The sequence below is a fragment of the Dromiciops gliroides genome, chromosome 3, assembly GCF_019393635.1.
Source record: "Dromiciops gliroides isolate mDroGli1 chromosome 3, mDroGli1.pri, whole genome shotgun sequence".
NCBI lineage: Eukaryota > Metazoa > Chordata > Mammalia > Microbiotheria > Microbiotheriidae > Dromiciops > Dromiciops gliroides.
This window is the reverse complement of record NC_057863.1, coordinates 589,363,116-589,434,915: the sequence shown is the minus strand read 5'-3', so window position 1 is coordinate 589,434,915 and position 71,800 is coordinate 589,363,116. Positions and strand designations below refer to the sequence as shown.

The following is a 71,800-nucleotide window of genomic DNA, read 5'->3' as shown; positions in this document are numbered from 1 at the left end:
TCTATTTTGAAGACCCTAGTTCATATCATCCCCTTAATTCACTGTAAAGGACTTGCTCAATATCTCCTGACAATGTAATACTACCTATGGAACACACAGATTGTCCATCTATATTTCTGGCTATGGGACTAGCCCAGCTTCTATCATGTAGAAGTTTCTTTGAGACATCATTAACTAAGATTTCCCCTCAGTTCCTTGTTTGTAATGTGCTGAAGTCTATTCACACTCACCACATATATTTACATGACACTTGTTCCCAGTTCTTCTGAGACTGTTGTATTACAGGATCTGTGGCCATCGGCCAACAACCATAGAATACTGGTTTAAATAATACTTGAATTTATACAGTGCTTTATACACTTTACAAGCTGCTTTACATAGTATTTCTTTTTTTATTATTATTAATTTTTTTTTTTTTGGTGAGGCAATTGGGGTTAAATGACTTGCCCAGGGTCACACAGCTAGTAAGTGTTAAGTGTCTGAGGCCGGATTTGAACTCAGGTACTCCTGACTCCAGGGCCAGTGCTCTATTCACTGCGCCACCTAGCTGCCCCCTTTACATAGTATTTCATTTGAGCCTCACAACATTGTAAAGTAGGTGCTATTATTATACCCATTTTGCTGATGAGAAATTGATGCAAACAGAGATTGAGTGGTTTGCTCAATGCTAAGTAATGTAACTGAAGAGTCACAAAGCTATTATTAAATTTCTGTGGCAGAATTCAATTTTAAGTCTTCCAGACTCCAAGTCCAATGCTTTTTCCACTACAACACCTAGCTGCCTACAAAATATGAGCTTTTATTTCTAGAAGATATTTGGAGGTCATTAAAATAATTTATCAGTTTTCCAAAGAGAAATCAGTCTGCTCTTCTGTTCAATTCGGGGCCAAATTAATTTCTTTTTTGCATGTCTGTTCTGTGTATATCTGGATGATATACACTGGATGATAGTCATTCTCCATCTACTTTTCCTGTGGATAGATTTTCCTTAGCCAAATTCTTTTGAGTATTTATTTATTTTAACCAGGAAATTTTGCAGTGTTCTGGAGTTTGATGTCATTCTCAAATAAGAACATTTGGAGGATCTCTTCATCTACAAGAAATGCCTCTTCTAATAACTTTTTCTTAATCCTTATACTTCTCAACCTCTTCCCAACAATTGTCACTACTACACATTCACTAAAAGAATTTAAGTTCCTAGAGGGCAAGGACTATTTCATTTTTGTCTTGTAACATGGTAGGTGCTCTTAATAAATGGCTCTTAATAAATGTCCACAATGAAAACTCTTCTCTGGGTTTTCATGACACCGCTCTCTTGGTCTGGTTTTTAAAAATAAACTCTTCAGGCACTTAAGATGATCAATTATAACTTTTACAATTAAATCTTTGGGAAGGTTATTTTCAATTATAAAATCATGTGGCGCTATAAACATTTCTAAAGAACCATTTTCCATCCTATTTTCCATGTTAACTTTTAAAGTAAAGCTTTCAATTTTATCTTTGAACATAAATGTTACATTTTTTTCCTTAAAGAAACATGTTTAAACCATTGTTTTTCAAAAATATCAAACAAATAACAGTTTTGAAAACCATATAAAAATTAACAAAATCAGATTTCTGCTCAGTCAAAAATATAACAACTTCATCTTTTAATTTCAATAATCTGTTTACATTTTGCCCTCTTGAGAGCTACCTCACCTCTGCATGTAGTAATAAGCTTTTGTAATTGAAGTCCATGTCTGCAAAGGTTTGAAAACAAATGACTGTTAAAGGCACAGCTTTTAAGAAAGTTAATGATTTTGATAGTATTGTGAAGCACAACATCTAACTCTGGTGATATATTTTTGGCTATGAGGGTGTCCTGTTGGATCATGCAGTGAATAAAAGTGCTATATTCATTGCCAACAGCTTTAACTTTTGCTACAAATCCAACATTCTCGCGCATCATTGCTCCAGCAGTTTGTACAGACTAATGCAAATTTTCCACTGCAAACCTTCATTTGTGAAAAATTCATCAACTTTAAGATATATATCTTCCCCTCTTGTGTGCCTTTTCAAATTCCTCACTTATGTTTCCTTCATAAACATATCTTACATAACATAACAACTATGCTGTGTTAGAAATATCAGCTGTTTCATCTAACTGAATTGCAAACTTTGGGCTGCCCTTAAGCCTCATAACAAGATGCTGGAATTGGTCATTACTAATCTAATCTCAGAAATTCCTTTGGAAACAGTATCATTTAATAAAGGAATTTTATTAATTTTATCCCCATATTTTTTCCTATGAACTGTTTCTGACATTTTAATAGCAGCAGGTAACACAAGATCTTTTGCTATCCTGTAGGGCTTTTTAGTTTTTGCAATTAAATAAGAAGTTTTAAATAAGATGCAATGAAATACTTTTCATTGACAGTAACAAATTTCTCAAAACACTGTTTTTCTTTATTTGAAGATTTAAAAAGTCATGTAAAACATTCCTTTGGTTTATTGCAATGTGCTGAATGCTTAGTATTAAGATGTTTTCGTTTGGCTGGTTTTATGCTCTCTGCAGCAAAAACTTCATTATAAATTAAGCAAAGAGGTTTTCCCACACCATCATCATCATTATTAGAAGTAAATCCATGGGGCAAGTAGGTGGCACAGTGGATACAGCACCAGCCATGGATTCAGGAGGACCTCAGTTCAAATCTGGCCTCAGACACTTAACACTTACTAGCTGTGTGACCCTGGGCAAGTCACTTAACCCCAGTTACCCCGCAAAAAAAAAAAAAGTAATTCCATATGGCAAAAATGATTTGACTTATTTTCTTTCTCTTGTCAATTTAGGTGTACTACAACCTGGTAGCAAAGATTCTGCTACATTGTCATCAGTATTTTTACCTCTTCTGTCTAAATGTAGCCACTTACCCATAACTGAAAAATCTATTTGTCCTAAAATATAAATATTTATAATAATTTCTCAAATAAATACTAGCTTTAGTTTATGAAATTACATTTGTGTTTAATTTTAAAAATTGATGTTCATACTTACAAACACATATAGTGGTGATGTTGGAGAAATATTATTAAAGGGCTTTTGTCTTTACTTGTTGCAATTAAACACTTGTGTTCCTGTTAAAAAAAAAGGAGATAATGGCAATTATTAAAATCAAACATCTTGTGCTCACTTCAGCAGCACATGTGCTTGCTTCAGCAGAACATATACTAAAATTGGAATGATACAGAGATTAGCATGACCCCTGCGCAAGGATGACAAGCAAATTCGTGAAAAATCAAACATTATAACACTATGCAATGCAAAGATATAGTAATTTGATATTTACATCCTGAAGAATAATAGTAGGAAAATATTAAAACCTTTATTTTCCATAATTAAACTATTATAATTAAACAATTTCTGTAAGGGCAGAAAACTTTGTATGTACAGTAAAAGCACTGCAATTCATAACATACAATAGTCTTGTACTTTTGGCAGCATTCATTGGTATTGTGTAGTATGATAGCATGTGCAGTGCAAAGTTCACATGTTGTATGTTCAGGAAAAAGGCTGAAGTGAACTTGTATAATGTAACATGGGCAAATGCTGCCAAAAACAGCTCAGATTCATTACACATTTGATTTTGAATTAATTTTTGGTTGTGTGTTCAGAAATCTTTTACTGTTGCCAAATTTTTTGTGACCCCCCCCCCACACGCATTGAGTTACATGACCCCATATGGGGTTGAGACCCACAGTTTAAGAAGCTTTGTTACAGAGAAAGGTAAAAAGTGCCAAGACAAACCCAGGAACGCTATGAACACAATTACAAAACACTTTTCACACAAATAAAATCAGATATAAATAACTGGAAAACCATCAATTGCTCATGGATAGGCTGAGCCAATATAATAAAAATGACAATCCTACCTAAATTAATTTACTTATCCAGTGCCATACCAATCAGACTACCTAAAAACTATTTTATAGAGCTAGAAAAATAATAACAAAATTCATCTGGAAGAACAAAAGGTCAAGAATATCAAGAGAGGAGCAGCTAGGTGGCGCAGTGGATAGAGCACCAGCCCTGGAGTCAGGAGTACCTGAGTTAAAATCCGGCCTCAGACACTTAACACTTACTAGCTGTGTGACCCTGGGCAAGTTACTTAACTCCAATTGCCTTACTAAAAAAAAAAAAAAAAAAAAAAGAATATCAAGGGAACTAATGAAAAAAAAATGCACAGGAAGGTGGGCTAGTAGTACCAAATCTGAAGCTATACTATAAAGTGGCAGTCATCAAAACTATTTGTTACAGGTTAAGAAATAGAGTGGTGGATCAATGGAATAGGTTAGGTACAGAAACACAGTAATAAATGACTATAGTAATTGTGAGAAAATAATGTGATTTAAACATACACCAAATAGGGTCTTTTGGGGGGGGGCAGTGGGGATTAAGTGACTTGCTCAGAGTCACACAGCTAGTGTCAAGTGTCTGAGGCTGGATTTGAATTCAGGTCCTCCTGAATCCAGGGCCAGTGCTTTATCCACTGCACCACCCTGCTGCCCCCACCAAATAACTTTTGATGGTTATACTTTATAATTTAATGTTAAATCTGGTAATGCTCAGTTCCTTTTATTCATACTTTTAAAATTGTTTCTCCGAAATTCTTGACATTTTATTCCTCCAAATGAATTTTGTTATTGTTTTATCTACTATAAAGCAGTCTCCTGGTATTTTGGGTCACATGAAATTTTTATTTTTCTGAGGTCATGGTGCTTCTTGGTTTGTTAAGTCAATGTGTTGATCACTTTTGTGGAACTTTTCTTTTTAAATCTTTATTATAAGGAAAGTTTTGCTCACTGGATAGAGAAGGGAGAAGATATTGGCAAGAAAAGGTAGAATTAAAAAAAAACAAACCAAAATTTATTGCTAAAAAATTCTGGCAAATATACTCTATGTTATATTTATTTTTTGTCTTTATTCCATAAATACTCTCAGAATTGTCTGGGTTATTTAGTTATTAAGCCAAGATTTTAGCAGGTTCCCTACTTTTTTTTTTTTTTGGCTGTTTAATAAGGTGATACTGCTTTCTAGTCTCCTCTTTCTATCCTCCTGTAAGTCCTACAAATAAGTAGTGTTGCCTCTGGCTACCATGTTTTTATTCTTGGCAAGGAGATTAAATATTTCTAGAGTGATGTGTTTTCTGGCCTCTTTTGGTCTCTCTTTTGTGGCACCTGTTTTATATCAGTTAAACTTCTTTTTCTGGCTGCTTAAAATATTTTCCCCTTGACCTGAGAGCTCTGAAATTTGGCTACAATATTCCTGGGAGTTTTAATTTTAGGATATTTTTCAGGGGGTTATTGGTGGATTCTTTCCATTTCTATTTCACCTTCTGGTTCTAGGGCATTAGGGTAGTTTTCCTTGATAATTTCTTGAAATATGATTTCTAGACTTTTTTGATCATGGTTTTTAGATAGTTCAATAATTCTTAAATTATCTTTCCTTGAATTGTTTTCAAGGTAAGCTGTTTTTCTGATGAGATTCATATTTACATATATTTTTTTCATTTTTTAAACTTTGTTCTATTATTTCTTGATGTCTCATGGAGTTATTACCTTCTACTTGTCCAATTCTAATTTTTAAGAAACAATTTTCATCAGTGAGCTTTTGTACTTCTTTTTCCATTTAGCTAATTCCCCCTTTAAGGAGTTCTTTTTGAACCTCCTTTTCCATTTGGCCAATTCTGCTTTTTTTTTTTTTAATTTTTTTTTTTTAGTGAGGCAATTGGGGTTAAGTGACTTGCCAGGGTCACACAGCTAGTAAGTGTTAAGTGTCTGAGGCCAGATTTGAACTCAGGTACTCCTGAATCCAGGGCCGGTGCTCTATCCACTGCGCCACCTAGCTGCCCCCAATTCTGCTTTTTAAGGTGTTTTTCCTCTTCAGTAGTTTTTTGTCTCTTTACCATTTAATTCTATTTTTTTAAAAAAAGTTATTAGTTTCTTCACTATCTTTTGTGTCTATTTTACCAAGCTACTGACTCTCTTTTCTTAATTTTCTTGTATCACTCTCATTTCTTTCCCCAATTTTCCCTCTACCTCTCTTATTTGATTTTTAAAATCCGTTTTAAGCTCTTCCAGGAATTCTTGTTGGGCTTGTGTCCAACTCAAATATTTTCTTTGAGGCTTTACTTGTTTTTTGTTTTGTTTTGTTTTTTTTGGTGGGGCAATGGGGGTTAAGTGACTTGCCCAGGGTCACACAGCTAGTAAGTGTCAAGTGTCTGAGGCCGGATTTGAATCCAGGTACTCCTGAATCCAGGGCCAGTGCTTTATCCAGTGGGCCACCTAGCTGCCCCCAAGGCTTTACTTGCTTTGACATCTTTGTCTTCTGAATTTGAATCTTGATCTTCCCTGTCACCATAGTCACTTTTTTTTTGTTTGTTTTTTGGTGAGGCAATTGGGGTTAAGTGACTTGCTCAGGGTCACACAGCTAGTAAGTGTCAAGTATCTGAGGCCGGATTTGAACTCAGGTACTCCTGACTCCAGGGATGGTGCTCTATCCACTGCACCACCTAGCTGCCCCCATAGTAACATTTCATGGTCAGGTTCTTTTGTTGTTGTTTTTGTTTGCTCATTTTCCCAGCCCTTGATTATTAACTTTATGTTAAAGTTGGACTCTGCTCCTGAGGTGGAGGGGGCACTGTCCCAAGCTTCTGGGTTTTCTATGCTGTTGTTTTCAATGCTAGTTCTGGAGAGGTCTGTTAAGTTTTCAGTGCTTCCAGGATGGTATGATCTAAGGAGAGATGTGGTCACTGCTTTCCTGGCCTGTGCTTTGGTCTTTACCCAGAAAGGGACCTTGTTCCCTTGTAGCAACAAGTGCTAATGTTCCTCTTGGCCCTGGAACTGTGACCAATCCCCTGTTCACCTCTACCCTCGAGCGCTAGTGCTCCTCTTTGCCCTAGAATTGTGGCCTGTAACTATACATGGGCAATGCAACAAGGACTTGAACCCAATGCCACCAAAAGGTCCCTCATAATCTCTTTCTGACCAGTTATTTGACGACTCCCCCCCTTACCATGTATGGACTAACAACTCCTGAAGTTACTGCCGCCATTGTTGCAGCTGCCTCCAAAGCCTACTTCTGGCATTGCCAGGCACAACTTGTGCTGTGTTTCAGGCCCAACTACCACCTTGATGTGACAGATATTTCCTGCTGACTTAAGTTGTCTTGGGCTGGAAAATTGTTTCACCCCAACCTTTTGTTAGCTGTGCTGCTTCAGAAACTGATTTGATTTGAGTTGCTATTTTATTTTGTTTTGTTTTGTTTTTTTGTTTTGTGGGGCAGTGAGGGTTAAGTGACTTGCCCAGGGTCACACAGCTAGTGTCAAGTGTCTGAGGCTGGATTTGAACTCAGGTCCTCCTGAATCCACGGCCAGTGCTTTATCCATTGTGCCACCTAGATGCCCTTTGAGGTGCCATTTTAAAGTTGTTTGGAGGAGAATTTGAGAAAGTTCAATTGAGTTCCTGCTTCTACTCCACCATTTTGGCTCTGTCCTTCTCCATCTTAAATTTCTCTTAAAATATGGTAATAAATAACTGATGTCTTTACTTTTCACCTGTTTATAGTTTCAAAGGCAAACACTTGTTTGGATAACTTTGGTTAGAGCTGTTTAACTTGCATTCATTCATGTCTTCTTGACTTAATCCTTTCTTCTAATTTGGTATTGATTTTGATATTTTGTTTTAAAGAGGAAATAACCATACTGCACAAAAGTTCTGAAGTGATTACTATTATAATAACTGGTCACATCTTGTCTTAAGACATAGTCCATTTCATTAAAAAAAAAAAGTTATTTGGTGTTCACCATATCCAGAACCTTCCTGTTTCCTTCTTCTGTACATATTTAGTTCATCCCAGTGGCTCTTCTCAAATTAATCTTGTTAAATGCCACTCCCATTTCCTTGTATGCTTCACAACAGGTATTGCTGAGTTGGAATCCAAATGTGGTAGTTCACAAAATGCTGGCAAATCTATTTCATTTTATATCTATCTGTTGTCCCCCAGTTTTCTCCATAAATAGTCACAGTATAATCTGATATCTTCTTGAAGAAAATATTCATGATACAGAGATATAAGGTATCTGAGTATAAGTTACCTCTAAACCTTTGGCATCTTTCATTTTCTTCTTCCCCAAACTACATTTTCCTTTTCTTTTAAAATGACTTAGCATTAATATACTTATTAATATTTACTTCTAGAATTCAATTATTTATCATCTAATTTATATTTTTTTAAGTTTTTATTTTCCTATAGAGGAGATATAATGGCTCCAGTACAGCCCTATCTCTGAGTTCACCACACTGTGTGTTCCCAAAGTGAGCCTTATTCACTTTCTTCTGTCATCCTGAAGATACCAGTGGAGCACTCCAGCTTCCCACTTGATGCCAACATAAACTTCCATCATCTTTTTTGATCACAAGCTTCCATGATGATAACCTTTATTCTACTTTTTTGTTTAAAAAATGTTTGATTGCTTTTTCCACTTAAAAAATATCACTCATGGGGCAGCTAGGTGGAGCAGTGGATAAGAGCACTGGCGCTGGAGTCAGGAATACCTGAGTTCAAATTCGGCCTCAGACACTTAACACTTAACTAGCTGTGTGACCCTGGGCAAGTCACTTAACCCCAACTGCCTCACTAAAAAAAAAAAAAATATATATATATATATATATATATGTATATATATATATATATCACTCTTACTTGCCAATGACTCACCTCATCCCCCAAGAGAAGCATGCCTTTTAACAAACAAGTACTTTAAAAACATCTAAAAAAAAGCATGTTAGTCAGAAAACATGAATTACCTGCCAGGCAGATGGAAAGGCAACACCAATTTAAAACATAAACTTGTTTGGAGAATTATCACTTTAGAAAGCTCAAAGAAGCAGAAAAATAAGCTCAAAGAAAGCCTAATAAGAGACTCAACAAGCAAAGTTATGCTTAAGGAATTTCAGGATAAATATGGAAGGAAAACAAAAAAAATGGAAAAAATCTGCAACGATTTTTACAGTAGACTTTTTTAGCCATTAATAAGGAATATTGTTTGTAAAAGATGATTCTTATAAAAATTTTATATATACAATATATACATATGTATATGTACATATAAAATTTTTATAAGAATCATCTACACACATGTCAAGGGAATCCTTGGTATTAGTAAGAAATAGGCTGGCTTTTACAAACAATATTCCATAGAAGATCACATCTTTACAATTATACAACTAAGTGAAAGATGTAGGGAACAGAAGATCCCATTTTGTTTTTTTGTTGTTGATTATTTTTTTAAAAATCCCCAAACAACTTAATTGAGCAAAATGATACCTTAAAGACTCCTTTTCAACAGGGTGTCTCTCACCAATACCTCAAACTTGTATGCAAATAATTAAACAGTAAGTATATGTGTAATCTGGAGGAACTTTGCCCTATTGTCTCTGCCTTTTTTAGTCTCCCAAAGAGAAGTAGACAGCTATGTAGCTTAGTGGGAAAGGGTGTTAGACCTGGACTCAGGAAGACCTGAGTTAAAATCCTACTTTAGATATTTACTAGCTTGATGACCCTGGCTAAATCACTTAATCTCAGCCTCAGTTGCTTCATGTGTAAAATGGGTATAAGAGTATCTATCTCACAGAGTTATGAGGATCAAATGACATTATATATATATACATATATATATATCACTTTGTGTACCTTAATAAATGTTAACTATTATTACCCAGGTGATTCAGAGGGGAGAACTAAGCAGAACAGATTTGGGGAGCTTTTTACAATAAAGGGATGGAGTTTAGGGTCATGCTAATTATTCCCTCTGTGCCAAAGAACATAATAAAGAAGGATGCCTATATTTTATAGCCCTTTGAGAACTTTTAGGCTGAGTTGTGAGAATATCAATATGTTAGGAAGAAGTGACTCCTATAGTACTATGTGGGGATGAGCCTAGCTACTAGGAGAGAAGCTGCCATATTCAGCTCTCCTTCTGAACCTGATGGGGACCTCAGGCCATGACACATCCTATCTAGCTACTTTGCTTCTCTGCCTTCGACCTTAGAAATTTTGGGAGACTCTTTCACTTCCCCCTTCTCTGTAAGTCAGAGGACTAGGTGAGGAAATGTCTCCTTACCAATAGGCAGGTGAGAAAAGGGGGAGAAAGGAAAAATGAGGAAATATAATGGATGTTTTGCTTTCATTTTAATTTCATATGTATTAAAAGTGAAGTGATGTCTATAGATGCTGTTAAGTGTGAATCTACTGGGTACAAAGAGCTCAGAAAGTGAATTATTATTCCAAGACATGTGGGCAGACCCAAGATAACTGTAACAATTACTCTATATCTTAATCTTTTATTAATTAGTCCTAGACTGGGAACTTAAGAAGCAGTAATCTGTGCAAGAGGGAAAAGCTTCTTTCACAGGAAAATGAATGCCAAAAGTTGTCAGAGCCATTAAGAGGAACAGTTTGGGTTTTGAGCACCCTCTGGTGGCCAAAGGACAAATTAGCAGATTGGTAAAATGAAGAGTTGCACTCAGCCTACACACGGACAGAACAATTCAAGTAGGGATGACCTAGTGGCTTACTCAAATATTGCGTTCTGATTTAGTCCAAATCCCTTTACTGTATTTAACCTAGGTGATAGTTATCTCCCTGCATATATAATGAAAGCAGCAAAAGCCAAAGCAAATCAAACACAAACATCACAGTCAAAGTATACACAAAGTAATTTGCTTTGGTGGTGAGGATGCTAACAACTAAGGGTATTGGGAAATGGCTCTAAATAAGCAGTGTCTCAGGAGATCAGTCCCCTTACCTAGAATGCACTGCCTCCTGACGTCTGCCTAGAGGCAGCTAGTTGGTTCCACTGGATAGAACATTGGGCCTAGAGTCAGAAGACTCCAGTTCAAATTCAGCCATTTATTAACTATGATCTGGGGCAAGTCTCTTAACCACAAAATGGGGATAATAACAGCACTTACCTCCCAGGGTGGTTGTGAGGATGAAATGAGGTAATATTGGTAAAGTGCTTAGCACAGGGTCTGATGCACAGCAGGTGTTTAATGAATGCTTGCTTCCCTCCTTCCTTCCTCAACCTCATAGAATGAATCCCTTTCTTCCTTCAAGATACAGCTCAAGCACAACTTCCTATGCCAGAGCTTCTTAACCTTTTTGTTTTTGTCATGGACCTTTTTGGTAGTTCAGTGAAGCCAACAAGCCCTCCTCAGAAAAATGCTCGTTGCCTACATTTATGTCTACGTTTGTTAAAGGTGAGATGTGATTTTTTTTTTCCACCCAAATTTCTCCACAAATTCCTAAGAATTCTGTGGACCTCAGGGTAAGAATTCTGGCTCTACACAAAGCTCTTCTAGATTCAAATGCTAGTGCCTTCCCTCCCTAACTACTTTGTATTGATTTTTATTCTGTGTGTATGTATGTATGTATGTGTGTGAACACACTTTCTTCTCATAAAATGTTAAATTCTTTGAAATGAGAGATTGTTTTATTCTTTGAAAATGCATATTTGACTGACTTTTCTTATCCATTCCCACACTTTGATAACACAGGCAGAATACACATTTATAAATAACCAATCAACCAGCAAATATATTAAAATACTGATTTGGGGGGGGGCGCTTGACCTATGATTTTATCAGTTGAAAGAATTTCTGATTTATAAACTCCGTCCACTGATGAGATTCCTTTGTAATTTAAAGTCTTTGAAACTGACCTGGGACTCTAAGAGGCTAAGTAATTTGCTTCTAGTCACATGGCTAATATGTGTCAGAGGCAGGACTTGAACCTATGTTTTGGATACTTTGAGGCTACCTCACCAAGAGCTACATTAATGTGTGTAACTACTATTATTATCACATCTGTTCTGTTCCCCCTGGTTTCCTGAGAGTTGATCTCTTCTGAATCTACATGTGCCCCCTGGACCCCACCATTCATTCTCTGGATTCTGTGTTGTCTCAGAAACAAAAAAATCTTCACTATATACTACTACACCCCATCACCCTTTCAAAATATGGAAAGAGAAAAGAAGAAAGAGCTCCAAGGTTTTCTGCTCTAAAAAAGTTCTGTTTTGTCCAAATGATATTTTACAACATCTTTTTCACTGTCTGGGTCAAAGTGTCAGTTTGTCTTGATTTGGCGATTCCCATCAAGTTCGTTGTAGAATTTCTTCACTTTTTCACCCCCTGCAATAGAGGTGCTGGTCAGTTTATTTAGGCTAATCATCACAATGAAAATTTTAAGGACAGATTATCAAAATTACTATTAAATGATGTTTCTTCTTGTTGCCTTTGGATACACAATAAAACTAATTTCTTTATCTAACCCTCTATGAAGAACTTGTGAGATGTCCTCTCACACTTTAAAAAGTTGTACTGATGCTTTTTGCTTTTTAATCATAGTTCTACTATTTCCAGATATTCACACCCCTTGGCTCTCAGTAAGCCTTTATTCCTAACAGAGGAACATTTAAACCAAGGCAACTGAGGGCCTTTATTTAGCTGTATCTTCTTTATGCCTTTTTTTCCCCCTTCATCTTAAGCATTACAATGTGATTTACTTTCTCTACTAGTGCAGTAATCCATTAGCTGGTGGACAAAGATAAACCAATCCATCAATAAATACTTCCTTCTTGTAGTTTTAACATTATGCAATTAAAATCACTTTTTAAAGTGAACTAAAAGTTTCTTCACTATTCACTTTTTTTCTTGTTTTGGTGAGGCAATTGGGGTTAAGTGACTTGCCCAGGGTCACACAGCTAAAGTGTCAAGAGTCTGAGGCCGGATTTGAACTCAGGTCCTCCTGAATCCAGGGCCAGTGCTCTGTCCACTGTGCTACCTGGCTGCCCCCACTATTCACTTTCTTCCCATTTACTTCCACTGCTTTCAATAAATTTGAAGATTCTGTCTGAATGGACTGACGTTTCCATTTGAAATTTTCCCTTTTGTCTATTTTGTTAAGGACTCTTAAAATAAAAAAATACGCCCTCCAACTTCTCCAGTCTTCTTATACCTTACTCCCCAACATGTAACTCTTCCATCCAGTGACCCAGGCCTCCGGGCTGTTCCAAGAATAAGACACTTCATTTCTCAGCTCCAGGCATTTTCTCTGGCTGTTCTCTATTCTTGGAATGTTCTTCCTTCTCTGCTCTGCCTACTGACCTCCCTGGCTCCCTTTAAGTCCCTAAAGTCCTATTTTCTACAGGAAGCCTTCCCCAACCCCTCTGAATTCCAGGGCCTTCCCTCCTTTAATGATTTCCTGATTATCTCATATATGGCTTATTTGTACATATTTGCTTGCTTGATGTCTCCCCGATTATATTGTGAACTCACTAAGGATAGGGACTGTTTTTTGCTTTTCTTTTTACTCCTGGCACTTAGTACAGTGTCTGGCACATAGTAGGTGTTTACCAACAGGAAAAAAAATCAACATAACTTGGTAATATGATGTGCAGTAGTATATCACATCCATGTAAGTGTCATACTGATACCTTTTGTTTTTATATTCCCTTGATTTCTGTATTTAAAGGAAAATGAAATTTAATAGAAAGGAATGTAAAGCTCCCTGTGTGGACTTAAAAAAATCAATTTCATAAGTAAAAAGTGGGAGAGGCAAGGTTAGGTAGAAATTCATGTCAAAAAGCTCTCAGGGTTTTGGTGGGCTATAAAGTCAGTGAAATCTCAACAGTGAGACCTGGAAGCTAAGGAAGCAAATGTACTGAGACTTGAGCTGTCCAGATGAAGGTAGGTGATATTCCTGTTGCACTGTACTCTAGTCAGAATGTATCTAAATTGTGTTCAGTGTTGGATGCCACATTTTAGGAAAGACATTAATAAGCTAGAGAGTAACCAGGAATTTGAGATCATTACACATGAAGGTCAGTTGCTTAGCTTAGAGAAAACTTAGGGTAGACATGATAGTTGTCTTTAAGTATTGAAGCATGTGAAAAAGGGATATGTTCTGTTTGGTTTTAAAGGGCAGAATTAGGAGCAATGAGTAAAAACTGCAATGAAGTATAATAAGGATTGGTCCAAGTAAAAACTTGCTAATGAGAAGTGTCCAACAATGGAATGGGTGTAGTCGATAGGGTTAACAAGTTCCCTCTTAGTAGATGTCTTCCAGAAAAATCTGGATGACCATTTATAAAGATGTTGTAGTAGAGGTTGAACTAAATGACCTCTGAGGTTCCTTCTGCGAGTTTCTGTCTCTTCCTTGACACTAAACCAGTTCTTTCCCTTTTTGTCATGGACCTGATTGTCAGTCTGATAAAGCCTATGGACTCCCTCTCAGAATGTTTTTTTGTTGTTTTTTTTCCAGGGCAATGGGGGTTAAGTGACTTGCCCAGGGTCACACAGCTAGTAAGTGTCAAGTGTCTGAGGCAGACGGATTTGAACCCAGGTACTCCTGAATCCAGGGCCGGTGCTTTATCCACTGCTCCACCTAGCTGCCCTCAGAATGTTTTTAAATGCATAAAGTACATAGGATGACAAAGGAAAGCAAAGTTTGGTCAACATAAAAACAGTACTTTTTCCCTATACAAGTTCAGAGACTCCCTGAAATCTATCTATGGATACCTAAGGGGTCCATGGATTCCTTGTTAAGAACTTCTGCCCTAGATCATAAATTCCCCAAAGTTGAAACTGCATTCTTCATCTTACCACACCCCCATAGTTCCGGCATATAGCAGGTTCTGAATGTATATAATCTAACATACTTTTCTAGTTTTATTTTACTTATCTTCTCACACACTGCAGTTGAGCCAGACTGGGTTACCCACTGTTCCCTGATCTTGTTCTGTTCTCTCCCAAGTCCTTACCTTTGTACCTGTAGCTTTCATTCATGAAACAGATAACCCCAACTCTTTTTCCCCCATTTCTGCCTACCGAGCTCTTTTTCCTCCTTCGAGGCTCCAGTTCCATGAGCTCTAGCTATAAGTTATCCTCTAGCTATAAGTTATCCGTCCTTTTGATTCTCTCAGGCCCCTTAGAACACTGGTACCATTAATATGTATTTCCTAAGTGATATGGTACCTGCAGGGATCCTCATGAGTCATTTAGTGGCCATCTGTTTCTATTTGAATGACATCACTGACTTAGATGAACAAAAATACTTTCCAAAAAGATATACCATTGACGACTAAAAAGATAAGGAATTATTTTTGAAGTTCATAAGTTTTCTTTCTAGGCCCAGGTCTAAATGTTATACAAATCTAGCATACAAACTGAAGCAGAAAGGCACTGCCCACAATGGCCTCTGATGCATTAGCCTCCAATAGTATAGACAAAGGTCTGGAGGTCATACCGCAATGAGCAACTCTTTGCTAATGTGCAGGAAGTTTTGTCTGTCAAATACTTCAGGGTGAATGCCTGAGTTCAACTGACAGGCCAAGAGAGTAAAGAGGAGAGGAAAGGATGCCGGCTGTAGGCTCAGTGGGAAGTAAAATGGGGAGGCTGGAGTAGATGACCTCTCAGGTCTCTTCCAGCTCTAAATTTATGATCCTATGAATGTCAGCACCCAGCCTGAGTATAATCCATGGATTAATGAGTAGATAGTTTTGCTGTTGTCATTAATCCTTCTTATTTTTTTATCTGTGCCCTTGAGATATTATCTGAGAAGAATTTATATGAAAATTACCCTCCCTGCCCCACTCCAAACACACACACTCAGCAGAATAGAAGTTCTCTGAGAGCTGTGGGAGGGACATTTTTTCATCTTTGTGCTTCCAGCATGGTGTTAGGCTCACAGCAGACATTTAATAATTGTTCAATTGCTGAAACACATCACAAAGTTATTTGCTCTTACAAACAGCAACTTCTGAGGAGTTTCTTGCTGCAAGCTAACCTTTCCCAGCTGGAGGCTCTTTTGTTTGAGGCTCTTTAAAGAAACACATCAAAATTAGAAGTAATCATTTCCTCTTCCTAATGCAAGGCAGAAGTTGAATTGGGATATTGTAGCAAGCATGGATTTGGAATCAGAGAACCTGGGTTTCAGTCTTGGCTTTGCCACCCACCCTGTGACATTGGATAAGTCACTATTCCTCTCTATGTTGCATATTTTAACTTTTTTCTCAATTACATGTAAATAAAAATTTGTCAAGCAATTCAATGTAGATTACATATCACTACTCTTCTCTAAAGCTGTTTCCTTCAGCTATAAAAATGGTTATACTGGTGACCACTTATGTCACAGGGTCATTATAATGCTCCAGTGAAACAGCGAATAAGCATTTAATAAAAGCCTCCTATGTGCCAGGCACTGAGGACACAAAAAGCACAGGGGATACAAATACAGAAAAGAAATATGGTCCCTGCCCTCAAAGGTCTTCTAGTCTAAGGGAACACACAACAGGAAGCTGAAAAGGTACGGGATGGGTTAGGGAAGGAAAGGTAGCAGGGATGGGGACACGATAAGAGAAGTCCAAGAGTGCAGCTGAATAGGAAAGGAAGAGATGGCTGACCTGGGGGCCCTGCTTGAACAGAAGTTCTGAGAGGTGCTCCATTCCATCCTCCAAGCAGAGGGCAGTGATCAACCTCGATGTGATCTTTCATGATGATGAGGCTCCTGGTGTCAAGATGGTGCATGCATAGTGCTTTTTAAGTCAAAAGAACCCTATATAAATGAGTTTACTTCAATGCATCAGTGATTGCAATGATTCTTTCTTCATCATGGCAGCTCAGTCCTCATACGCCTTCTTATCCAGCATAATTCTTATTCATGTTTCTGAAAATTTTCCATAAAAGATCCATTTGATATGCTGAAAGCCTTCCTCTGATTCTTTGAGTATTTGGTGGGGCAGGAGTGCTGCCCTGGAGCTGTCTGTCACTCTTACTCTCACCCACTTCCTTTTCCACTCCTATGTTCTCAAGGATGCCTTTAATGCCACTTCTCATGAGGTACGAATCATTTTTAGTCCTATACTACAGCCTACACACACAACATAGATAGACCTTTACATAGCTCTTGGAATTGCCTACAATTTTGATTCTTCTGAGATAATAGCATTTCAGGATGTGAGCTATTATTATTATATGGGAGTGATACAGGGAGCTCAGTAGAGCCAACCTACATAAAGATTTGTTTTTGAAGCAGTTGAAAGGACACGACAAAGGTTCCTGAGGTGGGACATCATCATTCACTTGCTCTAACTTCTCTCTATGACAGGATGTCCTGACAGCTGGCTGGGATTTTGTGCTAGCAAATTTTCAGGTGTGCTTTGTCCTCAGTGATTCATTCATACTTTTGTTTTAAGCATTCCTCAAAGTCTCATTCTATCTCAATAGACACAGAAATATCTTTAGTCAGTCAAAAGGAAGGCTCCATCTTAGAACAAGCAAGATTCTGGAAAGAACAACTAAAGAAAACACAGCTTTTTCTTAGGAGAAACATTTAAACAGAGCAGACTGCTACCTATCTAAACTGTACTCTAACTCAGAGGCTTCGACTGGACAAAATGGAGTTTTTGGTCAGGGAGAGGGGGAGTGTGAGAGCTCTTTTATCCTCTAATGTCAAGATTCTCTTCTTCAAAATACAGGTGGGTGAAGAGTAATTTATGAGCTAGACTAAGGATTATTCAGTTCAGCAAACATTTATGAAGTTGTTTCTTTAGCACTTCTATGGAACAAAGCACTGTGCTAAGCATTAGGGATACAAAGACAAAAAACAAAACAGTCCCTATGACTTACAGAGTGCTTACATTCTATTAGGGTAAGCTGTATAAAAATAATGATGATAATAATAACGAATAACAATTATTAACATTCATATAGTGCTATATGCCAGGCACTATGCTAAGAATTTTACAATTATTATCTCATTTCATTTTCACAACATCCATGGGAGTTAAGTGCTGTTATTATCCCCATTTTCAGATGAGGAAACTGAGGCAACCAGAAGTTAAGTGACATGCTCAGGGTCCCATATTTAGTAAGTATTGGAGGTCAGGTCTTCCTGAGTGTAGAACCAGTACACCATCCACTGAGTCACCATAGAGAGTCCTATAATATAGGGTAGTGAGTGAACAGGGTAAAGAGATTAATCCAAGGGGTCTTGAAATCTCCAGACAAGAAAGAGAAATAATAATTAGGGAAATCAGGGAGGTAGCACCCAAGGAAAGGAAGGTTTCTGAAAAGCAAATATGAAGAAGGTAGGTGATGCAGGAGATGGTTAGGTTGTGTTTAGAGAACAGCAAGTAGCCTATTTTGGCTAGAAGAGAGTTATTGAAAGACAATAATGTGAAGTAAAGTTAGAAAGATAGACTGGAGCCAAATTGTGGGGGGCCAAAAATCCCAGTCCAAGGAGTCCTAGATGCAATAAGGAATTAAGGTTTTTTGGCAGGAGTGTGTTACACAGTTGGAGCAGTACCTTAAAGAAATTATTTTAGAAGCAATGTGAAAGGTAGATTAAAAAGGAAACAGATGGCAGGATGCCTAATTAGGGGTTACTACAATAATCCAGGCAAGGTATAATAACAGACCCAACTAGAATATAGTAGTCATGTGAATGGAGAGTAGAGGACGGATGCAAAAGATGCCATGGAAGTAGAAATGACAAGACTTGGCAAATGACTATTTATGGAAGATGAGAGAAGGGGAAAGATTTAAATATAAACCTAAAGTTACAAACCCGACTGACCTGGAGAACTGTGATTCCCTTAGCAGACAGGGAAGTTTGGAGGAAGGGAAGGTTTTTAGGAAAGATAATGAACTCCACTTTAGACATATTGAATGTGTGATCTCCAGGTAGGGATTCTAACAAACAACTGAAGATGTAGGCCTGGAGGTCAGGAAAAAGATTAGGGCTAGACATTAAAAAAAAAAGGAATCACTTGTGTAGAAATAATAATTGAGCTCAAAGAAGCAGATGAGTTCATCAAGGAAAAGAGTATAAACATAGCCCAGAGAAGGTAGCCTAGAACAGAACTTGTTAGACACTCACTTTTAGGGGTGGTCAATGGATCATGATCTAGCAGAGAAGACAGAGAGTGAACAGGAAGGCAGGGGAGAGTGAGGAGTGTTATGGAAAACAAAGGAAAAGAGAGTATCAAGTTGGTGAGGGTGGTCAAGAATCAAAAGCTATAGAGAGGTCAAGTAGAATGAGAACTGAGAAAGGACCACCAAATTTAGAAACTGGGAGATCACTAGCAAACTTTCAGAGAATAGTTCCATTAGTGTGGTAGGGTCATAGCATTACCTTTGACTACATGAAAAATACCAAGAAAAAAGAGCAAATAATTAGGGTCATGAATCAGAGAATGGGGATCTAAAATAAACAGAAAGAGGGAGTGAGAGAAATCCTTTTTGGAAAAGGGTGTAAAAAATGAAAATTTAAAACTAAGGAACAGAATTAGCTGATGGGGAGAAGGTATTTGACTGAGAAGAAAAAAGAGGGAAAAGAAATATAACCAGAGAAAAGCAAGGGAAAAAAGGAACTAATAAACAAAATCCTAAAGGGAAAGGAGTATCAAATAAGAAGAGGGGATAAGAAGAGGTGAGGGGAAGAGAGACAGTGGGAACAGGGATATCTAAAAAAAAAAAAAGATTAAAGTAACTAAAGGAACATAATACTGTGTGTTTGCAGCAAGAGGGAACCTGAAATGGAAAAGCTTATGCTCAGACAACATTAATGCAACTGGAATAAGAAGGAAAGCTGTCAAATTAGGCAAAACCCCTTTTTTCCTTATTTTTTTAAAGTAATAAACACTTTTATTTATAATTTTGGGTTCCAATTTTTATCCCCCCTTCTTTCCCTTCCCCCCTCCTTGAGGTGGTTAAGCAATCAGATACAGGTTATACATGTACAATTATGTAAAACATTATCATGTTAGTCATTTTGTATAAGAAAACTTGAATAAAAGAAAAACAGTGAAAGAAAGTGAAAAACAGCCTGCTTCAGTCTGTGTTCCATCAGTATCAGTTCTTTCTTTGGATATGAATAGTATGTTTCATCAATAGTCTTTTGGGATTGTCTTAGATCATCGTATTGCTGAGAATAGCTGTCTTTCACAGTTCCTCATCAAATAATATTGCTGTCTCTACACAATGTTCTTTCTCTTGGTTCTGCTCTCTTCACTATACATCAGTTCACACAAGTCTTTCCAGGCCTTTCTGAAATCATGCTGCTTGTCATTTCTTATAGCACAATAATATTTCATCACTATCATACACCACAGCTTGTTTAGCCATCCCCCAATTGATTTACAATTCTTATCCACCACAAAAAGAGCTGCTATAAATATTTTTGTACAAATAGGCCTTTTTTTCTTTTGGGAGATATCTTTGGTATATAAACCTAGCAGTGGTATTTCTGGATCAAAGAGTATGCAGGTTCCATAGGCCTTTGGGCATAGTTCTAAACTGTACTGCTCTCCAGAATGGTTGGATCTAGAAAAAAAATCTCTGTATCAAATTTCTTTGATAAGAGTTTGGTATCTTAGATATATAAACAATTAAATACATATAGGACTAATAGCCATTTCCCATTAGATAAATGATCAGATGATATGAACAGTTTCCAAAAGAAGAATTGAAAAGTATTCACAGTCACATGAAAGAATGCTCCAAATCACTAACAATAAAAGAAATCAAATCAAAACAACCCATATGTTTCAGTTGACACTCTGCAAATTGGGAAAAATGACAACAGTCAAAGTTGGAGTGGTTGTTAGATGACAGGCACACTGTTGTTGTTTGTCCTTCGTTCTCAAAGAGAACCATGACAACGGGTTGATGTCATGACTTGCAGAGGATTGGATTTAAGTGAGAGAAAGCTGTGCAAGGTCACCAACCTTACTCTCTCCTCCAGAGCCATCTGTGTCTAGTGGCAAGATATATATCAGGGTGAATGGAGATTGCTGCGGATTTTGGAGGCGATCAGGGTTAAGTGACTTGCCCAGGGTCACACAGCTAGTGTCTGAGGTGAGATTTGAATTCAGATCCTCCTGACTCCAGGGCCAGTGCTCTACCCACTGTGCCAACCTAGTTGCCCCTATAGGCACACTAATATACTGTTGGTAGAACTGTGAAATGGTACAACCATTTTGGAAAACAATAGAAAATTATGCAAATATAAGTAACCAAAATGTCCATGCCCTTTGAGGCAGAGACTCCATACATAAACTTATAATCCAAGGAAGCCAATGATAGGAAAAAAGTCTCTGTATACTCCAAAATATTTGTAGCACCACTTTTAGAAACTTTGTAGATGCCCATCAATTGGGAAATGGCTAAACAAATTGCAGTACATGAATATAATGGAATATTACTATGCTGTAAGAATTTTATGTGAGGAAAAAGATTAGCATGGAAAGATCTATATGAACTGATATAGCATGAACTAAGCATAGGAAAAACATACACAATAACCACAACAAGGTAAATGGAACGAACAATGACCAAAAAAAAAAGTAAATTCAACAAAATTATAAAGATTAAGGACTCAAATGAAGAGATGACACCCCAAAACAACCCTTTCATGGAGGTGGAAGGTCCACAGGTGTTATATATTGCACATGTTTTCAGATATTTTTAATGTATTTATTAGTTATGTTGTCTTTTTCTCCTATCCAAAAAAAATATGATTTGTCATATGGGATGGCTCTCTGGGAGCAGGAGGCGGCAGGGAAGGGAAACATGGGAAACTGATATAAGAAACAGAAGATGTCAATAAAAACTTATATAAAAAAAGAATTAAAGCTGGAAGGGACTTTTGGAAATCATGTATTCCAACCTCTTAATTTTATAGATGAGTAAACTAAGGTCCTTTGCCCCTTCTCAAAAATCTAGTAAACTGTAATGTCAGATTTCTAACCTAAGTCCTCTGACTCTAAATCTGTAATACACTAAGCTGCCAAATAAATGTGTTCATATTATTTCTCATCACATCTCCTGAAAGTACCAGGACCAGAATCCAGGTCTCCTAATTCCTAGTTTGGTGCTACCCCATATATAATAAAAACATACGAGGGAAGGAATAAGGTGGCATCTGAGCTTAGTCTGAACTAAGAAATGGAAATAAGGAAGGAGTTCATTTCAGGCCAGTGGGATGGCTTCTGTTAGTGAAGAAAGGCAGGAGATAGAATACTGAGTTCTTTCAAAAAGGGAAGTCTAAGCAATTTATCTTAATGTTGGCTTGTTTTTTTCCTTTATAACCCGTGCTTAGCACTGATACATAATAGGTGCTTAACTATGCTTGTTGACTTGATGTTGGCTGAAATTACGAATAGAAAATGCATTTACAGAGTCACTGACAGACGTGATTGCTAAAAATCCTAAGGGGTGTTAGAGGAGATCAGTAAGCCACAGGGTGGCAGTGCTTCTCTAGGGATAAAAGAGGGGGAAAAAGCTTACTTAACTACTTAGCTTTGCAAGGTTTCTGAGCAGAGCCTCATAAACTTTCCCATTCTCATAAAAGCAGTTCCTCTTCCTGAATCACTGAGGTTGTCTGCAGCTTCCACACTTCAAATTCAGGGAGTCTTGGAGGAGCAGAGGCAGCTTCTATATTTCATATTAACCCTGAATAAAACCATAGGATTTAGAACTGGAAGGTCATCTAGTCCAATCCTTGCCATTTAATTAATCATTTAACAACAACAACAACAACAACAACAAAAAACAAAAATAAGGGGGTGGCTAGATGGTGCAGTGGATAAAGCACGGGCCCTGGATTCAGGAGTACCTGAGTTCAAATCCGGCCTCAGACACTTGGCACTTACTAGCTGTGTGACCCTGTGCAAGTCACTTAACTCCCATTGCCCCACAAAAACAAAAACAATCATTTAACAAATTTTTTTATTGGTGCATTTTGTTTTTACATTATTGTCATCTCTGGAAACGGGGAAAAAATCCTCACAAAACCCTTCCCTATTCTAGATTTAACTCTTATAACAGAAATGATTAATCAAAATGTCCAATACAGGGATTGCATTTTATAAGAATTATATAATACTATGTCCTTATAGATTTCCTCTTCTCCTGACCTCCCCATAATTATGCTGGGGAAGAAACTAAGGCCAAGAGTGGGGTAAGAGACTTTTTCAAGGTCGCAAAGGAAAAAGTAGCAGAGCTGGGATCTAAACCCTGGTTCTCTGATTCTAAATCTAAAAAGACAGAGGCTTTCACACTTTTCCCATGCACAGCTTTGGGTGAGAGATAATGTGAGTGCAAGGTAAACAGAGGTGATTTGACCAGATCCTTTCTCTCCTTTGGGGTAGTTAGACTGAGGGGCCTGGAGTGAGAAAGACTCACCTTCTGGAGTGCAAATCTGGCCTGAGATACTTAGTCCCTATGTGACCTTGGGCAAGTCACTTAACCCTGTTTGCCTCAGTTTCCTCACCTGTAAAATAAGCTGGAGAAGGAAAGGGCAAACTACACCAATATCTCTGCCAAGAAAACCCCAAATAGGGTCACAAAGAGTCAGACATGACTGAAAAAAAAATAACTTCTATGCTTTGTTTTTGTTGTTTTTTGGTTTTTTTTAGTGAGGCAATTGGGGTTAAGTGACTTGCCCAGGGTCACACAGCTAGTAAGTGTTAAGTGTCTGAGGCCAGATTTGAACTCAGGTACTCCTGAATCCAGGGCCAGTGCTATATCCACTGCGCCACCTAGCTGCCCCACTTCTATGCTTTGAAGACCAAAAAGTTAAAAAAACGAAAGGGTCTGAGTAATATAGGGGCCCTAAATAGAGATCCTGAAGAACTAGCTTCTAGATGGAAGAAGTCTTAACAAGTCAGGCTTAGGCTCAGAGAGCCTCCAAAGAGAGAGCCCTAGGTCAAAAGCGACCTCATAAGGAGAGCCTTATACCCAAGAAAACCATAAAGAGGACTCTAGACTGAGGAAGTCCCCAAAGAGAAGGAAAGGCCTATACCAAAAGGGCACCCAAGGAGAGGGCCTTTCACCTAGGAAGACTTCCCATAGAGAGGACCACACATGCAGGAAGACTCCACAGAAACAAACTCAGGTCCAGAGAGACCCCACAAAGCAGGTTTCAGACAGACCCAGGAAGACCCATAAAATGGGCCTTAAACCCAATGAGTCCTCACAGAGAGGGGATCCTAGATGCAGGGATTCCTAGGATTTGGGTCTTAGACCGGGTAGCCCTAGAGAGAGGATCATAGATCAAGGGAGCCACACAAAGTTGGCACTAACCCAGGTAACCCCACGAAGTTAACCCTAAACCAGAGCCCCACAAAGTTAACCCTAACCAGGGAGCCCAACAAAGTTGGCACTAACCCAGGTAACCCCACAAAGTTAAGCCTAACTCAGGGAACCCCACAGTTAGCCCTAACCCAGGTGACTCCACAGAATTAGCCCTAACCCAGGGAGCCCCACAAAGGTGGCTCTAACCCAGGGAACCCCACAAAGTTGACACTACCCCAGGTAACCCCACAGTTAGCCCTAACCCTGATAACCCGACAAAAATTAGCCCTAACCCAGGGAACCCCACAAAGTTACCCCTAATCCAGGAAGCCCTAGAGAGAGGGCCCTAGGCCCAGAGAAGGCCCCACAGAAGCCCAGGGCAGGGCAGAAACTACCTCAGAGCCCTCAGGCGGGCGGGAGGTGGGGGTCGTACCACACCCACCGCCTCATGGACCCTGGCCACCCAGTCGCATTTAGGTACGCGCAGTCCCAAGCTTGGGAAAAGTCAAAGGTCATCGCGCCTGACAGGCACACACGGACCAGAGGACCCTAGGACAGGTTGGGGAGAGCGCCCCACAGCGACTCGCTAGCAAAGGGCGGGGAGACAAGTGCGCGCCAAGCGCCTCCCGCGAAACCCTAGGAAGCCCTTGGCGCCGCCAAGCGGGAGGCGGAGTGTCCGTGACGTCGCGGGAGGGCTGCGAGGATTGGTCGGAAGTGGTAGAGGTGGGGCCTCAGCCCTGGCTGAGCGCGAAAGCTCGAACGGCTGTGGCGGGAGCTGGGGCTGCTGGGGCTGAGGAACTAAGGGCCGGGGTCTGGCCCAGGGTCGGAGGGAACGGCGCTAGCGGCGGCGGTGGCGGCGGCGCTTTTAGTTCTTCCAGGGGGAAGCTCTCGCTCACCGAAGGCCATGGCAAGCGAGGTGGTGGCTGAGGTGAGTGAGGGGCACTGGGGTACCTTTCTCAGTCTGGGGAGGGGGGTGGTGGTAGTGGCAGAGGAACGGAAACTACAAATCCCAGCATGCCTCGCGGCTCCGGGGGACTACGGCTCCTGGCTGCAATTAGTTGATGCTGGTGGCGGGTGACGGGGATTGATTTCCACGCGACGAGGTGCTGCGACTTTGGGATGGGAGACGGGGTAAACGGGGTTAAGTAGCTCGTGGATTTGGAGTCAGAGAACCTAGGTTGGAAATCCAGTTTTGATACTTCTTAGTTGTGTGACCTTTGTGCAAGACTAAGGTCTCCATTGCAAAAAGAGAGGCAATGCTTTCTAAAGTCCCTCCTAATTATCAGTCTTACCATAACATGCTATTTTTGTTGAAAACAGCAAGATCGTATAGGATCACATGATTCACAGATTTGAAGCTGGATGGAGTCTGAGGTCATCTGGTCCAACCCTCTCAGGAGAAAAGGAATCGTAGGGAGATTAAGTGATTAGCTTGCTTTACCACTATGTGGCAAAGACAGGGAATATCAGAGCTGGAAGGGTTTACAGACTGACAATGTCTAGGCCAAACCTTACCTATCCCTTCTATAACCTACCTGAAAAGTGGTCCTCCAACTTCTATCTGAACAGTGCGAGGCAGTCCATTCTGGTTTTGGACAGCTTTAATTAAGAAGTGGTTTTTACAGAGATTGAATCTGCCTCTTTCTAAATTCTACCCATTTCTTTTTAGTTCTGTCCTCCAGCTAAACAAGATAAGCCTAATCTTTTTTCCATATGACAGCTTTCAAATAATTGAAGTAGTTTTGTCCCTGTTAAATGATCTTTTCTCTTGCCCAAACCTTGTTACAAATATTATCTCAGTTGATCCCCAGAACTGGAAGTTAGATGCTATTATTATTATTATTATCCATGTTTTACAGTTGAGGAGACTGAGGCACACAGGTTAAGTGACTTGCCCAGGATCACATAGCTCTTAAGTGTTTTGGGGCTGAATTTTGAACTCAGGTCTTCCTGCCTCTGAGCCTGGCCATCTACCCATTCAAGCCAGCTAGCTCCCTCAGTGGCAATATTTCTTTATATTCTGTCTACTTTGTTTTTAGTTCTTGGCTATCACACACAAAAAAGTGGCTTTATCAAAGATTCTGTAGGGTTGAGAAAGTAGACATATAGTGTCTTCTTGGTTAGTTCTTTTGAATGATTATACCAACTACAATCTTTTCCATTTTTCAAAGGAATCTTATTTGAGATATCTTGAATATCTTCTCCAGGTTATCTTTAAAATTGTGTAGCTTTCATTTTGTATTTTATTATGCAGGTACAGCCTTTTTAAAGAACTTGATTACCCTGAGTGCTATTTACATTTTAGTACCAGTACATGTGGTAGTATTAGAGTTCATCTATGGTAGTTCCGTTGTAATCGATTATGAGAATAGATTTCTGTATAAATGCTGGCAGTTCTGTTCCATTTTATTTACATTCATTTCCCTTCCAGTTTTGTAAAATGCTCTTGGAATGATCTTTTTCATTTGAGTCCCACACAAAGATTTCTGTAGGCTCCTTTTCATTAAGGCTCTCTGTAGTTTCAGAGCTAATCTTCAATTGTCTTTCTTCCTAAGAATTTGCAAATGCTCTTGTATTACTTGACTGCCATGTCTCTTCGGCAAGGAGACTGAATATTTTCTGGCTTTATTTGTTTTGTTTTTTTAAATCATAAAAGTATTTTATTATGTTCCAGTAAAGATAATTACATGTAAACATAGTTTTCAACATTTCTTTTCATAAGATTTTTAGTTCCAAATTTTTCTCCCTCCCCTCTCCTCAGGACAAAAACCAATCCGATATAGGTTATATATGTATAATTACATCAAACATTTCTGCATGAGTCATATTGTGAAAGAAGAATCAGAACAAAAGGGAAAAACCTCAAAAAACAAAACAAAAGTAGAAACAGTATGGTTCAATCTACATTCAGAATCCACAGTTCTTTTTTCTGGATGTGTAGAACATTTTCTATCATGAGTTCTTTGGAATTGTCTTGGATCATTGCACTGCTGAGAAGAGCTAAGTCTGTCACAGTTGATCATCACACAATATTGCTGTTATTGTGTACAATGTTCTCCTAGTTCTGCTCACTTCACTCAGCATCAGTCCACTTAATTCTTTCTAGGTTTTTCTGAAATCTGCCTGCTCATCAGCACAATGGTATTTCATTACATTCACATACCACAACTTGTTCAGCCATTCCCCAGTTGATGGGCATCCCCTCAATTTCCAATTCTTTGTCACCACAAAGAGAGCTGCTATAAATATTTTTGTACATGTAGGTCCTTTTCCCTTTTTTATGATCTCTTTGGGATACAGGCCTAATAGTGGTATTACTGTGTCAAAGGGTATGCATAGTTTCATAGCTCTTTGGGCATAGTTCCAAATTGTTCTCCAGAATGGTTGGATCAGTTTACAACTCCAACAACAATGCATTAGTGTTCCAATTTTCCCACAGCTTCTCCAACATTTATTATTGTCCTTTTTTGTCATGTTAGCCAATCCTATAGGTGTGAAGTGGTACCTCAGAGTTGTTTTAGTTTTCATTTCTCTAATCAATAGTGATTTAGTACATTTTTTCATATGTCAATAGATAGCTTTGATTTCTTCATCTGAAAATTGCCTGTTCATATCCGTTGACCATTTCTCAATTGGGGAATGACTTGCATTCTTATTGATTTGATTTAGTTCCCTATATATTTTAGGAATGAGTCCTTTATCAGAAACACTGGCTGTAAAAATTGTTTCCCAGCTTTCTGCTTCCCTTCTAATTTTGGCTGCATTGCTTCTGTTTGTAGAAAACCTTTTTAATTTAATGTAATCAAAATAATCTCTTTTGCATTTCATAATCTCTATCTCTTGTTTGGTCATGAATTGTTCTCCTCTCCATAGATCTGAGAGGTAAACTATTCCCTTCTCTCCTAATTTACCTATGGTATCACCCTTTATGTCTAAATCATGCACCCATTTTTTACCTTATTTTAGCATACGGTGTAAGATGTTAGTCTTTGTTCTGGCTTTATTTGTGAGCTTTCTGGCTTTATCATTTTGGTGGTTGTTTTATGTCCATTACATTTCTCTAAGAACAATTATAATCAGTCAATGTCTTTTTTAAAAAATCTACAATAAAAGTACTTTAAGGTTTGCAAAGCACTTTATAAAGTAGCACATTTGATCCTCACAAGAACCCTGAGATAAGTGCTATTACTACGCCCATTTTACAGATGTGGCAACTTCAAACACAAAGTGACTTTCCCAGGATCACGGCTAATAAGTTTCAAAGGCAGGAATGGATTTTCATGACTCCATGTCTAGCAATTTATCTACCACCAACTCTGCTTTTCATTTTTTCTTTGAGAGCTAACAGCTTTTTAAATATATGAGGTTGGATTTGTTGTAAATCCATATAGTATTTACATGTCTTTATCCTTTTTCTAATCACTTTGACCTTTGCTCTAATTATTCCAGGGATCTGACTGAATTCATACAGCTCATTCCATCAAACAAACATTTGTTAAGTGCCTACTATGTGACATCACTGTGCTGGGTGCTGTAGATGCAAAGACAAAAGGAAAATGGTTCCTGGTTTCAAGGACCTTACATTCTGTTGGAAATGATGTATATAAGCATATGCAAAATATATTAAAATAGAAATACAAAATTATACTTAATACCTGGTTGCTTCCAGAAAGTAGGGAGTTAGCTACAAGCTAGCCAATATTCTGAAAGGATTATAATGTTGATTACCTAATAGGCTCAGAATATCAGACTTCCAAGATCACCTAGTTTAATGCTGTCTTTCTTTTTAGAAGAGTACCTATTAAAGGCTTTTGGTCTTTATGTTAGTCACTTTAAATCCCCCCTACCCCTCCCTTGTGAAAAGGAAAAAAAAAAACCCCAAGCAAAAACATCCAATACATTTATCCCATCTGGCAACATAAACAATATTCTGTCCTAGTTGTTTCTTACCTTTCTGCCATTAGGGGGAGATGTATTTTAATAATGGCTCTTGTACAATCTTTGTTTTTTCAATTACTTTTTATGATATTTTAATTTAAATTGCTGTAAATGTATGTATATTATGTGTATATTTTTCTTGGTTCTTATTTTGGGCTGTATAAAGATCTTTTCATGCTTCTATTTTAACTATTTTGTATTGAATGATAACATTCATTTACCTTAGGATTTTCAACCATTTCTAAATGGATAGATACCTGTTTTGTTTCCAATTCCTTGTTATGTGAATATTTTGGTATATTTTGGTCCTTTGTTTTCATCTTTGATTTCATTGGAGTATGTGCCAGGTAGGGGGATAGCTCCGTCAGAGGGAGTGGCAGTTAAGTGACTTTTAAAAATATAATTCCAAATAGACAGCTAGGTGGCGTAGTGGATGCAATACGTGGCTTGAGAGGCAGGAAGAACTTAGTTGAAATCTGCCCTCAGTCAGACACTTAACTAATGTGACACTTAACCTTTATTCTGTCTGCCTCAGTTTCCTCACCTGTAAAGCTGGAATAATAATAATAATAATAATAACAACTACCTCCAGGGTTGTTGTGAAGATCAAGTAAGATGATATTTGCAAGCATTTAGCACAGTGCTTTGCACATGGTAAGCAATACAAAAGTGCTAACAGTGATCATATCCACAGTGGTTGGATCACTTTCTAGGTCTCCAGCAGGGTGTCTGTCTTCCCACAGCCCTTCTACCACTGAGTATTCTGATCTTTTATCATCTTTGCCATTTTTGCCTTGTAAGAGCTAAAACCTCAGAATTATTTTAATTTGCATTTCTTCTTACCAGCCTGTTTTCATATGGTCCAAGTCTGCAATTTGTCATTTGAAAATTGTTCATATCGTTTGACCTGTTAAGAAATTTGATGATAATTAGATGTGTCGGTTACTTCTATATATTGATTATCAGGCCTTTTTTTGTGATATTTGCTGCAAATACTTTCCGCACCTATAGTTTTTCTTATTCTATCTTCATTGATTTTATTTGTGCAAAAACCTTTTAATTTTAAGTAGTAAAAGTTGTCCATTTTATCTTTTATGATTTTCTTTGTCCCCTATTTAGTTGAGTTCTTCCCTTAGCCAGAGTTATAAAAGGTACCTGATTTCATTTTTTAATTTTATTTTTTTATAGTGTGACCTTTCATATTTAAGTTGAGTACCCATTTTGAACTTTTGTAGTATTTGGTTCAAGATATTGATCTAAACCTATTTTTTGTCATTAGTTTTCCTAAGAATTCTTGTCAAAAAGGGGATTCTTTATTTTCTTGGCTTTATCAAATATTGTGTTGTTTTCAGTTGCTTCTGTTACTTGATTGTCTACTATGTTCTACTGATCTACTTTTCTGTGCTTTTTTTTTTAAACCAGTACCAAGTAGCTTTAATGACTACTGCTTTATAATATAATTTGAGATCTGGTATTCTATGCCCTCTTTATTCTTACTTTTTCTCATTATTTCCATTTTTATGCCAGGCCTTTTGTTCTTTCAAATGGATTTTATTTTGCCTACTTCTATAAGCTAGTCCCTTAGTTTCTTGTAGCACTAAATATGAAAATTAATTTAGGTAATGTCATTTTAATTCTAGTGGCATAGATGAATCGTAAACACTCAGTATTTTAAAAATTATTTAAATCTCCCTTTATTTTTGTAAAGAATTTTATATTTATAGTTATGTTGATAGAAATCTTGCATTTGTCTTGTAATAACTCAGATATTTTGTTGTTTTGTTTCTTTAATGGAATTCTCTTGATTTTTGTTATTACTGTATAGAAAGGCTATGGATTTAAAATTTTTATTTTGTATTTTGCTACATTTCAAAAGCTGTTAATTGTCCCAGGTGTTATTTGTTGATTCCCTGGCCTTTTGTAGGTACACAATTATGTCATGTACAAGTAAGGATAATTTTGATTTATTTTTGTTGAGATAATTATCTTACCTTTAATTTTGTTCTCTTAATTTGTTGCTATAACTAGCATTTCTAAAACTAAAATAATTGTGGGGCATTGCTTTACCCTTCTTTGTACTGGGATAGCTTCTAGAATTTCTCCATCGCAAAAAATATATATATATACTTCTTTATGATTTTAAATTTAATATTTGTTCTTGTTCATAGGCCCTTCCCCACCTATGCTTTTTTAGGGTTTTTAACATAAAAGAATACTGTGTTTTGTCAAAGGCATTTTCTTCAACTATTAAAATAATAATGGTTTTTACTCATATGATTGATTATGCTAAATGTTTCCCTAATGCTGAATTATCCTTGATACAATGATACAAGTACAGTTTAGTTATAGTGAATTATTTTCTCCATATGTTGCCATTGGCATCTTGTGAGGATTTTATTTGCAATCCGCATCAGTATTTGTTAGTGAGATTGCTATTTGGTTTACTTTCTCTGCTTTTTTTCCTCCTGGTTTGGGTAGCAGGACCATATTTGTCTAATAAAAAAAAAAAGGAGTTTAGTACAGTTCCTTCTATCTATTTTGGGAATATTTTCTGAAGCATAGGTACTAATTGTTTTTTAAACATTTGATAGAGTTTATTTGTAAGTCCATCTCAACTCAGGAATTTTTCTTTAGCAATTAATTTATGGCTTGTTTGATTTTTTTCTAAGATTGGATGATTTAATATTTCTATTTTTTGTTTTGTGTGGGTATTTCATATTTTTGGACACGATTTCCTTTGATTTCTTAGTTTTTCTAGCACATAATTACATAGAATAATTTCTGATCATTACTTTTTATTTTCTTTGTTGTAAATTCACCTTTTAAAAATTTTTAGTCATTTAATTTACTTTTTCTTGGTCAGATTAGTTAATAGTTTATCAATTTTATTAGCCTTTTCAAAAAACTAACTCTTAAAAAAACTATCAATACTCTATTTTTTTAATTCTCAGGTTTCTCTATTCTCTAAATTTCCAAAATTGCTTCTTTTGTACTTATTTTAGGTTTGCCAGTTTTTTTCATTTTCTAATCTTTTTTTGTTTTGTTTTGTTTTGCTTTGGTTTTTTTGGTGAGGCAATTGGGGTTAAGTGACTTGCCCAGGGTCACACAGCTAGTAAGTGTCAAATGTCTGAGGCCGGGTACTCCTGACTCCAGGGCTGGTGCTCTATCCACTGTGCCACGTAGCTGCCCCCATTTTCTAATCTTTTAAACTGCATGTTCAGTTTCTTGATCCCTTTTATTTTGTTAACATGGGTCTTCATAGACACAAAATGTCTTCTGAGGCAAGCCTTGTGTCCAATACACTTATTCAATAGAAGAGAAAATTGATATTGAGTGGTGAAATCAGTGGGATTGAGTCATACAGTAAAAGAGGTTGACTCAAAAAAAAAATCTGCAAGCAAAGCAACAAAGACAAAAATGCAGCTTGGACACAAGTTCAACTAGAATTCTTGGTAGAGTTTTCCCCAAAAAGTTAAATGATTTTAGAATCCACATGATAGGACAGCTGGGTGGTGCAGTGCATAGAGCACTGACCCTAGAGTCAGGCGGCTTGAGTTTAAATCTGACCTCAGACATTTACTAGCTGTGTAGCTGTTTGACCCTGGGCAAGTCACTCAACCCTGATTGTCCGTTTCCCCCCCCCCCCCCCAAAAAAAAAAAAGAATCCACATGAGAGCAATAGAGGAAAAAATGGAAAAAGAAGTAAGAGTCAGGAAAGAAAGATATGAAAAGAGAATTGATAGCTTGGGTAAAGAGGTACAAAATCTTACTGAAGAAAATAATTCCTTTGATTAGATTTGGCCAAATAGAAGTTAATGACTCCATGATATATCAAAAAATAATAAAACAGAGTCAAAAGACTGGGAAAGAAAGAGGAAGAATGTGTGAAGTATCTCATGAAGTATCTCATAGGAAAACCAATTGATCTGTAACACAGCTTGAGGAGAGAGAATTTAAGAATCATTGGACTAGGGGCAGCTAGGTGGCGCAGTGGATAGAGCACCGGCCCTGGATTCAGGAGGACCTGAGTTCAAATCCAGCCTCAGACACTTGACACTAGCTGTGTGACCTTGGGCAAGTCACTTAACCCCAATTGCCTCACCAAAAACAAAAACAAAAAGAATCATTGGACTACCTCAAAACTATGAGCACAACCCCCACCCCCCAAAATGCCTGTACATCATATTTCATGGAATCCTAAAAGAATACTGCCCAAATGTCTTAGAACCACAGGGCAAATCCACCAGTCACCTACTGAAAGAAACACCCAAATGAAAATTCCCAGGGATATTAAAGCCAAAAACCAGAACTCCTAAGTCAAGGGAAAAAATACTGTAAACATCCAGAAAGAAAGAATTCAAGTACCAAGGAGCCACAGTTAGGATCACAGAAGATTTAGCAGCTATCCCTTTAAAAGAATGGAGAGCTTAGAATGATTTTCCAGAAAGTAAAGGAAATGGGCTTATAACCGATAGTCATTTAGTCCATAAACATTTATTAAATGCCTACTATGTTCCAGGGATTGTGCTAAGCATTTGCACAAATATAAAAAAGAAAGATAGTCTTTGTCCTCAGGGAGCTTACAGTCTAAATCAAGAAGACAACACACAAAAGAAAGATGAAAAGTGCAGGAGGTGTAGAGGTACCCAACACGGGGGCGTGGTGGAGAAGCTGAAGAAGTCCAAAATGAGTACAGCCAGGGGGGAAATGAAGAGATTTCTGAGATGTCTGTCCTGTTCCCTCTCCTTAAATGAAAGAGTTTATGGCTCTACCATCCAATCAGAGGGCCAGAGGATATTGATGAAATGTGAATAACAAGAATGATTATATCTTGCAAGATGATGAAATTTCCCAGTGATGGTTTTACTGGGGGCATGTTGGAGAAACCAGAGAAGTTCAAAATCAGTGCATTGGCCCTAACCAAAATGAGGTGGAAAGTTGGAATAATCTACCCTGCAAAACTGAGCGTAATCCTACAGGGGGGAAATGTATCTTTAATGAAATAGAGGACTTCCAAACATTCCTGATGAAAAGACCAGAGCTGAGTAGAAAATTCAACTTACAAACCCAGGAGTTAGTAGAAACATTTAAAAAAAAAATAAAGGTAAAGATGAGTGAGAAATCACAAGGGACCAAACAAGATGTTTAAAGTGTTTAAAACATTTTTATATGGGGAAATGATACTTATAGCTCCTCAGAATATTCTTATCACCAGGGATCAGGGTGTGATTCTGTTATATTTGAATGATCTCAAAATGGAAAGAATGGGGAAAAATAATGCACTGGAAGAGGAAGGGAGAAGAAGAATGGGGAAAATTACAATGGGGTATGCAAAGAGGGATTTATGCAACAAAGAGAAAGCTGTGGGTGTATAGGTGACACTCCAATCTCATTCACATCTGAAATGGTTAGAGGAAAGAAAACACAAACACACCCACAGTTGAGTGCTGAAAGTTGCCTTACCAAAAAAGTGAAATAAGAGGGAAAGAAGTTAAAGGAAAAGGGAGGAATACTAAAGAGAGTAGATTAAGGGAGGCATTAGCAATGCATATTCTTTTCATTTATTTATTTATTTTTTTTTTAGTGAGGCAATTGGGGTTAAGTGACTTGCCCAGGGTCACACAGGTAGTAAGTAAGTGTTAAGTGTCTGAGGCCGGATTTGAACTCAGGTACTCCTGACTCCAGGGCCGGTGCTCTATCCACTGCGCCACCTAGCTGCCCCCATGCAATGTACATTCTTAAAGAGGGAACAGGGAAAAAAGAGAAGGAAAATTATAAGAGAATAAGATGGAGAGAAATATACAGTTAGCAATCATAACTATTCGTGTAAATGGAATAAAATCAGCTATAAAATGGAAGAAGATAGCAGAGTGAATTAGAAACCAGATTCCAACAACATGCTGTTTATAAGAAACACACGAAACAAAGATACATGCAGAGTTAAAGGGTCTCTTCAGATCTCAGATGAAAAAGCAAAATAGACCTAATTAAAAGGAAAACTACATTTTCCTAAGAGGTACCATAGACAATGAATTAATATTAGTACTGAACATATTTGCATCAAATGGCATAGCATATACATTATTAAAAGAAAGGTTAAATGAGTTACAGGAAGAAATAGACACTAAAACTCTAATAGTGGGGAGACCTCAATTTACCCCCTTTAAGACTTAGATAAGGGGGCAGCTAGGTGGCGCAGTAGATAAAGCACTGGCCCTGGATTCAAGAGTACCTGAGTTCAAATTTGGCCTCAGACACTTGACACTTACTAGCTGTGTGACCCTGGGCAAGTCACTTAACCCCCATTGCCCCACAAAAACAAAAAAACAAAAAAGGGTGATAAAAAAGACTTAGATAATTCTAACTGAAAAACAAACAAGAAAAGAGTTAAATGCTGAAGAGAATTTTAGAAAAGTTAGATATGACTCTAGAGAATCAAATGGGTATAGAAAAGAGTATACCTACTTTTCAGTTGTGCATGGTACCTTTAAAAAAGTTGACCATGTATCAGGGCATAAAAACCTCACAAACAAATGCAGAATAGCAAAAATACTCAATACATCTTTTACCAACTGTAATGCAAAAAAAAATAGATTCAAAAAGCCTCTGAATCAAAGGTTAAAAATTAATTGGAAACTAACTTAATCCTAAAAACTGGGTGAGTCAAAGAGCAAATCATAGAAATAATCAAGAATTTGATTAAAGATAGTGACATCAGTGAGACAGTGTACCAAAATCTGTGGGATGTAGCCAAAGCTACATGAGGGAAAAGAAAGAGCAGATCAATGAACTGACCCAGGAAGAAAATACAAATATGCATCTCTGTCCTCATGAAGTATAATCCAATAAAGAAAATAAGATATGTGCACATGCAATACAAATTGTGCAGTGCAGTGGAAATTATGCCAGTTTTATAGTCAGAAATTGTGTTTGTATCTCAGCTCTGCTACCTACTACTTCTGTTACCTTCAGAACATTATTTAACCTCCCTGGACTTATTTGTAAAATACAGATCTTAGACTCGATGACCGTTGAGGTCCCTTACAGGTCTTAAATTTGTGATCTTAACAAAATTTCAATGCGATACATTAAAAGGAGAGTCCAGACAAAGGATTATGAATGAGATAACTAAGGAAGGAGAAAACAGATCTAGCTGGGATGGGACATGGATTCTACAGTCTTCACATTGTCATTGCTGTTGTATGATATTGGTATTATTGTATAATAGATACAATATTTCTATTTCTGGCAGGATTGTAATCTCTGTCTTTAGCTCAATTGGATTATGTTTAAGGTCACTTTTCACTTTTTTTTTAAGATCATTGTTAGTAAAGGTATTAGTAGGAAGGGTCTGAACTGAGTTGGTAGGCATAGAAAAGGAAAAGAAACAAGAGTACAGTGGGAGAGTTGTTTCAGAGAGAGGGAGACAGAGAAACAATAGCACTTGGTAAGTTCTTAGACAGGCAGGCTCAATTCAGTTCAGCAAAGATGGCAGCTGGGCCAATTGTATTGTCATTGACCCAGATAAGAAAGTTGGAAAGAGCAGTTTTTGAGGGAAAGATAGTACATTTAATTTTAGACAGAAAGAACCTGAGGTGCTGGTGGGATCTCCTTGAAAAAACATCCATTAGGTAGTCAGAAAGCAAGGTCTGGGACTTAAGGAAGAAGGAGAGGTCTGGGCTGGGGACAGAGCTTTGAGAGTCAAAGAAGCCGATCCAAACCAGGGGAATGAATGAGATCATAAAAGGAGACTAGGGAAAGGGGAAGAGAAGGTGAGGGCAGGATTTAAAGACCCAGTAGAGGAGGCAAAGGAGGCTAAATTAATAACAAAGTAGGAAAGGGGGTAGAGTGGTGTTTCAGAAGCCTAGGGAGAAGAGATCAAGAAGGATGTCATGGTTGACTGTCAGATGCTACAGAAAGGTCAAGGAGAATGAGGGTTGAAGAGAGGAGAGGGAATTTGGTAATAAGAACACTGAAGGGAGGGGACAGCTAGGTGACGCAGTGGATAAAGCACAAGCTCTGGATTCAGGAGGACCTGAGTTCAAATCTGGCCTTAGACACTTGACGGTTACTAGCTGTGTGACCCTGGGCAAGTCACTTAACCCTCATTGCCAAAAAAACCCAGATAAACAAACAAAAAACAAAAACAAACACTGAAGGGAGCAATTTCAGTTGGTTGGCAGAAATTGGAAGCCAGATTGCAAGGGTTTGAATTGGGTGGTAGAGGCAACCCATTCAAGAAGGTTAGCAGTAAAAAAGTGACTAAAATGGCTATGTTCTTTGATCCAAAGATCTCACTGTTAAGTTTATAACCCAAAGGGGAATAATAATAATAATCTGTTAAGTTTATCATCCCAAAAGGTATAATAATAATAACAACAAGCACTTATATAACCCTTTAGTGTTTTACAAAGTCCTTTCTATATGTTAACTCCTTTGACCCTTATAGCAACTCTGTGAGGTAGGTGCTATTATCATCCCCATTTTATAGATGAGGAAACTGAGGCCAAAAGAGCTTTAAGTGACTTGCCATGAATCACACCCTTAGGCAGTTCCTGGAGCAAGATTTAAACTTGGGTCTTCCTGAGTCCAAGTTCTATGTACTATCTACCATGCTGCCTTTCTGCTCAGTTCAAAGATAGAAAGATCCAGTATATACCCCAATATTTATAGCAACCTTTTTCTGGTAACAAAAAATTGGAGGCAAAATAATTGCCCATTGATTTGGGAGTGGTTAAGCTGTATTATATGAATGTTGTGCAATATTACCCTGCTTTTAGAAATGAGTTTGAAGAATTCTGAGAAGCTTGGGCGGAGTGAAGGAAGAGTACAGAGTGCATCCGCACAACAGTAAACCAATAAGAATCAGGCTGAAAGATTCATAGGGAATCCTAAGGGTTTTGCAGTCTTTCACAGACAGACCCCAAGGTTCATCTCGGACTGATGTTGGTGAAAGGATGTGTGTAGCAGGGTCTTGAGAAATATGGAATTCACAACTGGTCTGATGGCCGGGACTTGGCCAATCATATTAAAAAAAAAAAAAATGAACACAGGTGAACAAAACTGATGAACCTGCCTGCCAGGCAGCTAGTTCAGGCACATAATTGGTTGTTTTGTCTAGCCAACAGTGCCCATGGACCAATGTCAAACTGAGTGAGGCTTGGTTTTTATGTTGCTTCTGGGAAATGTTTTGTATCTCTAACCACACATTTTGGTCTCTATTACTTGATGTCCTTTTTATTCTACCATATTGTGACTTTTATTGTTGTTGCCTTAATCCAGAATGATGATCCTAAACTTTAAAAAAAATTCACAATTTCCTAACAATTAAGTGTAAATTCAACACTACAATAAAACCCTACTAGGTATTTGTTATCTATAACATTGTCAGGAGAGCTGCTTTGCTAACAAGTTGATTAAAAAGGTATTCTATTTTTCCAGCTCCACCTAGGTGTTGAAGATCCCAAACTGAACACAAAGGATGAAACCGATTCAGACAGTGGGCAGAGCAGCTGTGAAACAGCCTCTTCAGGACATTCCAACACAAAAAGCACACCCCTGATTGAAGGAGGTTTGTAATCTAGATCTGATCTTCTGTTTTCACAGGTAAAATCTCCAGAGTTCACTTAGTATGTGGACAGGGGTAAGCATTCTTTTTTTTTGCTGAAGACACCACCATCTTCTCAGTTACTGGCTTCAGAGTCATCTTTAATTCTTCTCTCTCATTCCCCTCCTCCCACCTCCTATTAGTTGCCAAATCCTATTGCTTCTACTTGCCCATCTTTTCTTGAATGTGTCTTTTTTTTTTTTTTTTGGGTGGGGCAATGAGGGTTAAGTGACTTGCCCAGGGTCACACAGCTAGTACGTTGAATGTGTCCTCTTAGACTGCAACTACCATAGTTCCAGCCTTCTTTTGCCTGGACTTTTGTGGTAGCCCCATAATTGGTCTCTCTGTTTCTAATCTCTTCCCTCTCCTATTTATCCTTTCCCTAGCTGCTAAAACTATCTTTTAAAGGCATAGGATGTGACCTTACGGGCTTCCTATTGCCTCTAGGGTAATACAATACAGATTGCTCAGACTGGCATTTAAGATTCTCCACAACTTGACTTGAGCTCATCTTTCAGTCTTGTTTCATGTCTGGCTTCTTCTAGCTGAACTGCTGGATGTGCGTTGAGCTCACCAGTCTGCCTTCTGTGTCTGTGCATTCACCCAAGCTCTCTGCCCCCTGTGTAATTCCTTCCTTCCTCCTCTCAGCCCCTCAGAATCCTTGTCCTTTTTTAAGACCCAGCTCAGGGGAGCTCCTTCTTTGCAGTGTCTTTCCGGTTCCTCCTGGTTGTTAGTGTTTTCCATCCCTAAATCGCAACAGAATTCCCTCAGTACATGCTGTATCTCTCCAGTAGAACAGAAGCTCATGGAGGGCAGGAGCTGAGCACAATAGCATGAACTTGATAAGTATTTGTTCAATTAAATTGAGTTGGCTTGAGATGAGATGTGTACTTCTATTTGGAGAATGCCCGTAGGCCTTTTGCTTGGTTGAACAGGTATAGTTTGCTGGGAACCTAGAAATTAGATTAGATTGCTGGCCATCAGGAGGCCTAAATTCTCGTCCCAGCTCTACCACTAACTCCTGTGATCTCGGGCAGGCCCTTTTTCCCCTCTCTAGGCTGCAGTTTCCTCTTCTATATAAATGAGGGAGCTGCACTTCTATAAATAAGGGAGATGATCGCAAGTCCTTCTAGCTCTACAACATTATGATTTACAAAACATATTTGGATGAACTCATTCCAGCTACAGTGTCAGAATTGTACAATTTCATACAGATTAGAAATGTTTTCTACACTGAGCTGTTAAAGTGTGGGTAATTACATTTCTCAATATGCGGAAGCTATGTTAGGTTTGGGAAAATGTTTTCATAATGTGGATAAGGCTCGATTTGCTGTGCTAAAATAAACCTTTAGTGGTGGTTGCAAGATTTCACAAGCTGAAATAAATCTCCTGTGATGCAGCATAACCATCCACTTCTGCAGATGAATATTTTGGGGGGGGGTGGGGACAAGTCCAAGTGACCGAGTAATGTTCTTTCATTTTTCGTTTTTATTCAAGACTCAGATGAAGAGATCTTTGTGAGTAAGAAATTGAAACGCAACAAGTTCCTCCTGCAGGACAGTGACAGTGAAGAAGAGGACAGAGTCGTCCTTCCTAAGAAGGCTGATGGTGGCAACATAGAGGTGGAAACTGGGGAGAATAAAGAAAACATATATGCGGGAATAAAAGGAAAAGCCCGAAAGATTTACCAAGCTCTGAGGGACAGTGATGAGAGTGATGCTGGGGATCCGCCATACCAGAAGAACCTTGACAGCCGGGTGATGGTTCCTTTGGCTGAAAGTACTTTGGATCTGGGTTCCCAATCCCTGGAGTCTGCAACCTTGCCAGTAGGTGCCAGAAAAAGATTCAAAGAACGTACTCGGGATAAAGAAGACACTGGAGGGAAAAGAAAAGGGAGGTCACAAAGGAAGCTTGAGAAAGAAGCCAAAAAGATGGAAGTGATTGGTCGGCTGAAAAAAAAGGAAAATAAAAATGAGGTATTTTTTAAAAGGCCATTCAGATATTTCTAGGACATGTTTAACATATTCAAGTTGTATCTTAGCTACCTGTTCCCCTGTTTTATTTTTCACTCCTTAAAGACAGGGACCATATGTTCTGTGTCATCTTTCCCCTTCATGACTCAGCACAATGTAAAGAGACATGTGGGACAGTGAAAAAGGCATTGGGCTTGGGATTCCTGGACCTCTATTCTAGTCCTGGCTCTTGTTATTGGCGGTGTTCCGTTGTTTTTCAGCCATGTCTGACTCTCTGTGACCCCATTTGGGGTTTTCTTGGCAGAGATATCCGAGTGCTTTGCCATTTCTTTCTGGAGCTCATTTTGTAGATGAGGAAAATAAGGCCAACAGGGTCAAGTAACTTGCCCAGGGTCACATAGCTAGTAGGTATGTGAGGCCAGATACTCAGGAAGATGGGTCTTCCTGCCTCTAGGACCGATACTATCCATTGCACCACCTAGCTGCCCTAGTCCTGCCTCGACCAATGGGCAAATCATATCACCTTTCCGTACCTCAGTTTCCACATCTGCAAAATGGGTATAATAATTCTTACATCACAGGATGGCTTTAAGGAAAGGGCTTTATAAACTCTCAAGTAAAGATAAGCAATTAGTATAATAGACAATATGGTAGACAATCAGTATGAACAATTGAAGAATGCAAGTTAATTTAGAAATAAAGGAGGATTTTTATACTTCTTATGTGAATTAGCATGCTTCTAGCAATTAGAGATCTTGTTTGCTTAGTCAAAATTCAGCCCTAATTAGTTTTAAAAGTAAGCACCCAATAAATATAATTCAGTTTTCAAAAAGCCCTCACTAATTTCTTTTTTTTTTGGCGGGGCAATGAGGGTTAAGTGACTTGCCCAGGGTCACCCAGCTAGTAAGTATCAAGTGTCTGAGACCAGATTTGAACTCAGGTCCTCCTGAATCCAGGGCCGGTGCTTTATCCACTGCACCACCTAGCTGCCCCCCCTCACTAATTTCTCTTTTTTTTTTTTAGGGCAATGAGGGTTAAGTGAATTGCCCGGGGTCACACAGCTAGTAAGTGTTAAGTGTCTGAGGCTGGATTTGAACTCAGGTACTCCTGAATCCAGGGCTGGTGCTTTATCCACTGCGCCACCTAGCTGGCCCCCTCATTAATTTCTAAGTAAATTTTGGCAGTCATTTTTAGACAGAACTTTCTCTGTCAGAGACAGATGTGTGTTGTGAACTAATTAAAATAATTTCTTCACTCTGGCAGAGTCAGAGTTGTTATCTGTTTCAGAATATTAACTTGATCACCTCAAAATCCTTTCAGAGGTAGGTGGGGCATAGATCTTAAATGAATAAACAGTAGATAAGGTTAAATTGAAGAATGAGCAGAAGACAGGTTTGCTTTTTGCTCTTGTTTTATGTAGTTTGTTTGTTTGTGTGTGTGTGTAATGTCAAACAGGAAGTGGAAACCAAACAGCCCTTCAATGACAGTGGCTGTCTTCTTGGGGACAGCGACCTTTTTGAGACTGGATTGGAGGAAGAAAATCATTCCCCACCAGAAGATGAAGAATCATTAGAATCAATACGAGCTTCGGTGAAAGGCAAAGTCAAAAAGTACAAGGCGAGTAAAGGGTTAATGGAATCAGGCCTTCCCGGCATGCCCAGCCTTTTCTTCCCCATCTCAGCTTAGAGTTGGATAAGGATTTTTTTTTTTACTTAAGAAAATCATGTGCTGATTGATTTAGGTTTTTCAGCGGTTGTTAATTTTGGAAACTGTTGTACAGGTGACAGACATGCTAACCCGTCAGGAGACTGGGACTGAGGTCGTATTGCCATATTAGGACTGACTGATAGCAAGTGTTGCTTCAGATTCTGTAAAAATGTTACAACTCTCCCATGGGAATGGGCGGGCGGTCATTAGGATGCTTTCCCCAGTTTGGTTTGGAAATCACACATACCCTGGTAGGAGGCAGTTAAAAGGTGGTGTTGAATTCCAGCCAGGGGTGTGAAGCTCACAGCCCTGGATGGAACAGATTTGGTTTGGTTGTTTTGTTTCATTTTGTTTTTCCCTAATAAAAATATAGAATCCAAACAGGGGGAGCAGAGCACCAGGCACACAGATAGGGTTAAAAAGGGACAGCTCTTCGGGAATCTGAGGGAGATGGCAATATGAACAGCTCTTCCCTGAGCCCCCTGAAGCAGAGGCACTAGTGAAACCACTGCCTTTTATATAGTGCTTTGAGTGATGTCTTTTTTTCTTTTTTTGTGGGGCAATGAGGGTTAAGTGACTTGCCCAGGATCACACAGCCAGTAAGTGTCAAGTGTCTGAGGCCAGATTTGAACTCAGGTACTCCTGAATCCAGGGCTGGTGCTCTATCCACTGTGCCACCTAGCTGCCCCAATAGTGTTTTGAGAAGCAACATGACATGGTGGATAAGAATAAGTCTTGTAGACAAAGAGACTTGGATTCTGCCTTGTGACACAATATTAGCCATGTGACCTTGGGCAAGTCACTTAGCTTCTCATATATGGGCTTTAGAGTTTGTGAAGCCCTTTACAGTATCTCCTAATACATTTTATAGATGAGGAAACAGACTGGCTTATGGTTACAGAGCTAGTAAATTCAGAGGATGGATTTGAACCAAAATCTTCTGATTCCAAGTCACATACTCTATGTACTTTACCATGTTGCCTCCTTACAGAAGTTTTTCTGATCTCCTTGGAAGCAGGAGGCATTTGGAGGGGGAAGGGGGGTGGCCTTTAGGGAACCACTATTAAACACTAATTATTGTAAGCCTTGTTTGGGGCATCAGATTTATTTTCTGGGCATTCTTATGAATGTGTGGGATCTAAGGAACCTGATATTTTCTGGGAACTTTATACATATTAAATAATAAGTTCAATCTGAAAACTGTCCAGTATGCTTGGGTTCACACAGAAAATCTGTGTTCAAAACTTTCTGGTAAGAAACATGTCTTATCAGGCCACTTAGTTGTGGAAGAGGGCTACAGCATGTACGAACTGAAAGGGCTCTTTGAGGTCATCTAATAGCTAACAATAATAACTAACATGGATATAGAGCCTACTGTGTGCTAGGCCCTATGATAAGCACTTTAAAATTATTGTCTCATTTGAGCCTCACAACAACTGAGAGCTAGAGTCTCTTGTTATCTCCATTTTACAGATGAGGAATTGAAGCAAACTGAAGTCAGACCTGGTGTTCTAACTACTGTACTACTAGCTTTCCTCAACTTCTCTGGTCTGACCACTACCTCATTTTATAGAAGAGGCAAACAGAGAGGGAAAGGTCGCATAATGAGTCAGTGCTTGAGCTGGGACCCGAATGAAGCCTTCTGCCACCCAGGCCAGGGCTCTTTTCCCTGTGTCATGTTGGCGCTTCTCTTTTAGATGATTACTTTGCTGTCTTGTCTTTTAGAAAAAGGAGCCGTCTTTGGAAAGTGGGGGCTGTTCATTTGAAGATGAAAAGGAGCTGCCAAAAGGGATGATGAGAAAGGTGAAGTATGCTCAGGGACTGTGTTCCCTCTGGTGGCATCCCATTGAGTCGTTCATTTCTCTTTCCTTGTGTTTAATCTGTACCAAGTCCTGTAATAGTCATCCCCCCTCCCCCTCCCCCATTCCCTTTCCTCCTCATTTCCTTAGAAAGAGAAGCCTCTTTCAAGATGAAGCATCCATCTTTATGCCAAGCACCAACTTGGGTTTCTTTTCTCCTTAAGGAGAGGAAGGCAGCTAAGCTAAGTAAGGAAGCTATGAAGAGACTGCATAGTGAGACCCAAAGACTCATTCGAGGTAATGTTGTCACTCTGTGGAAGACGTACATAATATCTTTGTAAGGAAATCAGTTTTGGCTCAAGGGATGTTTCTAACATTCTTAGGTCTCAATAACTTGGTGGCAGGCCTATTAAGTTTGTGGATGGTGTGAAGCTGGGAGGGAGAGTGAAGTAATTCACTTAACTCACATTTATTTAGCACCTTAAGGTTTGCCAAGCATGTTGCTCACTCACAACAAACTTGTGAGGCAGGGAGTAAAAGTAATATTTACTTGCCCCATCCTGGTAAATATGACTTATTATTACATTGCCTTTTACAAACGAAGAAACTGAGGCAGAGGGAATTTAAGTGATTGCCTAAGGTTACATAGCTAGAAAAAGCTAGAATTCAAATCCAGATCTCTTTCTCCTAAATCTCAAGTCTAGTGTTCTTTCTTCTATACACCGTGGTTTCACAAAGCATATGACTTGCCTGTGGTCACACAATAAGCATAAAGGCCTGAATATGAAACTCAGGTCCTCTGAATCACAGATCCAGTTCTTTCATCACCATACCTTGTTCCCTCTGTGTAGAGGAGGGGACGCTGGGCTGGGAATCAGGAAATTGCTTCTAGTCTTGACATCGCAACTCACTTGCTGTGGGACCTAAATGAGTCATTTAAGTTCTTTGAGCATCAGTTTCTTCATCTATAAAATAAGAGAGTTGAATATTATGATCTCCTCAATTTAACTTTACATAATACTATAACCCATTGAGATGAATGGTTCTCGAAGGGCCTGTCAGGGCATTGCCCTAGGCTGAATGGAGCATACCTTTCCAATCTAGTGCGCCTTCTCCCACAAAGTGTTCTAACGTTACACTTGCATTCTCATATGCTTGTGCAAGTCTCATGTGCGTGCCTGATTCTTTGCAGGAAAGAATAATATTGTACCATGAGCAAAAAAAGTCTGAACTACTGTGTTAGATAATAGAATTGGAAATACTAAGGATTCTATTAACAGGCTGAAACAATGACCAAGTCTAATAACGTTAAATATAATAAGGATAAAAGCACTTAGCATTCAAAAATCCAGCTGCACAAGCCTGGGAGAGAGGAGACATGGCTTAATAGCAGGTCAGATGAAAAAGACTTGGGTATTTTGCAAGTTTGGTGTGATTTGGTCCAAACAGCTTAGTCTTAGACTGTCTGTTAGTATTCAGAGGGGGCAGCTAGGTGCCTCAGTGGATAAAGCACCAGCCCTGGATTCAGGAGGAGCTGAGTTCAAATCCAGCCTCAGACACTTGACACTGACTAGCTTTGTGACCCTGGGTGAGTCACTTAACCTTCATTGCCCCCCCCCCAAAAAAAATGTTAGTATTCAGAACTCAGGAGGGGGTGGTCCCACAGTACCCAGCCTTGGCCAGTTCACATCTTAGCATTAAGTTCAGTTCTGAATATTAGTTTTTAGGAGAAAAATTGACAAGCTTGAGAATGCCCAGAGGCATATGGCCAAGATACTTGTCCAGTGAGGAACAGTTGTAGAAAATGTGAGTTTTTAACCTGGAGATGGGGAGACTTTTAAAGGGAACACATAGTGTTCATCTTTCAGTATCTGAAGGGTTGTCTAAGAGAAGAGGGATTAGGTTGGTTGACTCCAGAGAGAAAAGTTGTGTTAGAATTACAAGAGGTGAATTTTCAACTTAATATAGGAATTTCCTAATAATCAGAGTAAGTCTAAATGGGCTGTCTTGGGTGCTCATAAATTTCCCATCACTGGAGGCACTTAAGCTGAAGCTAGATGACTGCTTGTTAGGTAGGCATATTGTAGTGGGAATGTGTGCCTCATGTAGAGTTAAACTAGATGCTCTTTGAGATCTTAAAACGGACTTCGTGGTCTTCGAGCTTAGGGGATTTTGGTAAAGACTGAATGTGTTTCTAGAACAGCAGTTACTTAAACTTCTCCACGAGGAAGTACCTTTGTTCCCAGACCTTCCCTTTGTCAGAGCGAGCATGTCCTTTGGCTCTTGCCCACTCACTATTGGCTAGTAGTTTCATGCAATTACTTGCTGTGCATTTGCTTCAGTCTCTGACTGACTTTTTTGCTTTTGTCCCCTTTGGCAGAGTCTGCACTTTCTCTTCCCTATCACATGCCTGAAAACAAAACCATTCATGACTTCTTCAAACGCAAGCCGAGACCTTCTGGCCAGGGAAATGCCATGGCATTGCTGAAGTAAGAGCCCTTTCAGTTTACGTGACTGGATTTTTCTTAGACAGAGTTTCAGGAGCCAGTTTTTAGGGTTACTTGTTGCCCCCAGCCCTTGTCCCAAATAAAAAAAATCTCAAAATTTCTGTAAGGCTGCATAGTCTAATGGAAAGAGCCCTGGATTTAGGGGCACTAGCTCTGGTTTTTGAGTCCTGGTTTGGTTGGAGTTGGGCTAGTCATTTTACCTCCATCTGTAAGATGGGGGTGAAATGCCTTGCCCTGCTTTCCTTAAAGGGTAGTAGATGATGTGAAATAATGACCACAGAACACTTTATTAAGGGTTGAGAAGGGGATTCACTTCAGGCTGCTTCCCTCCTGACAGGTCATCTAAGTATCAGGCACACCTCAGCAAAGAAATCAGCACTACTGACCCCGGTGATATTAGCAATGCCAGCCACACCAAAGGTGCTACCCAGGTGATGGGCCCTGAACCAGAACGTGAGAACTGCCCAATTTCTTTAGCTCCTGAGGCTCCCCAGAACTCTGCTGACTCTGCTGACCAGCCTGCTTGTGAAGAGGTGACAAAAGAAGAGCCAGAATGTCACGGGGATCAGGGACAGAAGGAAGACTTGGGGGCCACCACGAGCCCTTCATTCAAGGACATTTCAGAACATCAGCAGGAATCCGAAGTCTTCAGTAGTAAGGGGCCAGAGCAGACAGAGCCTAGGGCCCTTGTGACACTCGAACTTAACATTCTCGAGGAAGAAAAAGAGCCACAAGGTCCTAATGACACAAAGGGAAAGGTAGATGAGGTCAAGCGGCAAGCTACAGTAACAGCCACAGTGCCATCAGAAAAAGGAAGGAAGGTCACACTGGATAAACTTCAGCGACTGGGAGTAGATCTCTCCATTAAGCCAAGACTGGGGGCTGATGAGGATTCTTTTGTGACTCTTGATGAGCCTGAAACCAATAAAGGTAATGCTTTGAGCCGGGCCTTGCCTTCTTCTGAATAGCAGTGCTTTTTCTTCTACTTTGGATATAACTAAGGCAAACAACTCTCAAATATCTATGGTGATTTTAGATGGGAAAGCAGGAATCGCTGAAATCCATAGATTATTCCCAAACCTGTTAGCCCGTACAGGTGGAACCTTATTCAGGAAGCCATAGTCCTCCAAAGAAAATGCCATCTTTGATGCTATTGTGACCCTGCACTGCAGAGTTTGGGGGTATCACACTCATACGTGCAAACTATAGTATAGTATATAGAGTGCAAAAGTGTGTATTTTAAAAAAATAACACAAAGCCAGTATTGGGTATGCAGTGTATCTGCAAACAACAATAAATTGAGTTGAAGGATGGGGGGGAAAGGAGGAGTTTTGAGTTACTGTTGTGCATGTATTCTAAAGATAGTCTTGACATTATGATGCTAAAAATCAGCATGCTGAATGTAGTTCTTGGTGCAACAATACTGGGAAATGTGTTTAATAGGCTTTTAAGGGATCTAAAGGAAGTTGTACACAGAAGGTTGCTAAGCTAGTAATAATGGTAATTGAGAAAGCAATGCTAGGTGCTTCCAAGGTGTATTTGTAGTTTGTCCTGGGACCCTTCTCTTAGTACAGAGCTAGCCTCAGAAAAGCTTCCTCCAACCCCTTAACCTCCACAGTTCCGCTTCAGTTCAATGCAGTAAACATTTATTAAGTGACTGCTGTGTGCTAGGCACTGTGCTAAGCACTGGGGGTACAAATAAGAAAAGGAAAGGTAGGCCCTGCCCTCAAGGAGTTTACAGTCTAATGGGGGAAGACAACAGACAAGAGGAAGCTGGAAAGGGGAAGTGGGGGGGGGGGGAAGGACTTGAGGGGGTACCTGGCTGGGGGGAGGAGCATCTTGTTCTGTGGAGGCTGTTGTGGCCCTGACCTGGGGGACTTTGGTGTAGGAGTTAGTCAAGGCTGGGGTGCCTCCTGGGAACCTGTTCTATCAGAACAACAGCAACAACAATATCACATAATAGAGGTGATTAAAAAAAAATTGGCCTCCTGACTGAACCAGGAAGTGTAATGCGCATGGTTTAGATTTGTGTCCTTCATTCCATAGTACTTTGACTTTGGCCATTTGCCAGTATTTTCTTCAGTAGAGTGGCTGCTCAGTACATTCTTGCTCAACAGAATTTGTTCGGCCCACATTCGTGAAGTAGTGCCGGTGTGAGCTGTTGGAGTAGTAGAGCATATTTTGAAAGCAGAACAGGGAAGTAACCTCATAGAATTGAGGGTACAAAAGAATCCAGTCATGTTAAATCCTCCCCAACCCTCTACATGTACGTGTGTATGTATGTGTGACTGCACGTGTGTATACATACATACATACATACATATATACACATGCCTCTTTTTTTTTTAACCAAGTCCCTCACAGAAACATTTACCAGTCCTGCTACAAAGTTGCAGCATTAACTAGATTAACCAGCTGATTGTTTTGCTCTTTACTGGTAAAGAAGCCCTTTGGGCTTCAAACTCATCAATGGCTCGGGGGTTTTCTGTTTAGAACTGGAAGCTTTGAAGGAGCGTTTCTGGAAGCATGCATGTCCCACAGCCAAGGCCCAAACCGCATCTGAACGAAAGGTGGACCTGAGCATCATCGTGAAGGAGACAGGGCCCGATGGCAAGGAGGAGCTGAAGGCCGATGTGGTCCCCCTGACTTTGACAACGGAGAAATTAGATGGAGTGAGCTATGCAAAGCCAGGTATTTGTGGTGTTCTTATGGCTATGGGCGTTTTCTTTGTCCTTAAAGAAAATACCATCTGTTAGAAGCTCTTTGATGCTGTTGTGGCCTTGCACTGCAGAGTCTGGGAATATCACAGAGTTATAGGATGCTAAGAGTTGAAGGTCATGTTGTTGAAGCACCTCATTTTACAGATACAGAAACCAAAGCTTCAGGGAAAGTAGGGGAGGTGATTTGCCCAAGGTGACATGGTAAACTCAGTGGCAGAGCCAGGTTGCGAAGCTCAGCCTCTTGGCTCCCAGTGGAGTCCTCTTTCCTCTGCGGCCTCATCTGTTCTGCTAATCTTGTTAAGAGAAAAAAGTATTCCCTAAGGGTACATCCTGTCTATCTGCTTCCATTTGAATTCCGTTTCCATTGACTCCAGTGTGGCTGATTTTGTTTCTTCTCCCTTGCAGTCACTTAACCCCCAGGACCCTGAGTCCTCCTCCTGATAGTATTATGGCACTTGACGGTGACCAAGATGTGGTCCTAGCACTCAACCAGCCTCATACTCCAAACCTCTTTTATGCATTAGGAAATCTCTCTGTCCTGGTTCATATGTGTTGCTTTGCTCAGAGATGTGGTAATGGACTTGGTGATCTTTTGAGGGTTCTCTCTTTGACCAATCAAATTCAGTAAACATTTCTTGAGTGCCTACTGTGTGGCAGGCACTGTGCTAAGGGCCAGAGAGACAGTTAATAAAAAGGCTAGTCCTTACCCTCAAAGGGCCTAATGGGGGGAGACAAAGCACATTGGTCAGGTATACTGTAGAGGATTTCTGCATCAGATAGGACTTGCACTAGATAAGCTCAGGGTCCTTCCAACCCCTGTGGTTCTGTGACTCTTTGGATCCTCCGATTCACTAATTTTGTGCTTTGTGTTTAGCCCCTGGAAGCAAAGCATTGGTTTAAGAAGCCCCACCTTTACAAAAGGAAGAAAGGCCCAAGGCACCAGAATCTCTAATTTTCTTTTTAAAAGCAGCATTGGCGTATGAGTCTAGTTACCTGAAATTGCATGTTTATAAGGAGCCATTGCAACGTGTCTGATGTATTTATATTGTTCATCCTTACTCAGGTGAGAAGCTACAGGTGCTGAAAGCAAAACTCCAGCAGGCAATGAAACTCCGGAGATGTGAGGAGCGCCAGAAGCGGCAGGCGCTTTTGAGGCTGGATAATGAGGATGGCTTTGAGGAAGAGGAAGAGGAGGAGGAGGAGGAGGAGGAGGAAGAGATGACAGATGAATCAGAGAAGGAAGAAGAGGAGGAGGTGGAGGAGGAGGAGGAAGACAATCAGGAGGTCTCTGGCAATTGTGTAATTTTGTCACCTTTTTAATGCTTGCTGACTAAGTCATGATTAATGAAGGAAAGAAAATCAAACTGGCGGAAGATATTATTTCTGGCATTGTTACCAGAGAAAGATAATAAGCATGTTCAGTTACTTAAGAGATTGAAGTTGCCCAGATTGAGGTGATGGCATAGCCTGTTCCATGATCCTCAGGGCTGTTTTCCAGAGTTTTCAGTTGTCAGCACCATTTATTGAACACCTACAATGTTCAGAGCCTTGGTTGTGACTCTGATTTGTTGGTATCTATTTTTGACCGTAAAAGTGATATCGAGAGCCCTTTGTATAAATAGGCTCTTACTCTCTACTGGTTTTGTTAATTCTTTCTGAGCTTAGAATAAAAGGAAAAAGCAACCTAGGCCATTGTAAATTGCTGACTTTCCTCGGTGTGGAAATGAAATCTCAAGGAAAAGAGGCTTTCCTGGGTCAGTGATAGTCAAGGTTGAGGGAGACCTTCCCTCTCTCCCCAAATACCCAGCATGGAACTTTGTAGCCTTTGTAAGGAGCAATAAGAGTAACAATTTATATTGATATACATTATCTCATTAGGTTAGAAGGTTCTTTTGTAACTGGGTTGGCTTAATGTGTAGAAGAGGAGATTTAGGTTATTTGAGGAAGGGATTAAAATTATTTTTTGTAACCCTGGAGGGCAGAACTAGGTGAATAGAAATTTCAAGGAGGCACATTTAGGTCTAACATAGGAAGGAGCTTTCTAAGACCTAGAGCTGACGGATAGGAGGATTTGCCCGATGAGTTCCTTTGCCTGGAACTGTTCAAGCTTAGCCTTGATGACCAACTTACCTGTTGCCTATGTGGTAGGATATGGAGTTAGATGACTGTTGGGGCCTCTTTCAGCTCTTAAAGTTCTGAGATTCTAACTTGGATCAAATCATTTGATTTCTTAGTGTCTCAGTCCCCTTTCTCTAGGCTGGAGATAACAATCCCCCCATCTCTTTCCTTCACCTCTTAGTGCCCTAAGAATCAGATGAGATAACGTGTAAAAAGTGTCATGGAAACGCAAGGATTAAATTATTATGGCCTTAGCTCAGGGCAGACTTAATTCAGGTTGCATTTCTAGACTCTAAGACCAAAAAACAACCATCCTTCAGGCTCATGGTTTGTTTGCTTGCTCTCTCTAGTTCTCTCATTTTTATTTATTTATTTATTGGTGCTATTTGTAAAGACAGGAGAATTTCTTCTTGATGATGAAGAGGTAGAAGACAAGGATATGAAAGAGGAAGATAAAGAAATGGATAAGGAGAACATTGTTGATAGCTCAGAAATTTTCAAGGCTGTTGATTGTAGCTCTATTCCTAAGCCTCCTGCTTTGGAATCTACCTTGCTCCTGTTCAAAGACAGCTCCTCCAAGATGGGGTAAGTGATTCTGCTTGGGGAATGGGATTTCTGTTCAGAAAGTGCTGTCTCTGGTTGGGCCAAAGCACTGCTAAATGAGTTTGTGCCTTTTCTTGATGACTCAGAATCATGCTTCTTAATGACAAATGTTGTACCATATGCAAGCCACGGTAAGGCTATCTGCTCTTAAACTGGATAGCTTCTGACTGTTGGGCAGATTCAGGATACGGTCACTATTGACTCTTCCTTCTTATTTTGTAGATACTTTCCTTCTGAAGAAAAATCTGAGACTGATGAAAGCACAGGCAAAAGACCTAGTAAACTAGGTGAGTCCTTGGTGCCTTCTTTTTAGAGCTTTGCAAGGCCTGGGCTTCCCAGAGAATGGTAACCTCTGAGGAAGGTCACAGTTCCTGACCAGATTCAACTTAGCCAAACACAGTTGTTTGGATGCTAGTCTTTCAAATGGTTAAGACAGATACTTCTGCATGAGGATGTCTTACACATAGGTTTTTAAAAGTCAGATAGAGAAGGCGTAAAAGACAGGGTTTGGAGCAGCTAGGTGGCACAGTGGATAGAGTACCAGCTCTTTAGTCAGGAGGACTTGAGTTCAAATTTGACCTCAGACACTTTGTAGATATGTGACCCTGGGCAAATCACTGAAGCCTGATTGCGTCCCAGAACAACAAAACAAAAACATGATAGATGGGGTTTAAAAAGGGAGTTCAATATGAATCAGCAGTATGCGACACCAGCCAAAACAGCTAATGCAATATTGAGCTAAATTAAGAGAAACACGGTGGCCTGAGGAAGGGAGAGGCTGGTTCTCCTGTCCTTTGTCAGACCATATTTAGAGAATTGCTGTTAATTCTGGGCACTACGGAAGGACCTATAAGTCGGAGTATGCTTGGAAGAGGGTGGCCAGAGTGGTCTAGTGACCGTCCACCCCCTCCCACCCCCCCGCCCAAGCCAGTTGGCTGAAGGACCTGGCGATACTTAGCCTGATGAAATTAAGGGTTAGGAGGACGACTATCTTCAAGTATTTAAAGGGTCACTATATGGAAAAAGGATGAAGTTAATTTTGCTTGGCCCTAGAGCTCAGAACGATGAACGGAAGGGACAAGGAGACAGTTTTGGCTCAGTATAAGGTTACCCATCACTAGATGGAGATTCCTGTTCAGGTACTGGTTGGGCCAGATGACCTCCGGGGTCTCTTCCAACTCTGAAATTCTGTGTTTCTGTCAGAATTCCAGAAACCTGCACTGAGTCATGTGTTATGTAATTGTGGGCACGTAGTCGGTACCATAGAGGTACTTGTTGATTTGTATGAATGCTAGTAAGGTATTTCCATCACATGGAGGCATAGCTATGTGTGCGAGTCAGGGAGAATAATCACGGAAATAACATGTCCAGACTGGGCAGGGTGAAGGGAAGCCTCTTTGATCAACCTCATGGAAGACGTGAGAGTTCTCAGCAGCCCTTTGGTTCAAAGTTACAATCTGTCACTGTAGAATTTTTTTTTTTTTAAGGCTTCAATATTTTACCCAAGAATTTACCTTCCCTTAATGTATTGGAGCATGTAATTTGTGGGGATTGTCAGGAATTTTACCTGACAGTTTAATTCACAACTCAACTTGGCTCCAAACAGACCCACCCCTATCCTATTTGTGGGATAATGCACTTAAAAGCTGTTTCTCTTTATTTAGAAGAAGATGATTCATGCTCATTGCTAACAAAGGAGAGCAGCCACAACAGCAGCTTTGAGATGATCGGTTCCATGATTGCTCCATATCAGCCTTGCAACAAGCAGTCTGGCCGTGGGACTGGCTTATTCCCTGGGGTGGGGGGGTTCCGATCCCTCTCCCCTGGGTTATTTCGAACAAGTTTGATCAGCTCCACTTCCAAGGTAAGACGGTGATCATTTTCCCATTCTCTTCTCTATTTCAATTCCCTCTACTCCATTACTAAACAAAGAGTGGCAGTGCCGGCCAACTTCCACCACTTTGCTTCTCTGTCTGGGTGCACTTGGAGAAGTTCTCTGCCTTCATCCCTTTGCACAGGTGGTCCCCCAGGTCTCTCAGTCTCTTCTTACCTCCACCTCAGCATCCCCGGCCTTCTTAGGAGGACTGTTTAGATGTGTCCTACTTCTCTGCGAGGCCTTTCCACCATTTACTCTCTCTCCCTCTTGAAATTACTTTGTCTATATATTATTATGTAATATTATGTAATTGTGGATTTTCTTAATAGAGGGTAAGTTCCCTGAGGGCAGGAACTATTTTGTTTTGGTCTTTGTCTCCCAAGTGCTCAGGACAGTGCCTTGCACAAAGCAGGTGCTTAATAAATGCGTGTTGACTAGACTTGGGAAACCTAAAATGTCTCCTCCTCCTTTCTGCCTCCACGCTGCCCCAGCCAGCCTCCCTTCACTTTGGGGGCGTCTTCCTTTCTTCCCTTCATTGCTGTACATTGTCCTCTTCAACTGTAATTTCCTGGGAGTGGAATAAATGTTTCCTATAGTAGCTTCTGTTGTTGTCATGGTGGTGAGTGACATTTGTAAAACGTTTTGTTTTTGTTTGGTTTTGTTTTGCTGCCAGAGTTCAGGGAAGCTGTCTGAGCCTTCCCTTCCCATAGAGGATTCCCAGGAGCTGTACAACGCCTCCCCGGAGCCGAAAACTCTCTTCCTGGGAGCAGGAGACTTCCAGTTCTGTTTAGAAGATGACACTCAGAGCCAACTGTTAGATGCAGATGGGTAGGTAGTCTTATGTTCCTGTGGGTGGGAATGCTGGTTGAGTGCCGCTTGATTTCGTTAAAAACAAAGTGAATTTCTGTTACTCCATCTGTGCCTAGTGCCGACTTCTGAGAAAGAGAAGGTATGTGGCCCACTAGGATTGTGCTCTGCAAGTTTGAACAAAATCTTCTACAGATAGAAGACAACATGTAAATAGACTTTGCTAGGGTTGTTTCTTTGAGGGCTAGCTTCTTTGAATCACACGGAAAACATCCCTGCATCTTTCCTCCTGTTTTGTAGGGTCATTATTTCATTAGAGTAAAGATTGACAGAGTTCTATCATGCTAAGTGGACATACCATCTGGCCCGCACAGGCCTCTTGGAATGAATATATGCTTTGAAACCCAGCCTAATCCTTTTCTTTTAGAATAGCTGTGGGGATTTTTTCACCAAAATAGCTTCTTCCCCTATTGAATTAGTAAGAGGCTGAAGTTTGGGTTTTTTGAATGCTCTTGTTCTGAACTGAAACCTGTTTTTTGTGCCTATATTATATGAAGGAGGCTTTGGAAGCAAGAGTTTGTTAAAGCTTGTCATAGATGCTTTAAGACATTTCTTCAGCAGATATTTAATGAAGCACCTGCTTGAAAATGGAACATGTACTAGGCACTGAGGGGAAATGGAAAGTTTAGTTTTGCCCTCAGAGAACTTACATCCTATTAAGGGAGATGAGATAACTACAATATACTATATTCCATGATAAGTATTTTATAAAGGGGCAAAGTGCTGTGTCAGATATCAGGGGGAAGATGATGGGTTAGTAATTAACACAGGGTCTGGCATTTTTAGGTTCTTAAATGTTGGGAATCACCGAAATAAATACCAGTCTTTGAAACCACGGGTGCCATTGGCCAGCATGGATGAGAATGCCATGGATGCCAATATGGACGAGCTGTTGGATTTGTGTACAGGGAAGTTTAAGTCTCAAGATGAAAAACCTTTGCCTGAGAAGGATGACAGAAAGGAAGACATGGAGGAACTTCTGGGTCTTTGTTCAGGGAAATTCACTTCTCAGGGTAAGTGCTGTAGCTGTACTTCTAAGTTTACCCATACATAGTCTTTGCTTCAGAAGAGAATCTTGCTTTTCCTTAGGGTGATGGTGTCCCCAGATACAATAGTGCTTCTTCCCAGAACTGATGGTATAGTTCCCTCTCATTTGAAATTCTGGTTTCTTCAACATGATAAAATAGCAGCTTGTGAGTTTTTTTTTCAAGAATGGACTGTGATGTGTGACTTTCTGCTTGTTTACAGCCTATGGAAATTTATGAGGAAGTGGTGATGGTGGTGGTGGTGGGGTCTTTGATTTGCTTACTTTGAGATTTGGTGAGCTGACAATTCTCTGGTTATAGGTGAGGAAATAACCCTGGGTAACAGATCTTCCTTTTGTTCTTTATAACAGATTCTTCAACGCCTGCTCCTTCAGAGTCCTCCAAGCAGGAGAAGGAGATGGGCATCGATGACCCAATGGCCGAAGCCCTCGCTCTTTGTTCAGGCTCCTTCCCAACAGAAAGGTGAGTCTTCATGATTATTGGGAATTTAGAAATACCCTGGTCCTCCTTGGAGTTAGATCCCACCTGACTGTCTTCATGAGGCCTAATGGGCTCTCATTATCCTATGGACTCGGTCCCCTGGGAAAGGGAGTTTGCTTTTCAACACATCAGGGTCACACTTTTGCATGATAAGGAGGGATCAGTTGCAGGAGGGTGTTTTAGTAGTTTCATTTGTGTTAGAGGAGAGGAGAGTTAGCAGAAGCAGAGAGTCTCATTAGCTGTGTCCTGAAATAACCACAGTAACAGGAGCAGGCTTGAAACCAGGAATCTAAATTCCCAGTTTGGGTGATTGCTACTCAGTTTGCCTTGAAGACCTTATTGATTGATTTGCATTTCAGGGAACAGGAAGGTGAAGAAGAGGAGGAGTTTGGTGATTTTCAGCTTGTCACTGATAGCAATGTGTCTGATAGTGAAGAAGTGAGTATCAAGACCCCAGAGAAATGACTGGACTGTTAACATGGATACATTGCCGTTTTCTTCCTGCCCAAGCGTTTGAGAGTCCCAGGTTTGGCGCCTTGTCAGAAGCAATTCCATAGATCGAAATGTTTGATTGGGCAGGAGATTGCCAAGCTGGCTCCCATCGAAAGCATATTTTAGTGTGTTTAGCCTAAGGTGTGACTCTCTCTTTTATGCGGCAGGGGGAGCATTCTGAATCCGACAATGAACCTTCTGAAGCCCAGGACGATGGTGATGAAGCTTCTGAATTGGAGGAAGCCCATGAGGAAGAAGATGATGATGAGGAAGAAGTCTTGAAGCAGTCTGAAAGACAAAAAAGGCAAATGTAAGGGGTCCTGCTCACTTCTATCGCCATGTGGGCCCACTCATAGAATTTCCCCTGTGGGCAGCTAGGTAGCGCAGTGGATAAAGCAGGAGGACCTTAGTTCAAATCCAGCCTCAGACACTTGACACTTACTAGCTGTGTGACCCTGGGCAAGTCACTTAACCCTCATTGCCCCACAAAAAAAAAAAAGAAAAGAAAAGAAAAAGAAAGGGGGAAAAAAGCATTTCCCTAGTGAACCTCATCTCTTCACTGGGTTGGGTCCATATTTGTGAGTCAACAAGTTCCTGTTGGGGGAAACAGGGTTCATCTAAAAGTAAGGCCTCAATTAGAGTAACGTTTCACTTTTTTCTTTGAGTCTTCCTAGAATCCTAAGATTTTGGAAGGGTCTTAAGAGACTTTAGAGTCCAATCTCCCCCAAACTGAAGGATTTCTTTCTATAACATGCCTTCTAGATGGTCGTCTAGTTTCTCCTTAAACACTTCCAGTGATTAGCAGCTTTGTGGTATAGTGAAAGGAGTACTGGACTTGAAGTGAGGAGGACCTAGCTTGGAGTCCCAGATCTGACACTTTCAACCCATGTTATTTTGGGCAGCTCACTTAACATCCTCTCTCTGAGCTTGGGTTTCCTCGTCTATAAAACAATACTACTACTCGTCTGTGCTTGCAAATAATACATACCTCACAGGTTAGAGTAAGGATAATATTTTATAAACCTTAAGCATTATATAAAGGTGACTAGTTATTATTGTATTTCTGGATAGCTCTATTTGGTTAAAAAAAAAAATCTTCCTTTCTGTTGACCCCAAATCTGCCTCCTTGTAACTTCCTTGTAACATTCGTGAGCCCTATTTCTGCGCTCTGAAGCTACAAGGAATCATTCTAAGCTCTTGTCTTCATGTCCCATCCTCCACCTGTCAAGCCATCTCTACACTCAGTTAAGCATCCCTGATTCTCTCAACTCTTCCTCATAGGACACGGTCTCCAGTTTCCTTTCCTTCTCCACCCTCTGTGATTTGTTATGCTTCCTAAACTACGTCCTTCACCAGCACACAATATGGTGAGCTGTTGGCTGCCTTGATCAGAATACTATGCCTTTTTAAACTTAGCATGCTATTACATTAGGGTTTTATTTTATTAGCTTGGTCACCTTGTTCATTTATAGGCTTGCAGTCCACTAAAAGTGCCAGTTTTTTCACTTGAACTACTGTTTGTTCAGCCGTTTCAGTCGTGTCCTACTCTTCATGACCCCATTTGGAGTTTAGCTGGCAAAGATACCGGAGTGGTTTGCCATTCCTACTCTACTCATTTGACAGATGAGGAAACTGAGGCAAGCAGGGTTGAGTGACTTGCTCAGGGTCACAAAACGTTAGGTCAGGTCTTGTACTGGGGCCAGGAATAATACCTGCCATGAACTTAGACTGAGCACATTGAATTATAGATGTCAGAACCTTCCAAGGTAGAGTCTGTAGGAAAGCTGCAGGCTGGGGATTTCTCCCAGGGTTCTATAACAGCACTGATAACACTGGGAGACATAGGACCAGAGACAGAGAGCAGGCTGGAGCAAAAGCGGGTCAGGACCCAGCTCAGGAATACTGTCTGGGGCAAGGGCAGAGAGGCCTTCTAGGGTCAAGTTGACCAAGTTCAGTGCTGACATAACCAACAAAAGGAGGCATTTGACCAAGACTTGACTCAACTTGCTGTACAAAACAATGAACTTTCATTGGGTACAGGTTGTTGTTGTTTGGCCTTCATTTTTGTTGTTGTTGTTGTTTTTGTTTGGGTTTTTTTGGTGAGGCAGTTGGGGTTAAGTGACTTGCCCAGGGTCACACAGCTAGTAAGTGTCAAGTGTCTGAGGCTGGATTTGAACTCAGGTCCTCCTGAATCCAGGGCTGGTGCTCTATCCACTGTACCACCTAGCTACCCCCTTTTGTCCTTCATTCTTGAAGAGAACCATGATAGGTGTCATGACTTGCAACAAATTGGATTTAAGTGAGGCAGGGCTGTGAAAGGTCACCAACCTCACCCCCTCCTCCAGAGCCATCTGGGTCCAGTGGCAAGATATACATCAGGGTGTCTGGAGGTGGTCTCAGATGTTTGAGGCAATTGGGGTTAAGCGACTTGCCCAGGGTCACACAGTAAGTGTCTAAGGTGAGATTTGAACTCAGATCCTCCTGACTGGAGGGCCAGTGCTCTATCCACTGCGCTACCTAGCTGCCCACTTGGGTACAAGTATATTTTTATGCTTAGCCATAGCCCTACCATTTCGCTTTTTCTAAATTTGCTACAAATATATAGCTTTTGTTCCTTATTTTGCTTACCATAACAATCACTACCTTGAGGTGTCAGTTATCATATCTTCCCCTCTTATACTTATAAAGTTGATTTCGGTGACCCAAATGGAGCATTTTACACTTACCCCTGATTTTTTTTGGTATTTCTAATTTTTTTTTTAGTCATAATCTAGACCAGGGGTTGGAAAATGCATAGCAGACCATATAAAAGCAGGTGGCAGGCTGGATTTTCCATAGTTTGCCAACCTCTGATCCATCCTGTCATAATATTTTGGCATCTTAATTCTATCATCTGCTATATTAGCTATCCCAGTCGTCCTCCTCTAAGCTGCTCACTTGATAAGTAAGTTGGCTTTTCATTCAGATTGCTGATAAAAGCCTTGAGCAAGGCCCAGTACAGAGCCAGCTGCACTGTACAAATAAAGGAGACTCAGGCCCAGGGCTCCGTGGCAACCTCTCTGATAGTGACATTTAGCAGATCTACTGTCAGTGTGAGCCAAAGACAGGGTTGTTAGGAGAACCTTGCTTAGTGTAGTGAAAGAAACACTGGACATGGAGTCTGAAAAGCCTGGGTTTAAGTCACTTCTGTGACCCTGGACAAGTCACTTCCCTCCTCTGCCCTCAGTTTCCTCTTTTATAAAATGATCTCTGGAATTGTTCTAAAGGCTCTCTGAGGTCTCTTTTTGGTCTAAAACCTAATACTCTTTGAGCTCATTCCTAGTTGAAGGCTGCGGTGGAGATGGGGGGCGGGGGTGAACGGGAGCACCTGAGGAGCTGTGAAAGGAAAACCTTCCTACCACCTGCTTGTACTCTCTTTTTCCATTCAGTTCCTCTCACACCCATTAAGCCTCCCTTGATGTACAGTAATTGAAAGCAAAATAGAGTTGGTTTGATCAGTCGAGCAGGTACACAGATTACAAGGTGGTCAGTTGGGGATGGGAAAGGAGTCTGCTTTTTTCCCCAGTGGGAGCATGTGGGCATGTGTGTGTGTGTGTGTGTGTGTGTGTGTGTGTTGGGGGAGGGGTGTATGGTTTTGTGTATGTTTGGGTTTTTTTAAACAACCTTCACATTTGCTCTCTAGGAGACTGAAGAAGTACCTGGAAGATGAGGCAGAGGTGTCAGGGAGTGAAGTGGGAAGTGAGGATGAGTACGATGGAGAAGAAATTGATGAATATGAAGAAGATGTAATTGATGAAGAGCTTCCTTCAGATGAAGAACTGCAGGATCAGGTCAACAAGATACACATGTCAGTATCCTGGCAAACTCTTTTGAGGGTCAGACATGAGGATCTTAAGAGATGTTTGCATCTAGTCCAATTGTTGATTCTGATTTTGGCCTCCTTTTCTCCGTAGGAAAGCCGTGTTGGATGATGATAAGCGACAGCTGCGCTTGTACCAGGAAAGGTACCTTGCTGATGGAGACCTGCACAGCGACGGCCCTGGACGCATGAGGAAGTTCCGTTGGAAGAACATAGGTGAGGTTTGGGGGCAGGGAATGTGTGCTTTGTGGATTTCTATCCTGTGCAAGATGAAAGTGGGAAGCCAGATGTCATTCCAGAGAACATGCCTAGCACTTAGTGGCAGTCAGTCCTTTCCCTCAGTGGTCTGGACAAGTTTTACATTGATAAAAGTGAATTCATGTTTTCCACAAGGCAGACGTATGCACCTGCCCAGTTTTTGTCTCGTAAGGTTGGAGAAAACTGACCTCTCTCCACCCTTCCCCCCATGCCTCTCTTGATTTAGATGATGCTTCCCAGATGGACATGTTTCACAGAGACTCTGATGAGGATCAGAGTGAAGAACAGCTTGACGAGACAGAAGCCAAATGGAGGAAAGAGCGGATTGAGCGAGAACAGTGGCTTCGGGACCAGGTACCAAGGCTATGGGAAATTTACCAGGTCTTTTATTATAGCATCCAAGTGAAAAGCACTAGTCTTCAATTCACAGCTTACTAGCAAGTTTCTTAACCTGTGTGGGCCTCAGAATCCTTCTTTGTTGGGTTAGATTAGATATTCTCTAAGGTCCTTCTCTGTGTTAAAATTATGTGACTGACAGGGCCTATGGAGTGGGCCAGAGCCTCCATCGGTGCCCTTCAGTAGCTTATGACAGTGTCTCCTTGGGAAGCTGTGTTCATGGCATGAACTCCTTTGATTTGTAACAGATCTTAGCAGTGCTCTCCAGCCATGCCCATGCAGCTGCCTGTGTAGCCAAGGTAGCTCAGGAAGCCAGAAGAAATGCAGAAACACATCTGTTTGTCCACTTGTTGCTTAAAACATATTGTATGGAATACTATTGTGCTGTAAGAAATGATGAGCAGGAAGAGTTCAGAGAAACCTGGAGGGTCTTACGTGAGCTGATGATGAGTGAGATGAGCAGAACCAGAAGAACATTGTACACAGTATCATCAACATTGAGTGTTGACCTACTGTGATGGACTATATTCTTCTCACCAATGCAATGGTACAGAAGAGTTCCAGGGAACTCATGATAGAAGAGGATCTCCAAATCCAAGAAAAAAAAAGAAAGAAAGAACTGTGGAGTATAGATGCTGATTGAACCATATTATTTCTTTTGTTTTGGGTGCTGTTGTTTTTTTTTTCTATTTTGAGGTTTTGCATCACTGCTCTGATTCTTTCTCTTGTAACAGGATTAATGCAGAAATAGGATTAATGTTATTATGTGTATATACATGTGTGTGTATATATATATCTATATGTATATGTATAGATATATATAGATATAACCTATATCAGATTACCTGCTGTCTAGGGGAGGGGGGAGGGAGGGGAGGGAGGGAGGGAGAAAAATCTGAAATTGTAAAGCATGTATAAACAAAAGTTGAGAACTATCTTTACATGTAACGGAAAAAATAAAATATCTCAAAAAAAAAAAAAAATAAAGTGTCTGGAACAACCAAAAAAAAAAAAAAAAAAATATTGTAAAATAGAAGACCGACTGCTTAGTAATCCTGGCCTCATAACCCCAAATTTGACAGGGCAGCCCTTTGGGGAGCTCTGGGAGAGTTGTGTGATTTTTCTGCTAATGGCATATGAATTTTATTTTCAGGCTCAGCAGGGGAAAATTACAGCTGAAGAGGAAGATGAAATTGGAGAAGAGAGTCAGTTTATGATCCTGGCTAAGAAAGCCACTGCCAAAGCACTTCAGAAAAAAGGTGAGCTGGCTGCCCACCCTTTGGTGCCAGTCTGCTTGGCTCGATCATGGAAGAAGGAGACCTATTTAGACAGAAGGAACTGTGACATGCTAGTCTTTGAGATCTTGGGGATCCTGAGTCTTGTGGTTTTCATTTCTCTGGCTTTTATTTGTGTAATATTCCCCAAACATGTTACATCAAATAAAAATGAGGCCATGCACAACCCCAGCACGACTCCAACATGGTATGAGGGTTACCTGGGCTTCTTACCAGTCTTGGAAGGCAAGGAGCTCTGGACAAATCAGGGGCACCATTCATCTTTCATGAGCGCCCAAGTGCTGCTTTGTCCCCTAGGCTCAAAACTGTTGCAATCTTCACTCATGTCACATTTTCTTTGGGTTCATGCCTTCCGATAACACTAAATTCCAGAAAGTACGCCCACAGTGTGATGGGGAGGGTCCTTGAGACCTAGAGTGTTGGGGGGAGGGGTCCTACTTTATCCTTAAAACAATAATAAATCTCTTATTTCTATATTGCTGTAAGGTTTACCAAGCCCTTCCCTGCCAACAGGCCTAACACTACAGATTTCTTATGGGCACCTACTCTAGTCTGAGCTCCTGCTGCAAAACTATCACAGTACCTGCTTCCAGGTTCATAGGATCATATATTTAGAGCCAAAAAGGATTTCCTGCCATCTGCCATCCAACGCTTGGTTTATTTGCATGGCTGGCTAGACAGTTAAGAATTAAAAGCTCACTTAGGCAGCTTTGCCCAGAACAAGTTTCTTCCGTGCCATTGCCAGGTAAGATGGATGCTCGTTTTTCTGTTTCCAGCCAACCATGTCACTGTTGTTCAGGAAGTGAAAACCTTGCCCAGGAGCCCCTTTGAAGCTATCAGACCTGGCAGTGCCCACCAGGTTAGTTGACACCCATTTTCAAAGCTGCCCCACCTCTCCTCTGCCTCTCCCTGCAGTCTGGCTTCTAGCCTCATCATTCAACAAGACTGCCCTCTCCAATAGTCTTCTCAGCCCTCATCCTTCTTGACCTGTCTGCAGCTTCTCACCCTGTTGATCCCTGTCTTCTCCTTGATCCTCTTTTTCCCCTAGGTTTTTAAGACACTCTTCTTTCTTGTTTCTCCTCCTACCTCTCTGACCAATCGTTCTCCGTCTCTCTTGCTGGCTCATCATCCAGGTTATGCCTGCTAGCCACGTGTGTCCCTCATGCTTCTGTCTTTTTCCTTTCTTTGGATCCCCAGTGTTTAGCACATTGCCCGGTATATCATAGGTGCTTAAGGGAATGTTTATTGACTGACCTGTCACAGCCTGGGGCTTCCTGTGTTGGAGTTGCTGGTGGGAGGAGGGAGGCTGGAGACTCTGCTTTGTTAGGGGTAGATGGAAGCAGGAGTAGAGTCTGTACCACTTCTGCTGTGAGGAAGGGCAGGCCTATGAAAGGGGCATTTAATGAAACCAGAAGAAATGAGGGATTCCTCTCCGTTTGCTGTGTGCCCACGGCTTGGAGCATTTGATACCCAGACTCTTTCGTCTCTCTCGCCAGCTAAGGACAGGCTCACTGCTGAATCAACCCAAAACCCTGCTGCAGAAGTTGTCGACCCTCTCTGACCTCAACCCTAGCGCTCCTCGAAACTCCCGGAATTTTGTCTTCCACACACTCTCCCCAGTCAAGAATGAGGAGGCAAAGGAGCCTTCTAAGCCCCAGGTAGGGAAAGGAGTGAGCTGATATGGGAAAGGGCCCTGCTACCGTGAGTCCTAGAGGAGCTACTCAAGTCATCCTCTGAATGATGTTTCCTACTTTGGTGACCTAGGCTGCTGTTACAGTGGCTAACCCTTTGGGTTCTGAATTCTCACATCCTCAAACATGTCCCAGGAGCATCGCTACACTCAGCATCATCGGCATGTTGACCTGCCCAGAAAAATGTGTATTTTGTTTCATTGTTAACCTGTTTCAATTTAAGGAGAATCGTAAGAGTTCAGTTCCAAGGTGTTTGATTACATAGGGCTATTTACTTTGACTGACTCCCTCTCTGTCTTGTAGGTGAAGAGAAAGGGTCTGCCTTTGGCCTCCCCATCTCCCAAGCACCTCAAAGCAGACAGCACTTTAGGACCAAACCGGAGCATCTTTAAGTACTTGGAAAGCTAACTTTGTCTAGACTTGGTGCCAACAACCACCTCGAGTCAAAAAGCCGGAATCGGAAGCCATCTTGGGACCTTCCTGGCACCAAGGGCTGGAATCGATTTCTGCTCCAACCTCCTCTCCTCTTTTCCCGGTCAGCACATTAAGAAGAAACTTTGAGGACTGAGCCCAGTACTTTCTGCATGCACAGCTTCCCTTTGCTGCTGCATCAGACTCTATATTGGCCACTGGTCTTCTGCTGCAGTGCTCAGGATGCCATCACTGAAACAATTGGCTAAAACTGTCCTTCCTCCGTTCAGTTTCTGATATACCATGTGGCACAGAGGCCTACCCTGACAGGAGGGGCAAGGTAGATAGATTGTGATTTAAAGAAGTACAGCATTGAGGAAGAAATCGGTGTTAATAACAGTGGCAGGGGCAGTCACCATGGTAGAATTAAATTCCCTTCAAAAAGATCCAGGGCAATGGGCCTTCAGAGGCTGGCCTTATAAATGTCATTGAACCCCCCCCCCCACACACACACACACATGTCCACACCCTTATTCCTCTCTTTCAATCAGCCTCAAATTTCCAGAAGTTTGCTTTTGTTGTTTTTATGGTACAATCTCCAAAAAGATTCTTCTCCTAGCACTCAGGCCCTCACCCTCATCGGGGTGAGATTGATAGGGAGAGGAAATAGGGTAATACCTCAAGCCCAGTGGCTTGAAGTCAGGAGAAACTTGCTCCTTTTTCCCTTAAATCCCCAACAAGACAGGCAAATCTTTTCACCTGGGCCAAAATCACCCTCCCCTAGTCAGAAGTCTAGGCTGCTTCTCACTCTCCGGAGGAGAATCTTCCCACTTGTATTTTTCCAGGGCTTGAACACGTGGCCCTTCCCTGACCAGGGCAGTGGCATTATCTTTAATTAATTAACCCAAGAGATGACCTCTGTGCCATTCCTGCCCCAGAAAATTGTTCTTTTGTACAAGCTTCGTGGCTGAAGGGAACTGTTCCCAGAGTTTCCCCCTGACCCGAGGAGCCAGGCTCCCCCAAAGAGGAAACTCGGAGTGCTTGGGGAGGCTGCTCAGGCCGTGCCGGTCCCTCTGGGAAGAAGGCCTTCCTGCGCATTAGTTCAGCTGGTATCATTAGGTCTGAGGCTTCTTTCAGTGCTTTCTGGCACTAATGATTCTGATGTCATATGGCAGAGCTATTTGTATATTTGTAATTTTATGGGGGTGGGGAGGAATGTATAAAATGTCTTAATGCAGATGTAGTTTGTAATAAATGTCAGTGCGTGTGACCCACAGAACAACTTTTTAAATTCTCAGGTCAGGTGTGTGTCTCTTTCTAGGACACATCGGCCCATTGAAAAAAGCCAGGCAGAATATCTTTGCCAGGAGCTGTGCCCTCAGCACGCCGGGCCTAGGAACAGCTGCAGTTTTTCCTTTGTCGGCCTCTAGGAATCACTAAGATTTGCCGATTGGATGCCAGGCTCATAGCTGGCCTTGCTTTCCTTCTTGGATCTTTCAAGCCTGCAGCTCGTCTCTGGCTTCTTTCAGTATTCCTTGGCCCCCATCCCCTGCTGTGCCTTGTTTTTGTTTTTTTTCTCCTGCAGAGAATCCCAAGGCCAAGCATCTTCAGCTTCCCCAGGTTGGGAGAGAATGGGAGACTGAGGCCTGGTAAATATGGAAAATCCTGATCCTAGCTAGGTCTCCAGGCCCTTATCCTTGGACAGGAAAGCTCCAGCTTCCACTCTAGCTGGCTCTCCCAGGATAGCTTCTCCTCCCTGACAGCTCGCACTCCTATTTCTTTATGTGGCTGGACAAAATCAGGGGTTTCTGCCCCCTGTGGGAGAAGGAGAATTCAGGCTGAATCACTAACATGAATTGGTCAGTCAGTAAGCATTTATTAAGTCATTGTGCTAAGCCCCGGGGATACAAATACACAAAAAAGAAAGAAAGATAGTCCCTGTCCTCAAGGAGCTTACAATCTAATGGGGGATTGTGGGGGGAACAACACCCAAAAGGAGTTGAAAGGCACGGGGAGAAAGGGAAGGCATGGTGGAAAAGTCAGGAGTCCCAGCATTCTACAGTCAGAAGAGAAGATGTTGTGAGCTGTGCTTCTTCCTTAAGTGGAGGGTGGGAGGCTCCTAGCTCCACCTTCTAATCGTCAGGACCTAGGGTGGGGATGAGGTGGAGCCTCAAGGCAGTAGATCTTGCAAGATGAAGAGCTTTTCCCAGTCATGAACTCCTTTCCTGGGGCAGAGGAGTCCCAAAATACTGCAATACAATGAGAAATGAGAAGGTCGAGGCAGGGGCCGCCTCAGCCAGACCCTGCAGCACCAACCTGTGAAGTTGTTTGTGCTGGCTGCACCTGGTGCCTGCAGTGGCCCGGCCTGGGCTGGGGAGAGAAGGTGGGAGTTCTATGTCAGATTCTATAAGGCTTTTACCTTGAGTGGCATTTCTATCCTGGGATTCAACTTTAGATAGGGCAGATCTTTCTTTTTGAGTTTGGTTGGAGAGTTATGGGGGAAACAACTACTCTATCTTGCCACTCATATAACCTTCAGGCTGATGACAAATGAAAGTGAATTTACTAGGTGAAGGTTAGAAGCCAATATGAATCGCCTGTAAGCTCCCCTCATTAGATTGGGCACTGCATGAGAGCAGGGATCATCTTTGCCTTTGTGTCCCCAGCCAAGCACCCCTTGATGAGGGATCTGGCAGCTGGATAGCACAATGGATACCGCACTCGACATGGAGTCAGGAAGATCTGAGTTCAAATCTCAACTCGGGCTCTTGCTGGTTTTTTGACTGGGCAAGTCATTTAACCCTGTTTGCCTCAATTTCCTCATCTGCAAAATGAGCCGCAGAAGGCAATGGCAAACCACATCAGTATCTCTGCCAAGAAAACCCCAAAAGGGGTAATGAGGGGACAGCTAGGTGGCACAGTGGATAAAGCACTGGCCCTGGATTCAGGAGTACCTGTGTTCAAATCTGGCCTCAGATGCTTGACACTTACTAGCTGTGTGACCCTGGGCAAGTCACTTAACCCCCATTGCCATGCCAAAAAAAAAAAAAAGGGTAACAGAAGAGTTGAACACAACTGAAAAGGACCAGAGAAATGGTGCTTTGTCACCATAACTATTATTTTCACTCAGGTTTTAAAAATATTTTATAGTTTATATATAAAGTGCTTGGTATAGAAATATTTTGTTATGAGTGTTTTGAAACCTAACAACAGGGGGGACTCAAACCCAAGCTTGTGGTCCTCCAGACGTGATCATGGGAGTTGTGCTCAGCTCCCTGTGGCCTTTGTTGAAGTTTTCACCCCAGCTGGGCTGCCCTCCCTGGGAGATGGGGAAAAGAGGCAGGGGCTCTCAGGGGAAGGTGTAGAATGCTGGGCAAGCCCATGCTTTGTTGTGTACTTTGAGCATGTTGGAGAATGTGAAAGTGGGAGAGGGAATGACCTTTAAAGGTGCTGTAGAAACCTGTGTGGTAGATGGATTTTTCTCCATGTTCCTCTCTTTAAACTGTTGGTGGTCAACACGAAGAGAACTGAGTATGGGGCCTTGATGGTGGGGAATGGAAGGGTTAACGCTGGCTGTCCCTTACACTGCCCCAACTGCCAAACAGCGAACAGCAGATGAAGGAGCTTGGCTTAATAGGTCCTAAATGATGAGTCCAGAAGAAATAACTAGAGGGAGGGAAGGATGGGGGGGGAGAGGGGAGACACACACACACACACACACACACACACACACACACACACGACTATTTCTCTTCAGCATTGGCCTGACAATAATCTACCTCCTCTGTAGCCACTTGAGGTCTGGGCTGCACACCCATACCTCAGCTCCTGTTCAGGCTTCATCCCAGGCTTTAGTCTTTCCTTCAGAGAGCCAGTTTGAGGTAGATGTAGAGTTCACAGACTCGGTATCAGAAGATTCATGAGCTGTGTGTGACCTGGAGGGAAGCCGCCTCTCTTTGTCTCAGTTTCCTCAACTGTCAAATGGGAAGGGTAGTTTAGCAGTACCTCCTTCCTTGAATTGCCAGGAGGGGCAGCTGGGATCTCGTCTAAGTGCTTCCACATAAATAAATCCATGGGGGTGGCTTTGCTATTCCCCTATGTCAGTGGCTGCTCGCCGTGCATGGGGATGGCCAAGAGCTGTGATCTGTGGGAATGTCTTAATGAGGAAAGATGAGGAAAGGAATGAATGTAGCCAGTGGTCTGAGATATAAAACCCCTGCTTGAGAGTTGGGGGTTGGAGGGTAGAGATGACAGCAAATCCAGCTTTAATGAGCTCTCTATTCCCTTGCTACCTCATTACTTTAACAGAGATTAACACGAGCCCTTTAGGGGAGCCCTTCAGGGGCCTCTTTATGTATAGCCGTCAGGGCACTGCTTAGTTGCTGAGGTCCTGTGGTGACAAGGTGCCCTTAGTCCCTTGCGGGGGGCAAAGGGGGAGGGGCTGGGGAAGTGGGTGGCTTGTGAGCATCTCAGCCCCTCCTTTGCCTGCTTTGAGGATTGAATGTAAATGGCTCACGCTGGAGGTTTGGCAGAGGGGGGATTTGGGTTGGTGCCACCTGGAGTAGCCTCCATCGATTCTTGGGGCCTTGTGGCCCAGGGCCAGAATCCCCTGAGGTTCTCTGAGATGTTCCTAGGGAACAGTGTTATGAGGGTCAGGGCCAATCTTCTTTAACTGTGCCCTCCTCCGCACCGCCAAGCATAGGTACTTCTATTCAGTCTGCACTTCTAGAACAAAGCATCTTGTTCCAACGCTTGGCACAATGCCAGGCACACAGTTGGTGCCTAATAAAATCCTGATTGACTGGCTACAGTAAAAACTCGCCCTATTTAATCCATACAGTAAACTGTGTGAGGTAGGTAAGAGAACTATTTTCATCTTGCAACTGCTAAAACTGAGACCTAGAAAGGAAAACTCCCATATGCTAGTTAGTGGTACAACAAAGAGGTTCTTGTTTGAGTCGTCTTTCCAATGTGCTAAGCCCTGGAAGGGACAGGGGGCCTAGAAATCCAGCCCCTGAACCCAGCTAGAAAGTCATTTCTATTTCCTCCCATGGGTCCCTGAAAGATAGTGAGGAGCCAGCAGGGACACTAGAAGTCATCTAGCTTAGCCTCTTCATTTTACACTCGAGGAAACAGGCCCAGAGAGAAGGGACTTTCGTCCAGTTGTACCTACCGTCATAGGTTGGTCAGGAAGGCTTTGCAAACCTTAAGAGTGTTATAAAAAGGTCATCTACTGCTCTAGCTAGTGGTAGAGCCAGGCTTGGAACCTGGGGCTTAGAGGATAGTCAGCCTCCACAACAGCCCCTTACCACTCTCCCTCTGCCCCCTGGGCTGTAGCATCTGACAGAGTGAGGGTTTACCTGGGCCTCCTCCGCGCTCACTCCCAGATTCTGCAGTATTTTGGGAACGTGAGCAAAGTCTCTCTGATTTGCTGGTGTCTCTGGAGACTGCCTCGTTCCCCAGCAACCTGAGTCTGTCATTGAGTCTGTTTTAATGGCTACACCTTGACTGCCAGGCCAACAGCGCTCTGACCCTTCCTGTCCCTCTTCCCTCTCTCCCTCCCTCTTTCTGCTCTCACCTCAAAGGCTTTTCATTTCCAGGTTATTGATCTGCTTCTCCCCTGGGGTGGAAGGCTATGCAGGGAGGGGCTCCTGCTCCGCTGAGAGATATGCCCACAGTTGCTGCTTGGAGGTATCGTAAAGAAGTAGTGGGGCAGGCAGGAAACCCGGCTTCCATCTCCCATGGCCCAGAATGAGAAATAATCTGAGAAGCTTTAGGGGAAGGTTCTAGGCTCCCCACTTCCTCAGTGCCTGGACTCCTTTTTGTATAAAGGAGATGAAAGGGGTTCCCAGCTACCCAGGACTAGATATGGGTACCCTGGGGCAAAGACTGAGCTTTGAGAAGTAATGGGCCTACCCTGAAGTCTAGGGAGGTATTGAGTTCAGTCATGATCTGACCCATATGCTATTCCCCACCCCCACTCTCTTCCTCTTCCTAGGGAGGAAAGCCAACCTCTGCCTATCCCAACTCTTTGTCTTGTCTAATTTAACTTATGTTATTTATCAAAGAGACAGGTTATTTGGCAAACCAGATGGACCCAGGCAAAAATCATCTGGGTTTTCCAAATGTGAAAAATTAGATCCCAGTGGCCAGGAGGGAAGCTTGAGCCTTGAGGGGGGGTGGGGGTGGGTGAAAAGGGAAGTCTCATATGACTGTTGGTCAGACCAAAATGATCATTTGGGAGGAAGGGGGAGAAGAGGGATAGTTAACCATATTAACCCTTCTCCCCCCCCCCCATGAGTGTCATCCTTTTATTTCCAAAGCTCATCCTGATCTGTGACCCTGTCTGTGGCCAGGGCCTCATTCGAAGGTATGTGAACTGTCTGGGACGAATGGGAGGAGGGACCCTTTCTCCAAGCCTGGGAATTCTTTGGGATCTGAAGTCAAACAAGAAAATTCGACAGCCATCTCAGGGAAAAGAAAACAAATCTTGGTGTTTGGTTGATGAGGACAGGAGATAGGGGCTGCTTCTTCCAGCCTCTGACCTTCCTTTTCTGGACAGCTGAGGCACACCGCTGCTGTCAAATATATTTCCTGTACCTGGGGAGCCGAATCCTCCCTGGTCCCTTCCTGTCCCCCTCTGATATTTGTATATGGTCAAATGAGTTTCAATCATGGCATCTAGAACCCGAGTTAAAAACCAGGAAGAAATCCCCACGGATGCCTGTTTGTTGCCCAGCCAGCTTGGTGGGTGTGGGGTTGGCAATTTGTGAGTTAGGGGTAGGGTTTTTCTCTATGATTTTTCCTTTATTTAATTAAATCAAATTAATTAACTAATTAGTTTTGGTTTTAGACTTTTATTTTCCAAATTACGCATAAAAGCAAATTTTGACGTCAATTAAAAAAAAACACTTTGTGTTCCAACTTCTCTTCCTCCCTCCTCTCCCACCCCCACCCCAAGAGCTCAAACAATTCAACATAAA

The 71,800-nt window shown here is 41.0% G+C and overlaps 1 protein-coding gene, 1 non-coding gene and 1 pseudogene across 2 annotated transcripts; 2 read left to right on the top strand and 1 right to left on the bottom strand.

Annotated features, from left to right (window-relative positions):
- LOC122748118 overlaps positions 1–7,090 on the bottom strand; it is a 20,150-nt pseudogene extending 13,060 nt beyond the window's left edge.
- Positions 3,184–3,287, top strand: LOC122752209. The gene has a single exon (XR_006355999.1). It is a non-coding gene; the product is annotated as a U6 spliceosomal RNA (small nuclear RNA).
- A 17,865-nt stretch (positions 7,091–24,955) lies between the features above and the next one.
- On the top strand, positions 24,956–66,152 carry CLSPN (claspin). Its single transcript, XM_043995251.1, has 25 exons — positions 24,956–25,102; positions 38,554–38,683; positions 40,217–40,695; positions 42,148–42,309; positions 44,125–44,202; positions 44,423–44,495; positions 46,579–46,687; positions 47,043–47,635; positions 49,199–49,396; positions 50,489–50,709; positions 51,938–52,128; positions 52,369–52,433; positions 53,811–54,010; positions 54,696–54,850; positions 55,676–55,902; positions 56,286–56,397; positions 56,775–56,853; positions 57,075–57,217; positions 60,590–60,754; positions 60,861–60,982; positions 61,251–61,378; positions 62,574–62,679; positions 63,492–63,574; positions 64,212–64,373; positions 64,710–66,152. The coding sequence occupies exons 1-25, from the start codon at positions 25,079–25,081 to the stop codon at positions 64,812–64,814; spliced, it is 4,110 nt and encodes a 1,369-aa protein (XP_043851186.1). The 5' UTR covers positions 24,956–25,078; the 3' UTR covers positions 64,815–66,152.
- Positions 66,153–71,800: the final 5,648 nt, after the last annotated feature.

Coding starts and splice junctions, on each gene's coding strand:
- CLSPN (XM_043995251.1), top strand. CDS start 25,079: ATGGCAAGCGAGGTGGTGGCTGAG. Junction 46,688..47,042: donor AATGCCATGGCATTGCTGAA/GTAAGAGCCCTT, acceptor CCCTCCTGACAG/GTCATCTAAGTATCAGGCAC. Junction 63,575..64,211: donor GACCTGGCAGTGCCCACCAG/GTTAGTTGACAC, acceptor CTCTCTCGCCAG/CTAAGGACAGGCTCACTGCT.